The sequence below is a fragment of the Choloepus didactylus genome, chromosome 3 (genome assembly GCF_015220235.1).
Source record: "Choloepus didactylus isolate mChoDid1 chromosome 3, mChoDid1.pri, whole genome shotgun sequence".
NCBI lineage: Eukaryota > Metazoa > Chordata > Mammalia > Pilosa > Megalonychidae > Choloepus > Choloepus didactylus.
Genome location: NC_051309.1, coordinates 77,694,245 through 77,766,333, shown reverse-complemented (window position 1 = coordinate 77,766,333; position 72,089 = coordinate 77,694,245).

The following is a 72,089-nucleotide window of genomic DNA, read 5'->3' as shown; positions in this document are numbered from 1 at the left end:
CCATCTCTTATGAAAGACAAAAATTACAGATCCAAGAAGTGCAGCATACCACAAACAGAATAGATCTGAATAGGCCTATGCCAAGTGTTCTAGTTTGCTAATGATGCCGGAATGCAAAACACCGAGATGGATTGACTTTTATACAAGAGGGTTTATTTGGTTACACACTTACAGTCTTAAGGCCATAAAGTGTCCAAGGTAACACATCAACAATCGGGTACCTTCACTGAAGGATGGCCAATGGTGTCCGGAAAACCTCTGCTAGCTGGGAAGGCACGTGGCTGGCATCTACTCCAAAGTTCTGGTTTCAAGATGGCTTTCTCCCAGGACATTCCTCTCTAGGCTGCCGTTCCTCAAAAATGTCACTCTTAGTTGCACTTGGAGTGTTTGTCCTCTCTTAGCTTCTCCAGAGCAAGAGTCTGCTGTCAAAGGTCGTCTTCAAACTCTCTCTCATCTGCAGCTCCTGTGCTTTCTTCAAAATGTCCCTCTTGGCTGTAGCTCCTCTTCAAAATGTCGCTCACAGCTGCACTGAGTTCCTTCTCTTTGAGTCAGCTCATTTATATGGCTCCACTGATCAAGGCCCACCCTGAATGGGTGGGGCCATGCCTCCATGGGAATATCCCATCAGAGTCATCACCCACACCTGGGTGGGGCACATTCCAAGCAAGTCTAATCAGCACCAAAATGTCTGTCCCACAAGACTAAATCAAAGATAATGGCGTTTGGGGGACACAATACATTCAAACTGGCACATTCCACCCCCTGGACCTCAAAATGATGTTATTTTTCCAAATACAAAATATATTCATTCCATCACAATATCACAAAAACTTAAATCATTTCAGTAACAAAAGTTAAGTACAAGATCCTATCAAAATCAATTACAGGTGTGGTGGGTCCTAAGGCATAATTCTCCTTTAGCTTTGGATCTGTGGACTTAGAACAAGTTATATGCTTCCAATATACAAAGGAGGGACATTCATAGATAAACATTCCCATTGCCATAAAGAGAAAGAGTAAGGAAAACAGGGTTAACAGGACCAAAACAGTTCCTAAAACCTGCAGGACAAACTCCATTAGATTTCAAAGTCTGAGAGTCATTAACAGAATGATGTTGCATCCTTGGGGCTTGATAGAGCAGGAGCCTAACCTTTCCTAAGGGCCTTTGTGGCAGCCCTTTCCTCTCCAAATGCTTGGGTGAGTGCTCCAACATATCCACGCATTGGGGAGACCACCTTCTCGGCCCCACCATCCTCAAATATCGGGGCAGCTCCTGGATTCCCTTCCATCTCTGGGACACATGCTCAACCCCTTCAGAACAGTGTGGTGGCAGCCAGGCTCTCCCCAATTCCCTGGGAATGTGCTCCACCCTCTTTGGGGCTTGGGGTGGCAGGACATTTCCTGAGCATTGAGGTGGAAGGCCTGCCCTCAACCTCCAGGGCAAACTCACCCTTTCCATGCATGTGGGCTGCTCCACTCTCCCAGCCCAAGGCCTCTTGACTCCAGACCTCAACCTCCATGGCTCTGTCTTTGAAGAAATTTTTCCTTCAATTTTTTCCTCATCTGTCTCCTCCAGTCCAGACTGGCAATGGCTCTGTCTATAAAGATCTCAAAAAAATTCTGTTGGCTTCACATGAAGCACACAGGGGTCAAAGCTGTCAGACAATAGGACTTTCCACAAATCCTTTTTGCTTAACTCCTTTTCCAGTCTTGGATTGTACTGAAATGACGGCTGGATTCCATGTTTGGTTACATCTTCACGTTGGGCTGTAGCTTCTGGGATTCCACCCCCTGGAAGCTCATAATTTTCCAAGCCATCAGCTTCTGGTTTCTTTGAACCCAAGAGTTCAGTTCTAAGTTTATCTCTCTCCGCTCACATTTGACTATAAGCTGCAAGAAGAAGCCAGGGTACATCCTCCACATGTAGTCTGGAGATCTCCTCAGCTAAGTATTCCAGGTTGTCACTTTCAAATTCTTCCTTCCATCTGACACCAGGACTCAATTTTGCCAAATTCTCTGCCACTTTAAAACAAGGATCACCTTTCTTCCAGTTTGCAACAACACATTCATCATTTCTGCTCAAGTCCTCATCAGAAGTATCTTTAGAGTCCATATTTCCATAAACAGTCTCTTTAAAGCAGTTTTGGCCTTTTCTATCAAGCTCCTAGCAATTATTCCAGAATCTTCCCCTTATCCATTTCAAAAGCCATTCCAACATGTTTGGTATTTGCAAACTCAGCAGCAAAAGCACCCTTCTTCTCTGGTACCAAAATCTGTTCTAGTTTGCTAATGCTGCTGGAATGCAAAACACCAGAGATGGATTGGCTTTTATACAAGGGGGTTTATTTGGTTACACATTTACAGTCTTAAGGCCATAAAATGTCCAAGGTAACACATCAACAATCGGGTACCTTCACTGAAGGATGGCCAATGGTGTCCGGAAAACCTCTGTTAGCTGGGAAGGCATGTGGCTGGCATCTACTCCAAAGTTCTGGTTTCAAAATGGCTTTCTCCCAGGACGCTCCTCTCTAGGCTGCCGTTCCTCAAAAATGTCACTCTTAGTTGTGCTTGGGGTGTTTGTCCTCTCTTAGCTTCTCCAGAGCAAGAGTCTGCTTTCAAAGGTCGTCTTCAAACTCTCTCTCATCTGCAGCTCCTGTGCTTTCTTCAAAGTGTCCCTCTTGGCTGTAGCTCCTCTTCAAAATGTCGCTCACAGCTGCACTGAGTTCCTTCTCTTTGAGTCAGCTCATTTATATGGCTCCACTGTTCAAGTCCCACCCTGAATGGGTGGGGCCATGCCTCCATGGGAATATCTCATCAGAGTCATCACCCACACCTGGGTGGGGCACATTCTAAGCAAATCTTATCAGCACCAAAACCTCTGCCCCACAAGACTACATCAAAGATTATGGCATTTGGGGGACACAATACATTCAAACTGGCACACCAAGACACTTATTAGTCAGATTATCAGACAGCAAAGATAAAGAGAGAATCCTGAAAGCAGCAAGAGAGAAATGATGTATCACATAAAAAGGAAGCTTGGTAAGACTATGTCTGGATTTCTCAATAGAAACCATGGAGGCAAGAAGGAAGTGGGATGATATATTTAAGATACCGAAAGAGAAAAACCACCAACCAAGAATCCTATATCTGGTAAAACTATCCCTCAGATATGAGGGAAAGCTTAAAATATTCTCTGACAGACAATGACCGAGTTTGTGAACAAGATACCTGCTGTACATGAAACACTAAAAGAAGCACTGCAGACAGAAAGTAAAAGACAGTAGTGAGAGGTTTGGAAAACAATTTTGGGAGATAGTAGCACAGCAATGTAAGCACACTGAACAAAGATGACTGTGAATATGGTTGAAAGAGGAAGGCTGGGATCATGTGGGACACCAGAACAAAAGACGAATGATAAAGACTGGGACTGTGTAACTCAGGGAAACCTAGGGTGCTCAACAATTGTAATAAAAGGTACAAATATGTTTTTACATGAGGTAGAACAAATGAATGTCAACATTGCAAGGTGTTAAAAATAGAGTGGGATTGGGGGGAAAATACAATCAGTGTAAACTAGAAGCTAGAATTAACAGAAACATTGTATTATGCTTCCTTTAATGTAACAAAAGCAATACACCAAAGCTAAATGCATTTGGGGGGGTGGGGAATAGGGGAAGGGTATGGGACTCCTGGCACTGGTGATGTTGTCTGTCTCTTTATTCTACTTTAGGTTAATTCTATCTTTACTTTTTGTCACCTTCTAACTATCAAGTTTTTTTGTTTGTTTGTTTTTCTCTCTTTCTCTTGCCTTTTTCTTTTGCCTCTCTGCCTTCTTTGACTCTTCCTTCATTTTTGTGGAAGAAATGTCCTTATATAGAGAGTGGCGATGGTGCTCAATACGTAAATATGTGACTATACAGGGAACCAACAATTGTGTACTTAGGATGGAATGTATAGTGTTTGAACAACACCATCTTAAAAGAAATGGGTTGATGAAGAAACCTTGAGGGCACTATATTGAGTGAAATAAGACAGACAGATGAAGGCAAATGCTGTAGGGTCTCACTGATATGAACTAATTATAATATGTAAACTCATAGACATGAAATATGTTACCAGGATATAGAATGAGGCTAAAGAATGTGGAGCGGTTGTTTACTATGAGCAGAATGTTCAACTAGGGTGAACTTAAATATTTGGAAATGGACAAGGGTGATTGTAGCATGTAATGATAATAACTAACAGTGCTAAAAGGTGTGTGAAGGTGGTGGAAAGGGTAAGCTCAGAGTCACACATGTCACCAGAAGGGAAGTTGGAGGTTAAAAGATGGGAATGTATAAAACAGTGACTCTTGTGGTGGACAATGTCCATGATTAACTATACAAATATTAGAAATCTCTATCATGAACTAGAACAAATGTATGACACTATAACTAGAAGTTAATAATAGAAAGGTATATAGGGAAAAATATATACCTATTGCAAACTATATACTACAGTTAGTAGTATTTTAACATTCTTTCATCAACAGTAGCAAATGCACTATAACAAAACTATGAATCAATAATGGAGGGGGGAGCATGGTTAGGGTTATGGGAGGATCTGAATTTCCTTTTTTTTTTGTCTTTATTTCTTTCCTGGAGTAGTGAAAATGTTCTAAAAATTGAAAAAAAATAGTTGTGTTGATGGATGCACAGCTGTATGGTGGTGCCATGGGCAATTGATTGTACACTTTGGATCTTTGGATAGTTGTATGGTATCTGAACAATCTCAATAAAATATATATATATATTTAAAAAAAAATGTGTGTGGGATTGCAGAAGGAGGCAGGAAAGATTCCAGATTCAGTTCTATGTTGAAACATTTAAAAAAATGTCTCCTACCTTTCCAGTAGCTTTTCCTCACTTTCTCTGTCTCCATTCTCAAATACAACAGTTCAGCCCAAGCAGTGATTCTTAAAAACAGTGTTCTAAGAAATACAAGGAAGCTTTGCTAGGGAAGCAATGGGTTGAGAGAGAGGGAAAGTGAGGAGAATTGGAAAGCTGTGCAGCAATGTGGGGACTTCATTCTTCTAAACTTATGGATGGCAATAAGCCATTGCAGGGAATCCACCCATCCACCCACTCTTCCTTTTCCATCTTTCTTTTATTTTAAATGTTATTTTCCTTTATTTAAGTTGCTTTACATTTAAAATTTTATTACCAAAATAATACATGTTCTTGGAGACCAATTGAAAAACACAAATTATGACTCTCATAGGATAAAGAGTAGAGTTGTATATTGAGGATACAGTACTGTTGGGTTTTGCATTTACCCTTGTGCCGGTTTGAATGTATTATGTCCCCCAGAAAAAGCCATATTCTTTGATGCAATCTTGTGGGGCAAGCATAATAGTGGGGATTAAGTTGGAATGTTTGGATTAGGTTGTTTGCATGGAGATGTGCCCCACCCAGCTGTGGGAGGTGACTCTGGTGGGATACTCCCATGGAGGTGTGGCCCCACCCATTTGGGGTGGGCCTTGATCAGTGGAGCCATATAAAACATGCTGACTCAAAGAAACTGAATGGAGTGCAGCTGTGAGTGACGTTTTGAAGAAGAGCAAGCTTGCTTGAGAGGAATGTCCTGGGAGAAAGCCATTTTGAAACCAGAACTTTGGAGCAGATGCCAGCCACGTGCCTTCCCAGCTAACAGAGGTTCTCCGGACGCCATTTGCCATCCTCCAGTGAAGGTACCTGATTACTGATGTGTTACCTTGGACACTTTATGGCCTGAAGACTGTAACTGTGTAGTGAAATAAACCCCCGTTTTATAAAAGCCTATCCATCTCTGGTGTTTTGCATTCTCCAGCATTAGCAAACTAGGACAGATTTTGGTACCGAGAGTGGGGTGCTTTTGCTGCTGAGTCTACAAATACCAAACATGTTGGAACGGCTTTTTAAGTGGATAAGGGGAAGATTCTGGAAGAATTGTGAGGAGCTTGATAGAAAAGGCCAAAACTGCTTTAAAGAGACTGTTTGTGGAAATATGGACTCTAAAGATACTTCTGATGAGGACTTGAGCAGAAATGATGAATGTGTTGTTGCAAACTGGAAGAAAGGTGATCCTTGTTTTAAAGTGGCACAGAATTTGGCAAAATTGAGTCCTGGTGTCAGATGGAAGGAAGAATCTGGAAGCAACAACCTGGAATACTTAGCTGAGGAGATCTCCAGACTACGTGTGGAGGACGTATTCTGGCTTCTCCTTGCAGCTTATAGTAAAATGCGAGCAGAGAGAGATAAACTTAGAACTGAACTCTTGGGTTCAAAGAAACCAGAAGTTGATGGCTTGGAAAATTACAGGCTTCCAGGGGGTAGAATCCCAGAAGCTACAGCCCAACATGAGGATATAATCAAACATGGAACCCAGCCGCCATTTCAGTATAAGCCAAGATTGGAAAAGGAGTTAAGCAGAAAGGATTTGTGGAAAGTCCTATTGTCTGATGGCTTTGACCCCTGCATGCTTCATGCAAAGCCAACAGAATTTTTGCGAGATCTTTATAGACAGAGCCATTGCCGGTCTGGACTGGAGGAGACAGACAAGGAAAAATTAAAGGAAAAATCTCTTCAAAGACAGAGCCATGGAGGTTGAGGTCTGGAGTCAGGAGGTCTCGGGCTGGGAGAGCGGAGCAGCCCACATGCATGGGAAGGGTGAGTTTGCCCTGGAGGTCGAGGGCGGGCTTTCCGCCTCGATGCTCTGGAAGAGTTTTGCCACCTCAGGTCCCAAAGAGGGTGGAGCACATTTCCAGGGAATTGAGGAGAGCCTGGCTGCCACCCCACTGTTCTGAAGGGGTTGAGCGTGTGCCCCGGAGATGGAAGGGAATCCGGGAGCTTCCCCGAGGTTTGAGGAGGGTGGAGCTGAGAAGGTGGTCTCCCCAATGTGTGGAAATGTTGGAGCACTCACCCAAGCATTTGGAGAAGAAACAGCTGCCAAAAAGGCCCTTGGGAAGGGTTAGGCTCCCGCTCTCTCAAGCCCCAAGGATGCAACGTTGTTCTGTAAATGACTCTCAGACTTTGAAATCTAATGGAGTTTGTCCTGCAGGTTTTAGGAACTGTTTTGGTCCTGCTAACCCTGTTTTCCTTACTCTTTCTCCTTATGGCAATGGGAATGTTTATCCTGTGAATGTCCCTCCTTTGTATATTGGAAGCATATAACTTGTTCTAAGTCCACAGATCCAAAGCTAAAGGAAAAGTATGCCTTAGGACTGACCATGTCGATATTTGATTTTGATGGGATCTTGTACTTAACTATTGTTACTGAAATGATTTAAGTTTCTGTGGTATTGTGGGATGAATGTATTTTGTATTTGGAAAGAATATGTTTTTCTGGGGTCCAGGGGGTGGAATATGCCAGTTTGAATGTGTTATGTCCCCCAGAAAAAGCCATATTCTTTGATGCAATCTTGTGGGGCAAGCATAATAGTGGGGATTAAGTTGGAATGTTTGGATTAGGTTGTTTGCATGGAGATGTGCCCCACCCAGCTGTGGGAGGTGACTCTGGTGGGATACTCCCATGGAGGTGTGGCCCCACCCATTTGGGGTGGGCCTTGACCAGTGGAGCCATATAAAACATTGCTGACTCAAAGAGACTGAATGGAGTGCAGCTGTGAGTGACGTTTTGAAGAAGAGCAAGCTTGCTTGAGAGGAATGTCCTGGGAGAAAGCCATTTTGAAACCAGATCTTTGGAGCAGACACCAGCCACATGCCTTCCCAGCCAGCTAACAGAGGTTTTCTGGATGCCATTTGCCATCCTCCAGTGAAGGTACCTGATTACTAATGTGTTACTTTGGACACTTTATGGCCTTAAGACTGTAACTGTGTAGCGAAATAAACCCCCATTTTATAAAAGCCTATCCATCTCTGGTGTTTTGCATTCTCCAGCATTAGCAAACTAGGACAACCCTTTTAATTACCCTTACGGATAAGCTTCATTTCCTCACACTGCTCCAAGACATTCTCTCCTGTCTTTTCCTTTCAACCTGAAGAACTCTCTTTAGTGATTCTTGTAGGGCAGGTCTTTTGTTGATGAACTCTTTCAGTTTGTTTATCTGTGAATATTTTAAACCCTACTCATTTTTGATAAGTGGGATAAAACCCACTTGATTATGGTATATAATTTGTTTAATGTGCTGCTGGATTCAATTTGTGAGTATTTTGTTGAGGAGTTTTGCATCTATTTCATTAGAGAGATTGATACTGGCTTCATAGGAAGTATCCCTTTAAAGGACAGTTTTGCTGGATAAAGAATTTTGGGCTGGCAGTTTTAGTTCTTCAGTATCTTAAATATATCATTTCACTGCCTTCTCACCTCCATGGTTTCTAATGAGAAATCTGCACTTAGTCTTATTGAGCTTCTCTTGTGTCTGATGGATTTTGAAGATTTTCTTGAACATTCTTAATTAGTTGTTTCAACTCTTGTATCTCACCTCAAATTTTAGTTTGTTCCTTTGACTGGGCCATATCTTCATGTTTCTTAGTGTGACTTGTGATTTTTTCCTGGTGTTTAAGCAGCTGATTTCCTTGATTAGTTTATTCTGGAGGTTGTTTTTTTCTCTCTTGCCTAGTTTTCTTGTTGATTGGCTTTGCGCTATAACTCTTCTTTGACATTCAGTTCAACTTATTTTAGACCTCCAGAGTAGTTTGTGTTTAACTAGAATTTTTTTCACCTCTTATCTGATTCTAGCGCTGCATATATAGAATGATTTTTGAAATTGCCCTATTTGTGCAATTATTTCACCTCTAAGAAAAACCTTTCTCTTTCCTCTTCTTCCTCAGGAAATGTTGATCTGTTCTGTTTGTTTTTGTTTTGCCTCTACATGTTTTTAACACTCCTTTTGTTATTTCTAGCTACTTTTACCAGGAGGGCTGATTATGGGAAGGTCCACTGGAGAGGACCTACCCAATGCTCACACATTGTCTTTTTCATATCTTTCATCTCTTTTTGCATATTTTCTTTCATCTCCTTTAATTGATTTAGATTTGTTTGAACATCTTTGATTAGTTGTTCCAACTTCTGAGTCTCTTCTGAAGTTTTAATTTGTTCCCTTGACTGAGCCATATATTCCTGTTTTTTAACATGGCCTGTAATTTTTGCTGATGTATAGGCATCTGATTATCTTTTTGAGTTAACTCTGAAGTTCCACTTCTCCCTCTTGTCTAGGTTTTTGTTTCTGTTGTTGTTGACTAACTTTGTGTTAAGGTTCTTCTTTAATGTGTGGTCTAATTTATTTTAGATGTTTATAATACCCATGTTTAATTGACCAGATTTTCTCAGCTCTTCTTCATCTGATTCTTGTCCTGAATATGAGGTAAAATTTTTAAGATTGCACAATTTGTGTAATTGTTTCACTTCTAGCAGAAAGCTTCCTTTCCTTTGTTTCTACTTTGTGAATCTTGATCTGTTCTGTTTGTTTTTGTGTAGACTTTTCTGTCCATATCCTGCTATTTGTTTAAATTCTCTCTCTCACCCTACACCCTGTTTTCCTTATGCTTTTCACTTCTGGGACCCTTCCAATTTATAGCAGTTCAGTTTAAACCCCCCTCTTTGTTTTCCATGAGGCTTTTATGCCTCCAGTTTCTTCCCTGCTAGGGTATCCTGCCCGGGAGAGCCAGATAGGGTCAATCCAGAAAGGTGGGCCACTCCAGAAAAGTCCATTTTGCATTTAGGTGGTCCAGCCAACAGAAACTGGATTGAATGAACACACGGCTTGTCAGCAACAGTTCTATCATTGTCTCTCTCTTTTCTCCCCTGGGGGCTGGTGTCCTTTTGTATGTAGCATTCCTCAGTGTCTTGTGTTCCAGCATGGGTCTTTGTGAACTTGGGTCCCTGTGCCTGGTTATGCATAGAGTTCTAAATCACTGCTGTGACTGCCTCTATAGTTAATGTTCCCAGTGGAAGGTGGGAGGGATCCAGGCTGCTGCCTCTGAGCAACTCCTAAGATGCACATGACCAAATGGGGGGAAGGGTGGAGGACCAGTGGCCCAGGATGGAAGTTTCCTATCTGATATTTTTCTTTTTCTTTGATGCAGTGTTTGTGGAATCCTTCTCCAGTCTCGACCATCCTCCAGAGTTCTTAGCAATTGGAATTTATCCTTTTATTCACATCAGCACTCGGAAGGTTTTTGATTACTGATCCAATCTTTTTACTAGTTATTGGGGCTCTGTTGTTAGGTGCAGATATATTTATAGTTGTTATATCTTCTTGTTGAATTGACCCCTTTATATTATGACTGTCTTTGTCCCTTGTAACAATTTTGGACTTAAAGTCTATTTTACCTAATATTAGTATAGCTACTCCAGTTCTCTTTTGGTTACTACTTGTGTGGTATAATTTTTTCCATCCTTTCACTTTCAACCTAATGATGTCTTTGAATTTAAGGTGAATCTCTTGTAAATAGCATACAGTTGGGTCATGCTTTTTAATCCATTCTGCCATTCTCTATCTTTTGACCAGTGAGTTTAATTCACTTACATTTAAAGTAACCACTGATAGTGCAGGCCTTCTTTTGCCATTTTGCCATTTTTTTTTGTAAGTCTTATACCTTTTTGATCCTCAATCTTCTGTAAATGCCTAATTCCATATTTATTTATTTTTTTGTATTGTACCATTTTGAGTCCCTCCTTATTTCTTTCTGAATATATTTTTCATGTATTTTGATTGTGGTTACTATGGGATTAAAATTTAACATCCTAGATCGATAAAAATAATATTTGGTTTGAGACCAACTTACGTTCAATAGTATACACATACACTATTCCTCTAACCTTCTGCCCTTCCACATTCTTTTTGTACTTGCTATAAATTATAGGTTTGTATATTGCATGTCCCAAATCATCAATTTATCATCCTTTTTATGCATTTGTGTTTTTGCAGCTGTGAAAAGTAAGAAGTGGATTTACATGAACAATGAAATACAATAGTACTGGCATTTATAATTGCCCACATGTTTACATTTACTACTGGTCTTTATTTCTTTATGTTGCCTTGATCCACTGTCTACTATCCTTTTCTTTCAGTCTGAAGTACTCCCTTTAGCATTGCTTGTAGATCAGGTCACAAGCAATGAGGTGACAAACCCCCACAACTTTTGCTTATCTGGGCATGTTTTAATCTCTTCCTCATTTTTGAAAACAAGTCTTGCTGGATATTAAATTCTTGGTTGGTTTTCTTTCACCATTTCAAATATTTCCTACCACTGCCTTCTTTCCTCTGTGGTTTGTGATGAGAAATTGGAACTTAATCTTATTGGGATTCTCTTGTAGAAAACTCACTGCTTTTCTCTTGCAGCTTTCAGAACCCTTTCCTTGTCCTTGACATTGGGTAATTTGATTACTATGTGTCTGGGTTGGTTCTCTTTGAATTTAATCTATTTTAGGTTCACTGGGAATCTTGAATGTGCATATTCAAGATTCAAGGAAGATCAGCTCAAGGCAACTGGGAAGTACAGAGTCCTCTGTGTCTTATCTGAGCCTATGTGGAGCTGAATACAGAACCCAGCTTCTTTTCCTGGGGTTTTACTTTCTAGAGGCCTTAGGAATTCCCCATTTCCAGTTTCAGGTTGCTTTAACTTTATTTCTCACACTGTCCCAGCTATCTAGAAGCACTTCTCTGCCCTCAGGACAGGCACCCCAGTTTAGTCTCTCAGATCTTCACCAGATAAATTGGCACTGATATATATGAACGCAGTATGCAGAGAGAAGCCACTCTGCTCCCTTTGGAAAAGGGCCAGGAATTAAAAATAGGAGGAAAGGCTGGTTTCATCCTGTAAAGTGGGGTGTTGGGTGGACAGTCCAGGCACTAGGAACTTCTTTTATGTCTTAAGAATCTATGCTTTCTTAATTCAGTACTTGCTTGGTTAATGCAACCCTTTAACTATTTTACGTAGTTTTGAAGAATGTTGCTGTCTTTAAGACTCTGCTGCTGCCTCTGTCCTAGGTGATTTGGAGCAATGGCCATCCCAAGAGTCACCTCCCAATAATCTGAACTACCTGATTAAAGGTAGGGATCTGGGACCAGACCACACTTCGAGTTTGGAGGACTTGTTCTTTGTGTCCCAGCCTGGAACCAGCAAGCTCTTTCAGGAGCTGGAGTCCCAGTCTCCACTATGGCTGGCCACAGGCTGGGGAAGAAGTATGTTAGCTGCTGCAGAGAGAGTGAAATTGACTGAACTTCATCACAGTTTACCAGCATCTTACTCCTGCTTCTCCTGGATGCTGCACAGTGTTCCACTAGATTCTATGGTTTCAAAATAGATGCTTAAGACAGTTTCTGCCAGTTCAATAGTTGTTTTCATGGAGGGACTGATTCCTAGATCTTCCTACTCCAACATCTTCCTACCCATCTTTTTTCCTCCACCAAGATCTTCAGAGCTTCAAATACTAGGAGTGGTGTATGTGTATGTGCAAGAGTGTGTGTGTGCATGTGTTGGAAGGTGATGAATGGAAAGGATGACTTGTATTCTTTTAATGACCTCAGCCTTAAAATTTAACTCTGCCATTGAGTGACTGTTTCAAATGCAGTCATTGTTCTTGAATATGACATCTCAAATACTATTTCTTCAATTCTCCTAGAAATCCCTTGAGATACCAATATCTGTTTTCAAAAATACTTTATTGAGGTAAAATTTACATTCAATACAATTTATACATTTTAAGTTCATGGTTTGTGAGTCTCAACAAATGTATTCTTATGTACAACCATCACCACAAACTATACAATACTTCCTTCACTCCTTAAAGTTCCCTGTGCTCTTTGTAGACAACCCCTTCTCCACCAACCACAACCATGACCAACCACTAATCTTCTTTCTGTTAGTATAAGATAGATTTAACTTTCCTAGAAATTTATGTGAATAGATTCATACTGTTTGTACTCTTGTTATGGCTTCTTTCTCTCATTATATTGTGTGATGGTTAGGTTCATGTGTTAACTTGGCCAGGTAATGGTACCCAGCTGTCTGGTCAAGCAAGCACTGGACTGTTACTACTAGGACTTTTGTGGCTGGTTAATAAACCATCATGCTAGTTTATTAAATCATCATTCAATTGGCTGCAGCTGTGATTGATTACATCAATGAAGGGTGTGTCTTCCACAATGAGAGAATGCAATCAGCTGAAGACTTTTAAGTGAGACAGATAGAGGACCCTTCACTTCTTCTTCAGCTAATTCCTGAGGAGTTCATCAAAATTGCCAGTTTGTTCCTAAGGAGTTCATTGAACATGTTCACTGAAGTTGCCAGTTCACTGCCTGAGGAGTTCATTGAACATCTTCATTGGAGTTGCCAGTTTGTTGCCTGCCTTATGGAATTTGGACTCATGCATACCCACAGTTGCATGAAACACTTTTATAAAATCTTATATTTACAGATATCTCTTGTTGATTCTGTTTCCCTAGAGAACCCTAACACACATTGTTTTTAAAATTAATCCATAGTATTGCTTGTGTCAGTAGATCATTCCTTTCTGTTACTGCATGGAATCACATTGTACGGATATGACAGATTTTTTCTATTCATTTGTTTGCTGAAGGACATTTGAGTTGTTTCCAGATTTGGGCTATTAGGAATAAAGTTGTTAGGAACATTCATGGAAAAGTCTTTGTAAAGAAATATGTTTTTATTTCTCCTGGGTAAATAATTTGGCATGGAATTACCAAGTTATATGGTAAGTATATGTCTAACTTTATAAGAAACTGGAAAATTGTTTTCCATGGTGATGATACCACTTTAAATTCTCACTGAAATATATGAGTACTGGTCTCTCCACATCCTTTCCAATACTGGGAACTGTCAGTTTTTAAAATTTTAGGCATTCCAGTGGGTGTATAATGATATCCTATTGTGATTTTTAATTTGTACTTATCATCCAATGATGTTGAGAATCTTTTCATGTGCTTACGATTCATGGTGATTCATGCATATTCTGTTACGAAGTGTCTGTAACACCTTTTGCCCTTTTATTATTGAATTGTTGATCTTCCTATTATTGAGTTGCAACAGTTTTTTTAAAAATATATTCTGGGTACAAGTCTTTGGGAAAATTTATGAATTGTGAATATATTTTTTCTTGGGCTATGGTTTGTCTTTTCATTTCTTAAGGGTGTCTTTCAAAGAACAGTAGTTTTTAATTTTGACAAGATCCAATTTATAATTTTTAATTGTTTGTGCTGTTTGTGTCTTAGCTAAGAAATCTTTGTCTACTCAAGAGTCAAAAATTTTCTCCTAGAAGTTTTATATTGTTATCTTTTATGTTTAGGACTATCATGCATTTCAGATTAGTTTTGTACCCCCATATGGAGGGCCTGTTGTTCCAACACTATTTGGGGGAAGATTATCCTTTTACCATGGCATCTTTATTGCAAATAAATTGATCTTACATGTGTAGATCAATTTCAGGACTCTCAGTTCCATTCATTCTTGTATTTATTTTTGCAGCAGCAAAACTGTCTTCATGATGTAGCCTGACAATAATTCTTGAAACCAGGTAGTGTAAGTCCTCTAACATTGTTCTTCTTTTCTGAAATTGGCTTGTCAACTCTAGGTTCCTTGCATTTCTATGGTAAATTTAAGTTTTTACAAAAAGTCTGTTAGGATAATAGTTGTGTTAAATCTATGCATCAATTTTTTGAGAGTTGACATCTTATAATGTTGAGTCTTCCAATCTGTGAACATTATGTACATATATATACATTTAAAAAAAATTCTCTCACCAGTGTTTTGTAGTTTTCAGTGTACAGTCCTTGCACATATTTTGGTAGATATAAACTAAGGCTGTCATATTTTCTATGCTATTTTAAATAGCAATTTTAAAAATTCCATTTTTAATTGTTTGTTGCTAGCACAGAAAAATACAAATTTTTGTATATCAACCTTGTGCCTTGTGATTTTGTTAAACTCACTTATTAGTTCTAGTGACTTTTTGTATATTATTTGGATTTTCTGTACACCCAGTCTTTCTTGAAAATAAAGACAGTTTTACTTCTTCCTCTCCAGTCTGCATACCTTTTATTTTTTTGTTTTGTTTTGACTTATTGTACTGGCTAGAATATCCAGTACAATGTAGGCCAGAAATGATAAATCACCATCCTTGCTTGCTCTTGATCTTAGGGGGGAAACATTTAGTCTCTCATCATTGTATTAGTCAGGGTTACCCAGAGAAACAGAACCAACTGGATGTATATATATGTGTGTGTGTGTGTGTGTGTGTATATATATATATATATGTATATACATATATATATATATATGTAGAGAGAGAGAGAGATAGAGAGAGAGAGAGAGGGAGGGAGGGAGGGAGGGAGGGAGGGACGGAGAGAGAGAGAGAGTATAAGGAATTGGCTAATTATAAGGAATTGGCTAATTGGCTAATGTGACTATAGGAACTGGCAAGTCAGTTTCCATAGGGCAGATCACAAGCTGAAAATTCCAATAAAGGTGATGACAAACTCCTTAGTCCTAATTCCCCAGGTGAAGCTGGTGGCTGGAAATTCCAGCAAGAACCAATGCTGAAGTTGAGTCCAAATTTCTCTTCTGACCTCTGAAATCCTCAGTTCTGGCTTTTAAGACCTCCAACTGACTGGATGAGGAGAATCTCCACATTGTTGAGAGTCCTCTCCTCTGTTGATTACAGATGCAAATCACATCTTAAAATATCCTCACATTAACATGCAAGCCAGTGTTTGACCAAGCATCTGGACACCATAACTGGTGGTTTGAATCTGTATGTGCCCCAGAGAAACATGTCCTTAAATTGAATCCACTCCTGTGGTTGTGAACCCATTTTAATTAGGACATATTTATGAGGTTACTTCAGTTAAGGTGTGTTCCACCTCAATCAGGATGGGTCTTAATCCTATTTCTGGAGTCCTTTATAAGAGAATGAAATTCAGACAGAGGAAAAAAAAAAAAGGCCATGAGAACAAGAAGATGAAATCACTGTGAGCAAATAAATTCCAACTCTTTGAGCCAAACCATTAATTGTATTTGCTTAAGCAGATTTGGAAAGTAAAACAACCTAGCTGAGTTAACAAATGAAATTAACTATCACAATCATTATATAGTGTTTAGCTGGAGGTTTTTCCATAGATGCCCATATTAGTTTCCCAGGGCTGCAGTAACAAAGTGCCAAAAACTGGGTAACTTAAAACAACAGAAATTTATTCTCTCACTCTTCTGGAGGTTAGTAGTTTGAAATCAAGATGCCATCAGGCACATCCTCCCTCCAGAGCTCTAGAGGAGAATCCTTTCTTGCTTCTTCCAGCTTCTCTGCTTCCTGGCATCATTGGCTTGTACAAACTTATCATTCCAATCTCTGCCTCCATATTCACATTGCATTCTCCTCTGTTTCTTTCTGTGTCCTCTCCTCTTCTTGTAAGGGCAACAGTCATTGGATTTATGGCCTGCCCTAATTCAGCATGATCTCAACTTGATCCTTAATTAATTTCATCAGTAGAGACCCTATTTCTAAATAGGTCATATTCTGATGTTCCAGGTGGATATGAGTTTTTTAAATTCAATTTTATTGAGATATATTCATAAAACCATATAGTATCCAAAGTGTACAATCAGTGGTTCACAGTACAATTATATAGTGCATTCATCACCACAATCAATTTTTGAACATTTTCATTACCCCCAAAATAAAAATAAAGTAAAATTAAAGTAAAAAAGAACACCCAAAACATCCCATCTCCCCATCCCTCCCTATTATCCATTTACTTTTTTCCCCATTTTTCTACTCATCTGTCCATACACTGGATAAAGAGAATGTGAGACACAATCACACAGTCACACAGTGTAAGATATATAGCTATATGAAAGTCTCCAAGAATCAAGGATACGGGATTGCAGTTCAATAGTTTCAGGTGTTTCCCTTTAGCTACTACAATACACTAAAAACTAAAGAGGGATAGCTATACAACCCATAAGAATAAACTTCAGAATGAACTCTTGACTCCATTTGAAATCTCTTAGCCACTGAAACTTTATTTTGTTTTATTTCTCTTCCCCCTTTTGGTCAAGAAGACTTTCTTAATCCCACAATGCCAGGTCTAGGCTCATCCTTGGGAGTCATGTCCCACATTGCCAAGGAGATTTACACCCCAGGGAGTCATGTCCCACATAGCAGGTAGGGCAGAGTTTACCTGCCAAGTAGGCTTAGAGAGAGAGAGAGAGCCACATCTGAGCAGCAGAAGAGATTCTCTGGGAGTGACTCTTAGGCAGAATTATAAGTCAGCTTAACCTCACCTTTGCAGTAACAACCTTCCCAAGGGCTCAGCCTTCTAAGTTGGTAGTCCCCAATACTTGTGAGAATATCAGTAATTCCCTAGCTGGGGAAGTTGAATATTTCTACATTTTCCCCCAGTCCCTCAAGGGGGCTTTGCAAATGCACTTTCATTCTCTGCCCAAATCACTCTAGGATGTATTGGGGCTTCACACTAACCTGTACAAACCAATCAAATCTTACTCCCTATTCAAAGTTCCATGTAATTATGGTGTTTGAATAAAGTAAACATACAAGTTAAATTATGTAGCACATACAGAGAATATAGATTTTGCACCTAATAAACATCTCTTCCTTTAGTCTCACACAGAAGTTGAAGTTTTAAAACACCCTCAATATCATCCTTTACCCTTTGGTCTGATTTACCTTAGTCCTAACCAAGTCCATTTCATTCATATCTCTAATTGAAGTCTCATCTCTTTTTCAGCCTCTTTAACATTTGCTGTATGAGGTAATGTTGACATTGATAGCTGTCAGACTCTGGCTCTGAGTTTCAGGTGTCACACAGATAGCTGAAGTTCCAGAGACCAACCAGGTTATATGCAAGGAGCTCAGCATCTAAGAACTTAGAAATAGCCATCACAACTTAAGAATAGGTATAACTGCTTATTCCAGTTTGCTAGAGCTGCCATTATGTAAAATACCAGAAATGGATTGACTTTTATAAAGGGGATTTATTAGGTTACAAACTTACTGTTCTAAGGCCATCAAAGTGTACAAACTAAGGCATCAACAAGAGGATACCTTCACTGAGGAAGGACTGATGGCATCTGGAACACCTCTGTTAGCTGGGAAGGCACGTAGCTGGCATCTGCTGCCTCTGCTCCCAGGTTCTGTTTCAAAATGGCTTTCTCCAATATGCCTCTGGGCTTCTGTCACTCTTAGTTTCTCTCTCTTAGCTCCTGCACATTCTTCTTGTTTTCCCAGGGTGTTTCTTTCTAATCATCTGGGGGTCCTCTCTTAGCTTCTCCAGGGCAAACTCTGGGCTTCATCTCTTAGATTAGCTTCTCTCCTAAATGTGTCCCTCAGCTTCTCTTAAAGGATTCCAGTTATCTAATTATGACCCATCTGGAATGGGTGGGGGTGACACCTCCATGGAAATGATCTAACCAAAAGGTCTCAACTATAGTTGGGTTGTTACATCTCTGTGAAAATGACTTAACCAAATGTCCCATCCTAATCAAAAGACTAATAAGTCTGCTCCCCCAAGACTGCATTAAAGAACATGGCTTTTGTGGGAGACACAATAGAATCAGACCAGCACACTGCTGTGAGAGCTTACACTCTAGAAATCTTCATCATAAGCCTTCCCCTGATAACCTGTGTTCTCAGATTCAACTCTCAGACTTTGCACATTATAATTAGTCCATTTAAGTGGGTTGTTATAATGTCTGTCTTTTCATTTCTGGTTTATTTCACTCAACATACTGTCCTCAAGGTCCATTAACCTAGTTTCATAGCTCATAACTTCATTATGTAGTTATGAGCTGTTCAACATTCCACTGTATGTATACACCACTGTTCACCATTCCTTTTATCAGTTGATGTGCCTTTATGCCACCTCCATCCATTGAGAATCATGCCAGCATAAACACCACTGTGCCAACATAAACTCCATTTGTGTCCTTGCTCTCAGTTCTTACAAGTACATACCCAATAAAGGGGTTGCAGGACCATAGCAACCCCATACTAAGCATCATGTGGAACAACCACACTTCCCTCCAGATGAGCTGTACCATTCTACTTCCCCACCAACAAAGGTTAGGTACATCCCTCTCTCCATATGTTTTCCAGCCCTTGAATCTCTCTGTTTATTTTTAAATAGTTTTGTTCACACGCTATACATTCCCTTCCTAAGTAAATAATATATGGTTGCTGGTATAATCACATAGTTACGCATTCATCACCACAATCTATATGAGGACATTCCATTTCTTCCACAAAGAAAGAGGAAGGGGAGAAAAAAGGAAAAAGAAAAAAAAAAAGGAAAAAGAAAGAAAAGGAAAAACAAAAAAGAAATAGGAAAAATGAATAAAAAAATAAAAGAAAAATACAATACAATATAATATAGTACAATACAATGCAATATAATACAATATAATAAAAATATCAGACAACAACAACAATGCTAAGAGTCCCATGTCCCTCTGTTCTGGTTTGCTAATGCTGCCACTATGTAAAATACCAGAAATGGATTGGCTTTTATAATGGGGGTTTATTTGTTTACAAAGTTATAGTCTCAAGGCCATAAAAGTGCCCAAGCTAAGGCAGCAACAACATTCAGAAAACCTCTTAGCTGGGAAGGCACATGAGTGGCATCTACTCTGGTTTCTGGTTTCAAAAGGGTTTTCTCCAAGATGTTTCTAGGCTTGTCTCTCTTAGTTTCTCTGGAGCACTTCTGGGCTAACATCTCCAAAGAGTCAGTTTTCAATGGCCATCTTCAAAATGTCTCTCATAGCTGCTCTGAGCTCCTTCTGTTTGTGAGCTCTTTTATATGACTTCAGTGATTAAATCAAGACCCACCCTGAATTGGTGGTGTCCATATCTACATGGAAATAATGTAATCAAATGTTTCACCCATAGTTGATTGAGTCACATCTCCATGGACACACTTATTCAAAAGATTCCAACCTAATCAACACTAATATCTCTGCCCCCACAAGATTGCATTAAAGAATATGACTTTTGGGGGGCATGGTATATCCAAACTGGCACACCCTTCCTTATATCCCCCTCTTATAGACACTTAGCTTTGGTATATTGTCATTGTTACAGTTAATGGAAGCATATTACAATGTTATTGTTAACTATAGACTCTAGTTTGCATTGATTGTATTTCTTCCCAATACAATCCCATTTTCAACACCTTGAAAATTTGGCACTCATTTGTTCTCCCTCATGTAGAAACATTCTTATACTTGTACATTTAATGACAATCATTGACCCATTTGAGATTTCACTAAGTTAAAAGTCCCAGTCTTTATCTTCTATCTTTCCTTCTGTTGTAATACATCCCCTAACCTTCCTCTTTCTATCATACTCACAGTCATCTTTGTTCAGTGTACTTAAAATATTATGCCACTGTCACACAGTATTGTGCTATCCATTTCTGGATCTATGCAATCAATCCTGTTGAATGTTCTGTACTCCTTCAGCATCAAATGCCTGATATCTACCCACTTTGTATCTCCTGGTGTCTTCATTTCTACACTCTTCTCCAAATCTCTTTCTCCTGTCTTTTCCTTTCTGTCTGTAGCACTCCCTTTAGTATTTCTTGTAGAGGAGGTCTCTTGTTCACAACATCTCTAGTGTCTGTTTATCTGTAAATATTTTAAACTGTCTCTCATTTTTTAAAAATTCAGTTTTATTGAATACAATATTTATTGTATCATATTCACATATACAATCATCCACGGTGAACAATCAACCGTTCATAGTACCATCATATAGTTGTGCATTTATCACCCCAATCTATTTTTTGAACATTTTCCTTACACTAGAAAGAGTAAAAACAAGAATAAAAAATAAAAGTTAAAAGGAACACCCAAATCATCCATCCCTTCCACACTATTTTTCATTTAGGTTTTGTTCCCATTTTTCTACTCATCTATCCATATACTGGATAAAGGGAGTGTGACCCACAAGGCTTTCACAGTCACACTGTTACCTCTTGTAAGCTACATTGTTACACAATCATCTTCAAGAGTCAAGGCTATTGGGTTGCAGTTTGACAGTTTCAGATATTTACTTCTAGCTATTCCAAAAGCTTAAAACCTAAAAAGGGTTATCCATATAGTGTGTAAGAGTGCCCACCAGAGTGACCTCTTGACTCCGTTTGGAATCTCTCAGCCACTGAAACTTTATTTTGTTTCATTTTGCATCCCCCTTTTGGTCAAGAAGATGTTCTCAATCCCATGATGTCAGGTCCAGATTCAACTTCAGGAGTCATATCCTGCATTGCCAGGGAGATTTACACCCCTAGGAATCATGTCCCATATAGGGGGGAGGGCAGTGAGTTCATCTGCCATGTTTCTCCCTCATTTTTGAAGGACAGTTTTGTCAGATATGTAATTCTTGGTTGGCAGTTTTTCTCTTTCAGCATCTTGAATATATTCTACCACTGCATTCTTGCCTCCACGGTTTCTGCTACAAGAACTGCACTTAATCTTATCAAGCTTCCCTTGTATGTGATGGATTTCTTTTCTCTTCCTGCTTTCAGAATTCTCTTTGTCTTTGACATTTGAAAATCTGAATAGTACGTGTCTTGGAGTAGGTCTGTTTGGATCAATTCTGTTTGGGGTACACTAAACTTCCTTAGACCAGTAATTGTTATGTCTTCCATAATAGTTGGGGAATTTTCATTGATTATTTCCTTTATTTTTCTTTCTGCTCCTTTTCCCTTCTCTTCTTTTTCTGGGACATTATTTTCCCTACCTGTTCTTTTGTGTGTAGGATTTCAGATGTTCTATCCTCTTGTTCACTAATCCTTTCTTCTGCCTCTCCAAGTCTGCTGTTGTATGTCCCCATTTGGTGTATATATTGTCCCCATTGGTATATATATAGAGGAAACTCAGATCCTCCCATACCCCTAACCATGCCCCCCCTTCATTATTGATTCCTAGTTACTGTTGATGAAAGAATGTTAAAATACTACTAACTATAGTATATAGTTTGCAATAGGTATATATTTTTTCCTATATACCTCTCTATCATTAACTTCTAGTTATAGTGTCATACATTTGTTCTAGTTTGTGAGAGATATTTCTATTATTTGTACAGTTAATCACAGACATTGTCCACCATGAGATTCACTGTTTTATACATTCCCATCTTTTAACCTACAACTTTCCTTCTGGTGACATGTGTGACTCTGAGCTTACCCTTTCTGCCACTTTCACACATCTTTCAGCACTGTTAGTTATGCTCACAACATGCTACCATAACCCCTGTCCATTTCCAAACATTTAAGTTCACACTAGTTGAAAATTCTGCTCATAATAAGCAACTGTCCCCATTCTTTAGCCTTCATTTCTATATCCTGGTAACTTATAGTTCATGTTTGTGAGTCTACATATTATAATCAGTTCATATCAGTGAGACCCTGTAATATTTGCCTTTATGTGTCTGTCTTATTTCACTTAATATAGTGCCCTCAAGGTTTTTTCATCAACCCATTTCTTTTAAGATGGTTTTGTTCACACACCATACATTCTGTATGTAAATAATCATTGGTTCCCTGTATAGTCACATATTTATGTATTCAGCACCATCACCACTCTCTATATAAGGACATCTGTTTCTTCCACAAAGAAGGAGGAAGAGTCAAAGAAGGCAGAGAGGCAAAAGAAAAAGAAAAGAAAAAAGAGAGAGCAAACAAACAAAAAAACAAAACTTGATAGCCAGAAAGTGACACAAGGAAAGATAGCATAAACCTAAAGTAGAATAAAGAGTCAGACAATATCACCAATGCCAGGAGTCCTATACCCTTTCCCTATTCCCCACATCCCCATATGCATTTAGCTTTGGTATATTCCCTTTGTTTTATTAGAGGAAGCATAATACAATGTTTCTCTTAATTATAGCCTCTAGTTTGCATTGATTGTATTTTCCCCCAATCCCAACCTATTTTTAATACCTTGCAATGTTGATATTCATTTGTTCTACCTCATGTAAAAACACATTTGTACCTTTTATTACAATTGTTGAGCACCCTAGGTTTTCCTGAGTTACACAGTCCCAGTTTTTAATGTATGTCTTTTTTTCTGGTGTTCCACATGGTCCTAGCCTTACTTTTCAACCATATTCATAGTCATCTTTGTTCAGTGTGCTTACATTGTTGTGCTACTATCTCCCAAAATTGTTTTTCAAACTTCTCACTCCTGTCTTTTCCTTTCTGTCTGCAATGCTTCCTTTAGTGTTTCCTGTAGAGCAGGTATCCTGTTCACAAACTCTGTCATTGTCTGTTTGTCAGAGAATATTTTAAGCTCTCCCCCATATCTGAAGGATAGTTTTGCCAGATACAGGATTCTAGGTTGGTGGTTTTTCTCTTTCAGTATCTTACATATATCACTGCACCTCCTTCTTGTCTCCATAGTTTCTATTGAGAAATCAACACATAGTCTTATCAAGCCTCTTTTGTATGTGATAGATCACTTTTCTCTTGCTGCTTTCAGGATTCTCTCTTTATCTTTTAAGTTTGATAATCAGATTGTTAAGTGTCTTGGCATGGGCCTATTCAGATCTTTTCTGTTTGGGGTATGCTGCACTTCTTGGATCAGTAATTTTATGTCTTTCATAAGAGATGGGACATTTTCATGGATTATTTACTCTATTATTGCTTCTGCCCCTTTTCCTTTCTCTTCTGCTTCTGGGACACCAATGACAAGTACATTCTTGCTTTTCATTTTGCCCTTAAGTTCCTGGAGACATTGCTCATATTTTTCCATTCTTTTCTCTATCTGTTCTTTTGTGTGTAGGCATTCAGGTACATTGTTCTTCAGTTCCTGAGTGTTTTCTTCTGCCTTTTGAGATCTGCTGTTGTATGTCTCCATTGTGTCTCATCTCTTGTATCATGCCTTTCATTTCCATAGATTCAGTCAGTCAGGTTTTCAAACTTTCAATTTCTACTTTACATACATCCAGTGTTTTCATTATATGGTTCAGCTCTCTCACCATATCTTCCCTAAACTTTTTGAACTGACTTTTTATTAGTTGTTTCAATTCCTGTATCTCAGTTGAAGTGTAATTTTGTTCCTTTGACTGGGCCATAACTTCATTTTTCTTAGTGTAGGTTGTAGTTTTCTGTTGTCTAGGCATGGTTTCCTTGGTTGCCCCAATCAGGTTTTCCCAGACCAGAATGAGTTCAGGCCCCAGAAGGAAGAAATATTCAGTATCCAGTTTCCTTGAGGGTGTGTCTTAGAAAATTGGTACACCCTGTGAGGCCTCAGGTCACTGTGCTTTTCTGCCTAACAGGTGGTGCCTGTCAGCCTGTAATTCCAGACTGGTGTAAGGAGTTGTGGCCTGTGGCTATTTTCCCCCAGGCTCTGGGATCTGGTTCTGAATGGAAGGCAGGTAGTAGAGCTGGGCCCCACCCCTTTCCTCTTAGAGAAGATAGACCCCTTAGGGGGAGGTCATTAACATTTCAATGGTCTCTCTCTGCCTGTGCTATCTCCACCCTAGTCTAGGTTAGAGCACTAGGAACTGAAAATGGCTGAGGCTTTCTCCACTGAGCCAAAATGAACAGAAAGTCCACTTCAGGGCTAGTCTGCAGTGATTCTCCAGCTCTCCAAGGTTAGTCATCACCAAAAGCCTCTGTCTGCTTGTTGGGGATTCTTAACTTGTGGGGAGCAGTTCACACTTGTTAATTAAAACCCCAATTGGAGCTCAGCTGAGCTATATTTGCTTGCTGGGAGAGAGCTTCTCTCTAGCCCCATGAGACTTTGCAGCTCAGGCTGTGGGGGCAGGGGGTCTCCTGGCTTGGATCTGCAGTTTTTACTTACATGTTTTATGCTGTGATCTCAGGCATTCCTCTCAATTCAGGTTGGTGTACGATGAGTGGACAGTCATGTTTGTACCCCTGCAGTTATTCCAGATTATTTACTAGTTGTTTCTGTTTTTTTTTTTTTTTCAGGTGTTCCAGGGGAACTAACTAGCTTCCACTCCTCTCTGTGCTGCCATCTCCATTGGGTTTTTCAACTCTTATATTGTGCCTTTCATTCCCATAAGTTCTGTCATTTGTTTTTTTTTCAAGCTTTCAAGTTCTTCTGTGTGGATATCCTGTGTCTTTTTTTTATATCCCTCATCTCTTCTGTCACATTTTCTTTCAACTCATTGATTTGATTTAGAAGATTTGTTTAAACATCTGTAATTAGTTGTTGCAATTCCTGAATCTTAGTTGAGGTGTTAGTTTGTTCCTTTAACTGGGCCATATGTTCATGTTTCCTGGTGTGGCTCATGATTTTTTGCTGTTTAGGCATCTGATTTTCTTGATTAGTTTATCCCAGAGGTCATTTTCCCTCTTATGCCTAGGGTTTTCTGCTTGGTTGTCTTTGATCTCTATCTTTTCTTTGTTTCTCTCACTGGCCAGTTGTCAGATTGGCTCTGCCCCCAAATCTTTCCCCCCAAATCAGGCACCTACTGTGGCCTGCCACAGGTGTGGGAGGTAAGGATTGGGCACCCCAGTAAGTTCAGCATGTTGGTAATACAAATCTGCTGGCTTCCAGTGGTGCTGTTTTTTGCCACCCAGCCAGACCTGGGTTTGCTTTAGAGCCCTGCTTTAACGATTGGGTCTTCCATATTTCTCAGCCAAAATAGGGCCCAGTTTCTCTACAGAGTGTTTAGAACAGCTCCTGTGGTCCTAAGAAAGGGTCTGGAGCATCCTTTCAAAAGTGTTTCAATTCCGTTGCACCTTCTGGATTGTCAGGCAGATGGCACTGCTTGATAACTTAATCGTCCTCAGAAGCTGCTTTTTCTCTGAGCACAGGCTGCATCTAACAGGTGAGCTGAAACTGCAGGATTCCTATGCTCTCACTTTGTCAGCTAAAATCTGGCTCAGTGTAGGGTTCTAACTGTGACAGAGGACTCCCTGAGCTGACCAAGTTCTCAAGCCTTCCCCAGGGCAAGGAAACAGCTGCCAGCTGCTGCTTCCCTTAAGGGTGGGGAAAGGGCTTTCAGACCCAGGGCTGGAAACAGAGTCTACATCCATATTTTCTCATTCTCTTTGTCCCTCACTGACCTGGGCCTTGCAATAACCTCCCCTGTCCCCCAGATCTTCAAATAGTGGGGGTATGTCTCATTGCTGTGTGAGATTTATTGTCTGTGTCCTTGGTGGGACGGGTCCTGTCTTCTGATTCTGTGCCTTTCCCACACTGAGACTGAGTGAGGGGAAGGGGAAAGAACCAGCTGGTCTGGGACAGAAGATTCCTACCTGATATCTCTTTTCTGTTTTCAATTTGGCATTTGCAGGGTTCTTCTCCAGTCTATTTCCTCCTCCAGAGTTTCAAACAATTCAGAATTGTCCTTTTTTCATTGACTCTCTAGAGAGAGGTTTCAGTAGCTATTTACTTTGCCATGTTGATTACATTACCTCCTGATACGTGTTTTTGGGGGCACTATTACACATATTACAATGTCCTTTATCAAATTAGAAAAATTCCCTTCTATCCAGTTTTGCTGAGAGTTTTTATCATGAGAGGATTATCATTGTTAAATGTTATTTTTTTCATCTTTTGAGGTGATCATATGGATTTTCTTCCTTTATTTTATTAATACGGTAAATTAGATTAATATTTGCATGTCAAACCCACCTCACATTCCTGTGATAAATCCCACTAGTTTTCATTCCTGTGATAAATCTGGTGCAGCTGTGCAGCAGAAGACAATGAAACAAATCTCTAAAGTGCTGAAAGGGAAAAATATGCTAACCTAGAATCTGATGATGAAAATACATCATCATGTATTTTCCTTTTGTATAGTGTTGGATTTAATTTACTAATTTTTAATATTTATCACAAAACTAATTAATATTATGTTAATAATATTTTGTTAAGGAATTTTGCATCTATATTCATGAAGGATATTGCTCTGTAGTTTTCTTGTACTCACTGTAGTTTTCTTTTCTTGCAATAGCTGTAGCTAGTTTTTGTTTTAGAGTAATAAAATCCTTTATTTCCTGAAAGAATTTGTGTAGCATTCATGTTACTTCTTCCTTAAATTCTTAATAGAATTCAACAATGGTGATCCAGGCCTGGAGTTTCCTTTGGGGAAAGGCTTTGAATGACAAATTTTATTTGTTTAATTATATAGGGTAATTCACAATCTGGCTTGTAAGAAACTTGTTCACTTCATCAAAGTTTTTGAATTTATATTTATAATACTCCCTTAGTATCCTTTTTGATGTCTATAGCATCATGTTGATGTCCTCATTTTCACTCCTTTTTTGGCAATTCTTGTTTTCCTTTTCTTCCTTAGTTTAGCTATAGGTTTATCATTTTTTATATGGATTTTTCAAAGAACTTGCTTCTGGTATAGTTTATAATTCTATTTTTCTGTTTCTCATTTCATTGATAGTTGCCTTTTAAATTACTTCTTTCCTTATACTTATTCTGGTTTTAATTTGCTCATGTTTTTTCTAGCTCAGAGATTAAAAAAAGAAAAAAAAATGAAAAAATAAACAGAGCTTCAGTGACCTGTGGGAAAATAAAAGTCAGTGTGACATATGTGCTATTAGATTCTCAAAAAGAAGGGGATGGGAAAAATATTTGAAGAAATAATGCCCCAAAATAACAAACAGATCAAGAAACCTCAATAAACAAACAAACACATAGGAAAAACACACCAAGGCATATTACAATTAAATTGATGAAAAATAGCAATGAAGAAAAAAATCTTCAGAGCAGCCTTAGGAAAATGACACATTACATACAAATATAGAAATGATGTCAGATCTCGTGTCAGCAGCTATGCACCAGAAGACAATGAAACAACTCTCTGAAGTGCTGAAAGGGAAAAATATGTTAACCTAGAATCCAATATCCAATGAAAATAACCTTCAAAAGTGCAAATAAAATAAAAATATTTTTGTGCAAAAAAAAGCTGAAAAATTTTGTCTCCAGAAAACCTCCTCTACAAGACATGTTGAAGGAGCACTTCAGGTGAAGGAAAATGACTAAATAGAAACTTGGTTCTACAAAAAGTAATGAAAATGGTAAGTATGTGGGTAAATAGGAAAGATATTTTTTCTCATTTTAAATATTTTTTAAAGATAATTGAATTATTAAAGAAAAATTATCACAATGTATGTGACATTTATAACATGTGGAAGTAAAATCTATCTTTGTTCCTCTGTAAGTAATATGTCTCTTTTCTCCAGCTGTTTTTAAGATTTTTTCTTTAACACTGCTTTTGGCAATTTGAGTGTGATGTGCCTTGTGTGATCTTCTGTATTCTATTTGGAGTTTATTGGATATATGGGTTTATAGTTTATATTAGTAGGACAATTTTGGACATTGCTTCTTCAATAATTTTTCTGTTCCTTCTGTTGTCTTCTCTCCTTTTGAGATTCAAGTTCAAGTATGCTTGATATTGTCCCACAGAGCACTGATACTGTTAATTTTTTTCAATCTGTTTACTCTGTTTGCCTCATTGAAGTTACTGTTCTATGTTTTCAAGTTCACTGACCTATTCTACAATTTTTAATGTGCTTTAATGCCACATAGTATGGTTTCATTACAAATATTGAACTTTTTATCTCCAGAAATACCATTTAGGTATTTTTGTACTTTCCATTTCTCTCCTCATCATGTTCATGTTTTCCCCCCAATCTTGAGCATATGGAGCAGAGTTTTAATAGCTGTTTTAATGTTCTTGCCTGCTAATTCTACCCACTTGGTTTTTTCTGGGTTTGTTTCTAGAGATTACTATGTTTTATACTTATGGATCATATTTTCCTGATTCTTTTCTGCCTGGTAATTTTTGCTTGGAAGCCAGACATTATGAATTTTATGTTGTTGGTTGTTGAATTTTTTTTGCATTCTTTTAAATATTTTTAGGCTTTTTTCTGGCAGTCAGTTAAGTTACTCAAAATCACTTTGATCCAGTTGAGAATTGCCTTTAAGCTTTGTATGGCCAAGTCCAGAGTAATCTTTAGACTAGGGTTATTCTGAGGACTCCACTCAGTGCCCTTTATAAGGAGAGATCTTTTCACTCTGGATTGTGGAAACACAAACTATTCCCAGTGCTGGATGAACTTTGGGGATTGTCAGATTGTTTGGCACACACATTTTAGTGGTTGTTTCCCCCACCTTTCAGAGAGTCATCCCTTGCAAGCACAGATAAATACTCAGCCAAAGTATTGATCTTTCATGTTCTCCTTCTGTGCAGCTACCTCCTCTTGAGTGTTCTGGCTCATAAATTCTAGATGCTTTTGCCTTCCCACATTCTGATATCTATTTTCTCAACCCAGTGAGATTGCAGGGCTCTATTTGTGGTCCCTCTCTTGTGCTGAGCCATAGAGACTTTCTCCTTTCAGGAAGCTAGATCAATTGTAAGGCTTGCGTCATTCATTTTCCTTCTATCAGGGATCACTATCCTATTTTGTCTGTTGGTCAATGTGTGGAAGCAGCTAGTCATTTATTTATTGTCTTTGGTTTACTCATTGTAAACCAAATCCCTATTATAATCCCTATTATTTCTTCATGGCCAGAAACAGATGTTCATATACTAATATCCTTTAAAAATTAGAGCTGTAATAGGATTACAAACTTTTAATTTGATCAAGAAAGCAAAAAGAAAATTTGTACTTACTATTACCTTCATTTCATAAAAGAAAGGATATTTTAACAACAAAAAATTAGGAAAAACATACTTCACAATACAGGGTACTCTTTCCATTGACCACATTTAGTATCATGAAAAACTCACATTATACTTTTCCCCACTCATTTTGCCAAATATGAGCAAAAGTTTACTTATGAAACAACCCCAATCTTTGGCTTGTGGTCAGAGGCCACTGATCCAGGACATGCTGTCATTTTCCCATGCCTATTTTGCAGAATAGGCCAAAACTCAGGTTTCCAAGCTCTTACCATAGTGTTCCTTTTCTTACATCACAATGAGGCTTTCTATGTATATGAACATATTCAGATTAAACGTATAGACACTGGACATTACCTTTCCACTGAGATGTTGCATCTCACAAAGCTATCTGGCTTTTCTAATTAGTCTCTAATCTGAGGTAAGTGTGATTATTATGATAAAAATGAATCTAACATTTGCATGGTTCTTCTTATTGTCAAAACTCAGTTCATGTCATTTTTCAGCTTCTAGAAATCAGGAAATATGTTCAACAAAAAATTAAAATAAGAACCCCAAGTTTTATAATATATTAAAACATATTCTGAGAAATATTTATTGAATTGAATTGCATTTGAAAAAATATTAAATTCAATACACTAACCTTAAAGAAAGTAATTTACGAAATACATACTCTAGTCATTAAATCAGTGAGAAGTTACTTAAACAGATGGATTTATCCTCCAAAGAGCTTGAAATATTTACTTCAATGCCTCCCTCTTCTTCAACTCTCATATTCAATAATCTGTAAGTTTTGTCAACTGTACATCCAAAACATGTATCAAATCTTTGTATTTTTCTTCATCTCAATTACAAACCACTATCACTTCTCACCTATACTTTTGCCTGGTTTCCTTACATCTACATCTGTGCATATTCTTTACTCAAAAGACAAAGTGATCTTTAGAAAATTCAAATCTGTTCAGAAGACTTGTGGGAGATACAGAGGTGGGCACTAAAACTTTCATCTGCTCCCTAACTTCTACCAACTTCCTTGAGTTAGCTGGGTCCACATGACTAGTTCTTGCCAATCAACTGTGGGCAGAAGTGACTTGAGCTGGTTCCAAGCAGATGTATAGAAAAACTAGAGTTTGACTCACCAAATTACTGTCCTCTGCTGAGGGACTCTGGAGGTCACACATTCCAGAAGATGAAGCTAATAAGACAGCAGAGTTTCTAAGTGACTTGGCTTTCTAAGTGACTCTATGGAGGAGAGCCCCTGTTGTCCCATAATGAATATATAGCATGAGTGAGAAAAAAGCTTACCTTTTCCTCAACCACCGGGATTTAGGGATTGCTGTAGCATAATTCAGCTCATGTTGGATTCTCACTGATTGCTCTGGTTTGAACTGTTACGAATCTCAGAAGATTATGTTCTTAAAGTTAATCCATTCCTATGGGTATATACCTATTGTGGGTGGGACCTTTCGATTTCGTTATTTCAGCTGAGGCATGCCCTAGGTTGGTCTTAATTCTCTTACTGGTGTCCTTTATAAGAGGATAAAATAGAGAGAAAGAATAGAAGCTGAGAGAGAAGGACTCACACAGAACACAGTGAAAAACCACAGGAAACAGAGAGAAGGCCACTGAAACCAAAAGACGGAAGCAATGAAACCCGAAGAGAAGGGAGAAACCAGCAGACACCACCATGTGTATTGCCATGTGACAGAGGAGTCTTGGATCACCAGCAGCCTTTCTTCAGGAAGAAGGTATCTCCTTGATGATGCCTAATTTGGACCTTTTCATGGCCTCATAACTGTAAGCTTATAAACTAATAAATTCCCATAGTTAAAAGTCAGCCCATTTCTGGTTTATTGAATTTCAGCCGCTTTAGTGAACTAAAACACTGATCATAGGATAAAGTCCTAAATCTTTAATAAAATCTTGAACAAATAAACCTGAATACACTTGCCACTCCCCATGTAGATCACTGGTTTTCACACTGGTTTTCTCTCTTTGCTAAATATTGTTTCTTGCATATCCTTGCAACTCTGAGGGTAACTATCATCTTTTGTACCTCGACACTCACTGTGATTGTGCTAGTGGAGAGAGGTAATTATAGCCTGTCAGCATATATAAAGTGGAAGTTTTATTTAATAGTGTATTTTTTTAGCTGGTATAAAAATGGCTTTGCTGGTTCCTGAATTGACGTGAATAGTCTGGGTTTGGATGAGAAAATAATATAACAGGCATTTTTAATGAACAAAGAAACCAATTTGAGGTAGTTTTAAAAAATCAAAAATATCAAGCAAAAGATTATATTGGAAAGATATTAGAGTATCACATAGAAATCAAGGGAATCTAGGATTTTTGAGCTACTGAACAGTAAGTGAATAAATATCTCTAACCCAGTCTCTCTCTCAGTCTCTGGTCTCTGATTTGCTTACAATTTCTGCTTTATTTATCTCTGTTTATTGGCATTATTTGCTTCTTTTTGCTCATAGAGATAGAATGGCTACTCAGTTCCCAAGCTGACATTATCTCAGCTCTGGTCATATGGCAGAAGCTAATTAGCTGTCTCTGAGTCCTTATTCCAAATTTCAAGGAAAAATATGGTTAGCCCAGACAGAGTCAGTTGTTTGCCCTTGATTCAAGCAACTGTGGCCAAAGGCATAAGATCTTTTTTTGCTTTAATTAATTTACTTTTTTTTAAATACTTTTTAGTTCAGAAAACAGAAGTATTAATAGCATTTAGAATTTTATCAGACTTTTCTGGAGAAAACAGTATAAAATATATCACTGAGATAACCTTTATTCTGTAAATACTTAAAAACTAACAGTCCACAACATTTTATTTGAATAGGGCCCTGACAGAGAATCAATGTAAAACAACCTAATTTTCTTTGAGTCAAAAGAATCTGGTTACAATTTACTTGCATTTGTTTGTGACCTGAAGTAATATTTACCATAATAATTTTATCTCAAATGTCTAGAATTCAAGAAAGAGGAAAACAGCACCGTTGTTTCTTGTTAATTCATTTACAGCACTTAAGAATCCAGAAACACTGTTAATACCAAGAATCAAGTTACACATTTTTGGCATTAAATAAAATCATTTTTGCAGAAGGATAACCTATAGACTACTGAGATTTAAATTACACCTCTCTCTTCACTTCCAGAAAGAATTTTCTCCATCCCCCAAATCTAACTGCCACAATATTATGTTGAATTGAACAGTTTTAGGAAAACTGCAAGGGACAGCCAAATGCAGACTCCTGGACACACTCTAGGCAGAATCTTAATCCGGCAGGTGCCGGATGGGTTCAGGGCACTTCCTTCGTGCTCCCAAATTGGCACAGCTGTGATTTGTTGACAGAGTGAGTGTCAAGATGCACCCCAAACTCCCACTTCACTTCCATTCCTGCAGTGCAATTTTGGTCACTGCTCCTTTTGAAATAAATGTCCAAAGAAAACAGAATTTTCACCATTTTTTACTTTACAAAGTCAAAGAGCCACTTATGCTCTCCTCTCTGTGAATACAGAATACATAATTGCTTGCTTTTTGCTCATTTTTAAGGTCAGTCTTAAAAGAAGGCATTCTGGGAACTGGGACAGCAGCGTCTCCCTGGCCCCAGGTCCGAGGTGGCTCTGGTGGAGACAACACCTCCAGTCTTTTAACAGTCTCCTATCCCTTGGCCTGCCTATGTCAGTGCTACCGGCCTTGCCAACAAGATGCTGTACCTGCCCAAGGCTGAGCTGGTCCATCAGAAGCCCAGCAACCAGAGGATTCCCACTACGGCCGAGCCTGGCGGGCGGGGTAAAGCTTCTGGGTGCCCATCTCTTGGCGTATGTGTGGGGTGTTGTAGTGCAGGAAACAGTTCTTAAAGAAATGGGATAACTGTGAAATGAGCAGAGACCATAAAGGAATTTCCCTCTATTTGAGATCTGGGAAGCATGTTCAATGTTAGCATCAAGTTTCAGATTGCAGTGAAGATGTCTTATTAACTGGAATTCATACATTTAGTTTTAGTGAGAACAGTAAGGTGTTTTGGTATCATTAATAAATAATAAAATAACCAATAATTAGTTTTTCATGTGAACTTAGAATGAGAATCCTTGACTTTGATTCTTAGTGGCTTTTAAAAATTGTTTTCTCTCTCAAAATGATAGTTTTCAGGCTATTGTATGTTGTTCATATCCTCATTATTGGAGGTATATTTTAAGGCATTCCACCTAATGCAAGAAAACTGAACAGAAAAGAATGCAATCACATTAGTCACAGAATCAGAGCTATTGTATCAGGCTTCAGAAATCTTAAGAGGTTGTTGAGGATCCAGTGGAAGAACAGACACCATCTTTGTATTGAAAAAGTAAAAACAGATTCTGAAGGCGAATGTGTGCAGATAAGTGTTGTAATTCTCAGGAAGACCCAAGTGGGTTGGATTGCTCAGAGGTAGTTCTGCCTATTTGGAAAATAGGTGCAGATAAGTGAGAAAACTGTCTTAGAGGAGGGCAAGATCAGCTTGAGGAACCCATCCTGTAGGGGAAAGCTGTACAACCTAAACCTTCCTGGTACTTATGCCATTTTGGTATAGACAGGTAGGCCAGGAAACATTTTAAGTTTACTAGAAAAGGCAAAAACTCTGGAGAAGTGGTATTGAGAATTCTGGGAAACAGTTGGAGAATGTTTTTACTTGTTAAGGTTAAGGATCAAGAAGTCTATCCCAGGCTGTTGTCCCTGTGTGGCCCTCTTCCATTTTCCTTTACTGTGCGTTTATATGCCTGGAGAGCCAGAATTTGGTCCTCAGAGAGGAAAGCTTTCCAAACTGATGTAATTGTGCAAATGTCAATAGCATTAGATCAGGAAAACTGGGCCACATACTGGCTTAAGCAAGACACAATTAAAAAATTGAATTCAGTGTGGTGATCTGGTAAAAAACAAAGCAATGCAAAACTAGTTCTGAATCTAAAGTAGAAGGCCCTCAAGAATAACCTACTTTTTATGCTAATGGCACATTTTTGGGGGGAATTAAAAGCAGCAGAAGTCTGTTTAAATCATTCATTAGTAATTGATAAATAGGGAAGTAAATGTAAGTCAAGCTTAAATGGATTCTGCATATATAAAAAGCGATTAACTGCATCTTTCTGTAAAGACAGCCTGTTCTTCAGAATCACATTTAAAATTTTTTTATGTATTTTATGGAATTGAACTAGTATATAAATGATAATATTATTGAGGATTTTGTCTTTGTCTTTTAATCATTGATTAGTACCGGCTTTCACCATTCGCTTAGCAATATGGCTCTGTAAGTTAATAATGCAGGAAATAAACATATGCTTTATGGCATTTATTATTCCCTAGGCAGTCACAAAACCAAATAAAGCAAGAGGTTGACCCGGTATTCCCAATTTCACCTCTTTTCCTGAGAGCAAAATGGTCTGGACCTAGTGAGAAGCTTTTTTCCACTGAAACCTCAGAAAATGTTCACTTGGGCTGGACCTCAAGACAGAGAGAAGGGAAAAATGCATTTTAGTAATCCGAGTGAAGGAAAGTATAGATTTAATAAGTTCTCAAAAGGGGCATATTGCATGTTTATGATGAATTCTGTCATCTCAGCCCTTGAGGGAGCTTGGGAAGATGCCTTGTTAAGCAAGTGGACAATGGTAACAGTGAAATGGATTTTTGTGGGCACAAAATCCCAACTCAGGCTTTCCTAGTCTGTACATGCTTTGGTTTTTCCACCCAACGCAGGTATGCTTGTAATAGTTGGTGATTCTGGGATTGATTTCCTCTGCTTCATATAGACAAAAGCCAAATAGTATTCATATTTCATTCCCAATTTCACCACAAGGCCAAGCTTTTGCCAAATATCCCAGTCCAGAATTTATTCCTTACAGACTTTCTTTCTCTTAAGGTGGTATTTATGTGAATGTCTCAGAATTGGGTAACATGACTTTTAATTAACAAAAAGGCAATAGCAATATACTAAATGCTACTTATGAGACAGTGGCTATATGAAAACAGTGGTCTTTTCAGGAAGAATTAGATGTACATGTGTGGAGATGGGCTGCCAATTCCTAACAATAACATTGGACTTGGCAAAAATGTTCTGGGTTATATGTAACTTACAATGCCCTTTTACTTACAGATTGGAGGGTTCCAGCTGATCTTCCTGTTGATACATTATATTATTCTTGAATAATAAGGAAAATAATTCCAGGAATGTGAAGTGTGGGGGAGATTGTTGCTATCATCGCCAAATTGGCAGTGATGAGGTGGCAGTTGCCAATAGGAATGCATAGCTCTGAAGGCTACTTTTGGATCTTGGTGGGGGCTAGGAGAGGAAGGTTAGGTAAGATATTTTATGTCAAAGAACTGAAGTTGGATATATTTAGATAAAACTTTATGGGAAAGGGGAAGACAGGGCATGCAATTTTACTTAAGATACAGTCTTTAAAGACATGATGATAATTACATAGAGCAAGGAACAATTATTTTTTCTATCACCTTTCCCTGAGGCACTTCCATACCCTAATGATAAAACTAAAAAATTAACTGGTGATAGTATCAGTGATTATTGTTCAACTTGCTATCCCTTCTAGATAATATTTGCAATTTAACAATAGTTTTCTGCACTTCAATCCAAAGCAGTGACTCATGATAAGCATTTTAGTTCCCTTCTGGTTTTATTCTAAGTATCACCTCTTGACCCTGAAAAGCAGAAAGATTAAAACATTCTTCTAGTTCTTAGAATTAATTCAACAGCTATTTAATAAAAACCTATCATTTGCTGGAGACTGTTTTGTCTATAGGAACCCAAAGATGAATAAAACACAACATTTGCCCTCCAGGAGCAAGTGAAGACGTTACTGGAATGAAAGTGTTAGTGCCCTCTAGGTCTGAGAGTCCCTAAGCAAAATGGCATTCCATTGTGAGAGTGTGAAGTACATAAGTTAGGGGTAAGAGTTGTGAGATCCTCTGGATGTGCAAATCACGACCTAATGCTTATCTTCTTGCTCAGGAAACAAGTCTTATTCATGTCCATATTTTTGGTACCTGGAGTCAGACTCTCAGAGTGACAGTTCCAATCCTGGCTCCATAACCTACCAGTTGTGACCTTGAGCACATTATCTTTTCAAGCCCCAATTTCCTCATCTGTGAAAATTAAGAAAAAATGAACCCCAGCATGTTTATTTTTGGGAGGATTTAATTTGATAATTCATGCAAAGCACATAGCACATAGTTCCTGGTACATAGTAAGAACTCAAGAAATGTTGGCATATGTAACATAAATAAAAATTGGTGGAAAAAAAATTAGTGTACCACCTGGCCTAATCTTTACATGGAGTTGAATCAAAGGAAATAGAAATCCAAATCCAGAAGGCTTGATGAATAAGGCAGGGTTTGGTGTCATTTCCTTAAAAAGACTGGCCCAGAGATGTTATAAAGCCCAACATATTGTAAGATTCCCAGAAATATTCTCTTGGCCTTTTTCCATCTCTCCAAATTCCATACTGATCATAACAGCTGCTAAAAACCTCTCTCACTTTCTCAGCTACACTGATCTTTCACTCAACTTACCCCTTCCCGGAATGGCCCACTCATACCCATGCTTACACTTCCATGTCCAGGTTCTGCCCCTCATCCCAACCTCTGCTCTCCTGGAGTATGCCCAGCCCCACTGTTCATGGCCCCAGAGAAGCCTACGTCTTCTTTCACTTGGATTGGTTTGCTGTTCATTTTCTAGCTTCTTCAGTTGATCCATTAGTTCTTTGATTTTGGCTCTTTCTTCCTTTTTAATATATGCGTTTAGTGCTATAAATTTCCCCCTTAGCACTGCTTTTGCTGCATCCCATAGGTTTTGGTACGTTGTGTTCTCATTTTCATTCGTCTCTATATATTTAGCAATTTCTCTTGCTATTTCTTCTTTAACCCACTGATTGTTTAGGACTGTGTTGTTTAACCTCCAGGTAGTTGTGAATTTTCTAAGTCTCTGATGGTTATTGACTTCTAATTGTATTCCATTGTGGTCAGAGAATGTGCTTTGAATAATTTCAATCTTTTTAAATTTATTGAGGCTTGTTTTATGTCCCAGCATATGATCTATTCTGGAGAAAGTTCCATGAGCACTAGAAAAGTATGTGTATCCTGGTGACTTGGGATGTAATGTCCTGTATATGTCTGTTAAATCTAATTCATTTATCAGATTGTTTAGGTTTTCAATTTCCTTATTGGTCTTCTGTCTGGTTGATCTATCTATAGGAGAGAGTGATGTGTTGAAGTGTCCCACAATTATTGTGGAAACATCAATTGCTTCCTTTAGTTTTGCCAGTGTTTCTCTCATGTATTTTGTGGCACTTTGATTGCGTGCATAGACATTTACGATTGTTATTTCTTCTTGCTGAATTGCCCCTTTTATTAGTATGTAGTGGCCTTCTTTGTCTCTCAAAACATCCCTGCATTTGAAGTCTATTTTATCTGAGATTAATATTGCTACACCTGCTTTGTTTTGGCTGTAGCTTGCATGAAATATTTTTTTCCATCCTTTCACTTTCAGTTTCTTTGTGTCCCTGTGTCTAACATGAGTCTCTTGTATGCAACATATTGATGGTTCATTTTTTTTGATCCATTCTGCGAATCTATATCTTTTAATTGGGGAGTTTAATCCATTTACATTCAACGTTATAACCGTGAAGGCATTTCTTGAATCAGCCATCTTATCCTTTGGTTTAGGTTTGTCATATTTTTTCCCTCTGTCTATTAATATCCTTTATTGTACACATACTGAATCTCTTTATTACTGAACCTTTCTCCAAGTCTCTCTGTCCTTTCTTTGTTTCTCTGTCTGTAGGGCTCCCTTTAGTATCTCCAGTAGGGCAGGTCTCTTGTTAGCAAATTCTCTCAACATTTGTTTGTCTGTGAAAAATTTAAGCTCTCCCTCAAATTTGAAGGAGACCTTTGCTGGATAAAGTATTCTTGGCTGGAAATTTTTCTCACTCAGAATTTTAAATATATCGTGCCACTGCCTTCTTGCCTCCATGGTGGCTGCTGAGTAGTCACTACTTAGTCTTATGCTGTTTCCTTTGTATGTGGTGAATTGCTTTTCTCTTGCTGCTTTCAGAACTTGCTCCTTCTTTTCTGTGTTTGACAGTGTGATCAGTATATGTCTCGGAGTGGGTTTATTTGGATTTATTCTATTTGGAGTTCGCTGAGCATTTATGATTTGTGTATTTATGTTGTTTAGAAGATTTGGGAAGTTTTCCCCAACAATTTCTTTGAATACTCTTCCTAGACCTTTACCCTTTTCTTCCCCTCCTAGGACACCAATGAGTCTTATATTTGGACGTTTCATATTATCTATCATATCCCTGAGGTCCATTTCGATTTTTTCAATTTTTTTCCCCATTCTTTCTTTTATGCTTTCATTTTCCATTCTGTCATCTTCGAGGTCACTGATTTGTTGTTCAACTTCCTCTAGTCTTGTACTATGAGTGTTCAGAATCTTTTTAATTTTGCCAACAGTTTCTTTAATTTCCATAAGATCATCCATTTTTTTATTTAGTCTTGCAATGTCTTCTTTATGTTCTTCTAGGGTCTTCTTGATTTCCTTTGTATCCCGTACTATGGTCTCATTGTTTATCTTTAGTTCTTTGAGTAGCTGCTCTAGGGGCTGTGTCTCTTCTGACCTTTTGATTTGGGTGCTTGGGCTTGGGTTATCCATATCGTCTGGTTTTTTCATATGCTTTATAATTTTCTGTTGTTTTTGGCCTCGTGGCATTTGCTGAACTTGATAGGGTTCTTTTAGGATTTGTAGACCAATTGAAGTCCTTATCTCTAATTTATCAGATCTACAGCTTCGTGGAGTACACTTTCTCTAACTAACCAGCAGGTGGCGTCCACGAGCCACCTGTTCTCCACAAGCCAGTTCTCCCCTGCTTAGCCTTTTTGGTGAGTGGGGGAGTGAGTCTTGTGGGGTCCAATTGGTGTACCAAGCTTGCGTGTGTAGTTGGTGTTGCCTGCCCTGTATATGGGGCGTGTTTCTGGGCAGTCAGGGAGGGGGGGTGGCCCTAGCAATCAAATCTCCCTGGTGATCCTAGAGTTTTAAAGCTGCTGCAATAGTCTAATCCTTCAGTTCAGGCCTGCCACAGTTTGTCTCTGCCACTGACCCACAAGTCCTTGGTATTGGCGTATGGCTCCTGAGACTTGCAAGTGGGCCCCTCTTCCAGGCTGTGCACCCCGGGTCCTCTGTTGAGGGATGACTGTGCTATGTCACAGGTGAGTGCCGTCCCCCCAGGGCAGTTCTGGGCTGCTGGGCTGTGTAGGGAGGCTCCCAGTCTGCTGAAATGATGGCTGAATGGGGCTTTGTTAATTCACACTGCTCCACCTTCCCAACTCTGGGACAATCAGCTGAGGTTGCAGGGAAGGCTAATGTCCACGCCCAGTTTTGTGGTGTGTGCCTGTTATTTGAAGCACTTCCGTCACACTGGGTTGTCTGGGGCAGTTCTGGGCTATGTGGCTGGCGATGGGCAGGAGTGTTTCCTGTCCACCAGGATGATGGCTGTGAGCGGACACCCCCCTTTTCTTGGGAAGTTGTGGTGTTTAGTGAATTTTCTCAGCCACTGGATTATTGCCTTTTGTCTCAGAGCTCTCTTAGTTCTGCTCTTGACTTGACCTGCCCAAATTGCAAGTCTTTGAAGCTTTCTGTATTGGGCTTCTTAGAGTAATTGTTTTAGAAAAAGAAAAAAGGATTAAAAAAAAAGGGCCCTCCTCAGAGATCTAATGGGTTATTGAAATGCTAAGAGACAAAGCAAGCAGGGTCATTAAGGAAAGGTCCACAGGGCAGAGAGATCAGCTTTTCTTCGGGATTTGCATATGCGCCTCAGGGCCTGAGCTCTGCCCTTCCCCTTTCTATGTTCACCAGAACTCCAAAAATCCTCCGCTTTTATTTTGGAGTTTTTCGTGTTGTTTTTTTTCTATGCCTGTCTCCTCTCTGCTGGGCTGGCTGCTCTCAGATTCTTTGGTGTCTGGTCTCAGTCTATCTATGGTTGGAGTTTGAATCAGTAGAATGAGTTTCCGATAAGGGCTGCCACTGCAGTTCTCCCTTTTCCTTCCCGGAGCTGACAGCCCCTCCTCCCACGGGACTGAGCCTGGCAGGGAGGGGCGCGGGTCCCCTGGCTGCAAAAACTTACAGATTTCGCTGATCTCAGCAGTTCCATGTTTTCATGAGTGTTGTATGAAATATGCCCAAAGTCAGATTGCTCTATGGTGTCCAGTCCACGCAGTTCCTGGCTTTCTACCTACTTTCCTGGAGGAGTAACTAAAACATGCAGCTCACCAGTCCGCCATCTTGCCCCGCCTCCCAGTCTTCTTTCACTTGGATTTATTTTTTGTAAGCAGTTGTCCTCTTGACATTTTGATGAATTAAATGTTTTATCTTATTAGATAATAATGATAACTATTATTATTAAACAAATAATTAGTGCACATCTCTGCCATTGTTGCTTCAAAGGAACCATAGCCAACATGTAAACAAACTGGCATGGCTATGTTCCAAATAAAACTTTTTATTTTTAAAACAAAAACTTGCATATTATAGTTTGCTGGCCCCAATGTAGAGCTTGTTGGCTGTTTAACGACTTTGGCTTTTACTCTGAGGATATAGGATTCAATTAGAGAGTTTAGACACATGGGTGACATAATGCTTACATTTACAAAGGATCATTCTGGTGTTGAGAATTAACTGTAGGGGAGCAAGAATGGGAAGAGAGAAATAGGTGGAAGCTTATTGCAAAAAAGAATAGTGACTTGAAAGTAAGAAGTTATGGGGTTCTGGAGACATTTTCAAGACAAATATCTACAGTATTTGCTGATGGATTGCTTGTGAAGATAGGAATAGTAAAAGTCTTGGAGTGGATGTCCAGTGAGAAAGCAGCTATGCATTCTAGATGTAGGGTGATGCTGGCCTGAACCAAGGGGATAGCCTTATTGAATTTTTTTTTTAGTTTTTTAAAAAATTTTTTAAAATTTAATTTTATTGAAATTGTTCACACACCATGCAATCATCCAAAGACCCAAAGTGCACAATCAATTGCCTACGGCACCACCATACAGCCATGCATCCATCACCACAATCAACTTCTTTTTTATTTTTATTTTTTTACAATTTTTAGAACATTTTCATTACTCAAGAAAAGAAATAAAGACAAAAGAGACAACTCAATTCCTCCCCTATCTCTAACCACCTCCCTCCATTATTGACTCTTAGTATTGGTGTAGTACATTTGTTGATGAAAGGATGTTAAAATACTGTTAACTGTACTACATAGTTTGCAGTAGGTATACTTTTTCCCTATATACCCCTCTATTATTAGGTTCTAGTTATAGTGTCATACATTTGTTCTAGTTCATGAAAGAGATTTCTAATACTTGTACAGTTAATCACAGACATTGTCCACCACAAGATTCACTGTTTTATACTCTCCCATGTTTTACCCTCCAACTTTCCTTCTGGTGATATACGTCACTCTAAGCTTCCCCGTTCTACCACATTCACCTACCATTCAGCACTGTTATTCTCACAATAACATGCTAATGTCACCTCTGTCCACTTCCAAACACTTAGGTTCAACCTAGTTGAACATTCTGCTCATAATAAGCAACCGCCCCCATTCTTTAGCCTTGTTTTATATCCTGTTAACTTATATTTCATGTCTATGTGTTTATATATTATAATTAGTTCATATCAGTGAGACAATGCAATATTTGTTCTTCTGTGTCTGACTTATTTCACTCAATGTGGTGCCTTCAAGCTTTCTTCATCAACCTGTCCTTTTTTTTTTAACATGGTTTTTTCACCTACCATACTTTCTGTCCTAAGTAAACAATCGATGGTTCTCTGTATAGTTACATATTTATGTATTCACCACCATCACCACTATCTATACAAGGACATCTCCATTTCTTCCACAAAGGAGGAAGAGTCAAAGAAGGTAGAGAGACAAAAGAAAAAGAAAAAGAAAAAGAAAAAGAAAAAGAAAAAGAAAGAAAAAAAGACAGCTAAAAAGCAATGAAAGGAAAGATAGAAATAAACTAAAGTAGAATACAAGAATCAGACAGTATCACCAATGCCAAGAGTTCCATACCCCTCCCTTATGTCTCCCTCTTATAGGCATTTAGCTTTGGTATATTGCCTTTGTTACATTAAAGGAAGCATAATACAAAGTTTCTGTTAACTATAGTCTCTAGTTTGCATTGACTGTATTTTATTCCCCAATACCACCCTATTTTTAACACCTTGCAAGGTTGACATTCATTTGTTCTACCTCATGTAAAAACATATTTGTACATTTTATCACAATTGTGGAGCACTCTAGGTTTCACTGAGTTATACAGTCCCAGTCTTTATCTTTCCTGTTTCCTTCTGGTGTCCCACATGCTCCTAACCTTCTCTTTCAACCATGCTCACAGTCATCTTTGTTCAGTGTACTTACATTGCTGTGCTACCATCACCCAAAATTGTGTTTCAAACCTCTCACTCCTGTCTTTTCCTATCTGTCTATGGTGCTCCGTTTAGTATTTCCTGTAGCACAGCTATCTTTTCCCAAACTCTGTCATTGTCTGTTTGTCAGAGAATATTTTAAATTCTCCCTCATATTTGAAGGACAGTTTTGCCAGATATAGGATTCTTGGTTGATGGTTATTCTCTTTCAGTATCTTAAATATATCACACCACTTCCTTCTTGCCTCCATAGTTTCTCCTGAGAAACCTGCACAAAGTTTTATCAAGCTTCCTTTGTATGTGATGGATCACTTTTCTCTTTCTGCTTTCAGGATTCCTCTTTGTCTTTGATGTTTGATAATCTGCTTATTAAGTGTCTTGGCATAGGCCTATTCAGATCTATTCTGTCATATGCTGCGCGTCTCAGATCTGTAATTTTATGCCTTTCATAAAAGATGGGAAATTTTCATTGATTATTTCCTCTATTATTGCTTCTGTCCCTTTTCCCTTCTCTTCTCCTTCTGAGACACCCATGACACATTCATGTGTTTCATGTTGTCATTCAATCCCCTGAGACATTGCTCATATTTTTCCATTCTTTTCCCTATCTGTTCTTTTGTGTGTAGGCATTCAGGTGTCTTGTTCTCCAGTTCCTGTTTTCTTCTGCCTCTTGAGATCTGCTGTTGTATGTCTCCATTGTGTTTTTCATCTCGTGTGTTGTGCCTTTCATTTCTATGGATTCTGCCAGTTGTTTTTTCAAACTTTCAATTACTACCTTATGTTCACCCAATATTTTCTTTATAGCCTTCATCTCTTTTACTGTATCTTCCCTGATCTCACTGATTTGTTTTTTTATTTGATTCAGCATATTTCTTTGAAAACCATATCTCAATTGTATCTTGATTGAGGTGTAATTTTGTTCCTTTGACTGGGCCATATCTTTGTTTTTCCTAGTATACATTGTAGTTTTCTGTTGTCTAGGTATCTGGTTTACGTGGTTACCCCAATCAGACTTTCCCAGACTAGAACAGGTTCAGGTCTCAGAATGGGTTTATATTCAGAGTGTATCATGGAGGAATGACAGACTTTCTTATGAGGTTTCCAGTTGCTGTGCTTTTCCTAACCTGCCCAGCAGGTGGTGCCTGTCAGCCTGTCACTCTCAACTGGTATAAGGAGGTGTGACCTCCTTAGTTTCTGTTTTGGCTGTTTTCTGCCAGGCTCTGGGGTCTGGTTCTGAAGAGAAAGCTGGATTCTACCTCTTTACTCTTAGGGAAGATAAACCCCCTAGGAAGTTATCATCTGCAGTTGAATAATCTCTTTGTCTCTGTTATTTCCACCCCTGTCTGGGTCAGAGTGCTGGGAACTGAAAATGGCTGCAGCTCTCTCTCTTCTGAGCCCCTCAGATTGAGAGAGAGTAAAGGGACAGAAAGCCTCCTTTTGGAGCCAATACACAGCCCCCCAGTTTCACTCATCAGGCAGAGGTAATACCCGGTCTTCTGCTCTTCTCTCCCAGGACAGATGAGTCTTCTGGTTTCTGAAGGTCAGATATCACTAAAAACTGCTGTCTGGTTTGGGGGTTTGTAGCTTGTATTCAGCAGCCCACCTTTGTTAATTAAAATTCAAATTGGAGCTCAACTGAGCTATATTTGCTCACTCGGAGAGTGCTGCTGGTTTCTACCACAGTGAGGTTTTGCAGCAAAGCCTGCTGTGGGGGGAAGGGGCTCTCAGTGCAGTTCTGCAGTTTTTATTTACAGATTCTATGCTGTGATCTCAGGCATTCCTCCCAATCCAGACTGGTGTACGATGTGTGGACAGTCATGGCTGTCCTCCAGCAGTTATTCCAAATTATTTACTAGTTGTTCCTTGTTGTTTATTAGTTGTTCCAGGGGACTGACTAAATTCCACTCCTCTCTATGCCACCATCTTGCCCCTTCTGCTTATTGGTTTTATACAAAAAGTTGGCTGTATGCAATTGTGAAGTAGGATGAGTATTCCCTGGTACTCTTTTTAAATGAGAAAGCTACTGATATGCCTCATTTTGTACTTCTGTACTTCTAAAGCAACTTGAGGAGACTTAAGAGAGAATGTGAGAGGTTGCTAATGACATCCCTTCCAGCTCTGTGCCTGAAAATTCTAGCTTGAGTCGTGAAAATCTCCTTAGCCTGTAGGGGGTGATGGTTGCCTGTTTAATAAAAAGGGAGAAGGTTAAAGTTGACTTGGTTCTTTGTCTTTATTCCACAGTTTAATGTATTGAGAGCTGAACCTTAGTTATATTTCTAAGAAATTATCTACCTATTTCCTCAAATTTAAGATGCCATTATTTTTACCCACCAAAAGAGGAAAATATCACTGCCAATTAAAATGTGATCCAATACTTTCTTATCACATCACCTGTGAGACACATTCTGATTTTAGAGCCTGTCAAAGTGTCAAAAGATATGCATATTAAAATCAGTGAAATATAGCATGCTAAAACACAACAATGTAATCTGGAAGTCAAATGAAAATAGGGGCTTTTGTATCAGGTGCCTGCATTCTCTATACATGAATTTTCAGAATAATTGGTGTTAACTGATAAAAATAACTCTAATTTAGTTAACTATAAACTATCTAAACTAAGTTTAGATAAACTGTAATTACAGTTGCTGATAAACTGAAGCTAGATATAGATGGATATCTTCTTAAAATATACATTTTATCTAACCCAACCACCTCATCTTTAAAAAAGCATACTGAATGATATTCTACCTTTTCATCAGTGACTCAAAGTCATGATTATAAATATAATTTGGCTTTCAAGACACCACACTCTTTTGCTTGGCTCCTACCTCAATGGCTGACCATCTGTCTCCTTTGGGGATTCCTTCTCATTTCTCCAACTTCTAAACATTGCGATATCCCCAGGTTCAATCTCTGCATATCCAGTATTCTCTTTCCACACTTGATCCTCAGGTGAGCTCATCTAGCTTCATGGCTTTAAATACCTCAAATATTACCCTCTGAACTTCTCTTACTTTTATCCTATTGTATATTGTCTCTTCCATTTAGATGCCTAACGAAATCTCCAAATGAACTCATTTTGCCCCTGCAACCTCTTCCTGTTGCAGTTAATTTTATTTCAGTAAGTGGTATTTCTATTCTTCCAGCTGCTCAGATAAAAAAATTTGGAGTCGTCTTTGATTCCTCTATTTCTCTCACCCCTCATATGCAAGCCATTAGTAAATCCTTTTGGCTCTACCTTCAGAATATGTTCAAAATCCCAGCACTTCTTACCACCTTCACCACTACCACCATTTTCTCACTTGGAGCTCAGTAACCTCTCCCTGCTTCCACCCTTGCCTTCATTCCATCCATTTCCTACATGTTGATTATGGGGATCCTTTAAAAATGTAATCAGATTCTGTCACCTCTTTGATCAAATGCTCTAGTGGCTTCACAAGTCCTTCAGAGTAATATCCAAATTCCCTATGTGGTCTTCAAGGTCCTGCATGAGCTAGTCTTTACTTCCTCTCTGATTCTTCTTCATTCACTCTTCCACTGACTTACTCTGTTTCAGTCACTGGCTTCTTCTGTGATCCCTGAACACGAGGTTTCTCAGCCTTGGTCCTTTGGGCATATGCTTTGTTTTGGGGGCAGAGAGAGGTTGGCCTTGCTCAGGACTTGGTACCTTCTCTTCTCTCTGCCTGGAGCACTGTTCTCCCAGGTACCCATGTGGCTTTCTTCCTCACTTTCTCAGATCTTGTTTCAAGTATCACTTTAATATGAACTAGCTATCTCACCTCATTCTCTATCAACTGCACATGGCTTTATTTTTTTCTGCTCCATTTATTATTGCCTTACTGTATCCACATAATGTATCCAGGTGTTTCCTTCAATGTAGAGGGAGTACAATTATGGTAAAACTCTTGGCCTCTGGTCCCCTCCGTCCCAGGGAAGTGGAACAACTTATATGATTGGTAAGTTTGGTAAGAATAAACTGACATTTCTGACTCAGTCCTCATTTTTTTTCTCTTGGAGATATGTTCCCACAGTGAGGAGACTTGCTTTGCTTTAGTACTGTTTGTGACTGCGTGGGTAATTTTGCCTCAATCTGAGGTTTGATGAATCACCTTTACCAGTAACAAGGGTACTATTTTGACCATTGTCTGCTTTTCATTCTTATATCTCCATTTATTCAGAGTTTAGTCAGGGAAAAAGATTAATGTTTTTACAAGGTTCCTGAGAACCTGACCTTAGATGAATTGAAAAAAAAAAAAAAAAAAAGGACTGGAAGTTGGAGAAGTAAAATAATGTGTGAATAATTGAGGATCCTGGTGTGGTGAGAAGTGGGTAGCTTTTGTTTTGGGACTTTATTGTGTGGGTAGGATACACTGACCTTAGCTATTTATTAAGGATTATACTTGCTCAGTTTTTTAACCACTGTGGCCTGGGCAAGAGGCTTTAGGCCTTAGACCTTGCAATATTTTGACCTTGGTGGATGACCAGTTCTTACACAGATGTTTCCACAGTCCACACATCTTTCAACAGAGGCATGTCCAGGGCCCAGGGAAGCCAGGGCTTCTTGAGCCTTAGCGAGGGCACATGGGTCTCTTGGGCCTTGTCAAATGCTGGCTGTGTGGGTGGCCCTGGAAAAAGCCAGCAAGCAAAGGTGCAGACGCATGAGCCTCACAATGAAGCAGGCCTTGGCAAGTGTGAGGACCTTTGAAAATCTGTGTGGCTTCAAGTGAAGGCTGCTGCAGCTTGCCACACAGTGTAATATTGGGATATTGCTGGGGCAAAGATCTGACAGTAGGGTAAAGTGGCTTTTTATAGACAGTCCTTTTGGACATTACGGGAAGGTAATGTATTTATTGCTCAAAACAAGGCTGTTGAATTCCATGTATGCTACAGAACACTACTGGGGATCTATCTAGTTTTAACTGTTAATGCCAAACCCAGCAGGCATCACTACATCTGTGGTCCCACATTCCATCCAGCATTCATAAGGAAGGGTCTACGGAAGGCTATTTTTGGATTTATGTGTTTTCTCATATATTCAAGAGTTACCTCTCACCATGTGGTCTCAAGTTGAGTCTTTGCCTGTTAATTTTATGAGGAAGAAATATCCTATAGAAAAAAATTTTTTTTTAGGTCTAAACAATTTCGTGACCAGAAGTATAGGTAAAAGCCACTGTAGCCTAGAACCAAAAATATCTGATCACAAGAGCAGGTGAACATGATGATCCTAGAGAGAGCCCACATTTCCTTTTCTAATTGGGTGCCATAAAGAGGGACTCAAAAGGGAAATGGATGTTAAGATATGCAAAATGGAAAAGTAAGGTCTGAGAGAAAGAACTGGCAATTGGGGCATTCACCAATGCATAATTTCAACGTGGAAAGAAGACAGCAATTTTCCAGTGCCACCCACTGAGAGAGAAGACAGTTTGCACAGGTAGATCCCCCCTCTTCCATATCCTAAGTGTTTTATGCCAAAATGAACCTTTTACTGAAAGAGTTTTCCCACCTGAGGGTAAGTCCCCAGGTCTTGGACTTTGGACAATAAGCTCAGGCTGTCAGACATCCTGGTGAAACTACCTAGCTTCGTTTATAAGATAACACTGAGTCTCTGCAACACTAAATATTTGGTTTAAGAAGCATAATTTTTCCTCGGGTAACAGTTGTGGAGGTGAGGATTTGTTTATTTTCTAACTTAGTGAGTGCTGGCTGGTTATGTATCATGCTTATGCAGCCAATTAACTTTTTGGACTCTATAATAAGTGAGGTACACCAAAGACTTGGCACTATATTTCTGCAGCCCCGAGGCAACCACTGTCTTCCCATAAAAGGCAACAAATACATACAGCAACTGATTAAAAGACACTCAATTCAATAAGGCATCAAGAACCCCTTTAGAGCAAAATAAGAAATTCTGGAGGAGGACTTTTGGACCAGAATTTTGTTGACCTTCAATGTATAAAGACAAGAGTGTTTGATGCCTGTGAATTTTGATAATTTTGAACATTACATTGCAAAGAGATGTAATCTTTGAACTTAAATTTTTTCTCTGAAATTACTTAACAGAAGGGGTTTGTAGCCAAATGTGGGACATCTCTAAGTTAGCATGTTATTATAAAGTGTCTTAAATCATTTATTTTTACTAAAGAGCCTCTGATGTGCTGTCTTGAACAGTGTGGCTTGTCATAATTAGACATGAGAAATAGAATAGGGAAAGAATTTCCAATCTTGGCACAGATTCACCTTGAGCTGATTTAATTATCATACTATTCCAATCCATTTTAGAATTTTCTGGGAGCAAATATAAACCAGTCACTCATAATCCCAAGATTAGACCCTAAAAAGCAGTGGTGAAGTTGCCTCATGAAGACAACAGCAAGACTGTCTTAGTAAACTGCTGATCCGTACTCTGAGAGGGATAGTAGTACCCATGGTTGACCATAGTCTTAATGGTTAAGCCCAATAGATTAAAAGACCAAAAAGCTGGGGTATGTTGAGGAAGGGGATAGAAAAGCTGATATCTTTATCTATGTCGAGGGAACTTATTAGTGTAATTCTAATGTTATCTCTCCAATCCTTTGCTCACAGCATGCCTGAGGAGGGTAAATAACTTTTCAGAATTGAAAATTTGGGAGGAATGAACTGTGCATGCTTGGGATTCAGATCCTCTGCTAGAAGAGAGCTTCCTGATGAGCTGTCTGTCTCCTCCTGGTCCTACCTGCCACAAGTCTTAACCTAGGCAGTTCCTCACATGGAGAGCACCTACCTTGTCCAGGCTTGCCAATGACTGGGTGGGCAAATCTGTCCAATTTTGGAGTTCAGTATTACTGACTCACTTACTTTTCATCCCCACCCTCAAACTTAGTCTTCGTTAGATTCAATAAATAGAAATAAAGGTGATATTTTGACCTACTATCAACCTTGCTCTTGTTTTTTTTTTTTTTTAAATGTGCTTAGAACCAGAGCAGAGAGTAGTTATTTATTGAATTCCCTTGAAACTACCCATACTTATCACTTCCTGATGTGTTGTATATTTATCTGATTATTTTGTATCTCTCTGTGGTAGAATACAAGCTCTGGGACAGAAACGTGTTTTGTTTGATGCTGTATCCCTAGTGCCTAGGATTAACACAAGGTAGGATCTCAATAAATATTTGTTAAATGAAAATATCAATTATTATACCTTGATGAACTGGAGGAATGACTTCAGGGATGATTGAGGTTTCCCTGCTTTAAGTATCTCCATGTATATTGAGAACTGCTAATCTATCTTTGCCCTTCCTTCCTTCTTTCCTTCCTTCCATCCATCTTCTTTCTCTCTGTCTATTCAAATTCCAAATGCTTTTTATTTATCCCCTCCATCTAGCCCCTCGAATATACTTTCTATCTATGCAAATTAGCTATTCCTAGTCATTTCTTTTAAGTGATATCATACAATATTTGTTCTTATGTGCCTTGCTTATTTCACTGAGTGAATGTTTTCAAGGTTCTTCCATGTTGCATCATGTCTCATAACTCATTCTTTCTTATGGTCAAATAATATTCCATTATGTGTCTGTACCACATTTTGTTTGCCCATTCTTCTGTTTAAGGACACTTGGGTTGTTCCCATCCGTTGGCTATTGTGAATAATGCTGCTGCAAGCATTGCTGTACAAGTATCTGAGACTCTGTCTTCACTTTCTTTGAGTATATATCCAGAAAATGAATTGCTGTGTCATATGGTAATTCTGTATTTAACTTTTTGAGAATCACATTGCTTTTCACAGTAGCTGCACCATTTTACATTCCACCAATGACTCATTAGAATTCCAGTTTCTCTGCATCCTCACCAACACTTGTTATTTACTGTTTTTTTCCAGGATAATAGATATATATTTAGACAAATATAAATTGAGCAAATGTTGACCAGTATTTCTGAATTATAAGAAATACTAAATGAAGTTCTTCATTAACCAACATTAAATGAAAATTTAAACCACACTGAGATACCACTATACTCCCCCAAAATACCTAAAATTAAAGTGACCAATCATACCAAGTGTTGGACGTGGAACAACTGGAACTCTCATATGTTGCTGGCAAGAATGTAAATCTGAGCAACACATTGGCAATGTTTGCAATATCTACTAAATCTAAATATTATGTACACCTCATGACAGCAGTTTCACCTCTGGGTATATGTCTGGGTATATATTGACTTTTCCAATCCATGAACATGTGATGTTCTATCATTTATTTAAATCTTCTTTAATTTCTTCCAGGAGTTCTTTGTAGTTTTCAGTGCACAAGTCTTTTTTATCCATGGTTAAATTTATTCCTAGGTATTTTACTTTTTTAGGTGCTATTATAAATGGAATTATTTTCTTAATTTCCTCTTCAGATTGTTCTTTGATAGTACATAGGAACCCAGTTGATTTTTGCATATTGACCTTGTACCCTTCCACCTTGTTCAACTTGTGTATTACCTTTAATAGTTTTCTTGTGGATTTCTATGGGATATATATGTATGTATGTTGTCTGCAAATCATTTTACTTCTTTCTTTCCAACTTGAATAACTTTTATTTCTTTTTCTTGCTGGATGGCTCTGGTTAGAATGTCATGTATATCAAATAACAGTAGCAAAAGCAGCCATCCTTGTCTTGCTCCTGATCTTAGGGGGAAAGCTTTAAGTCTTTCATCATTGAGTATGATGTTAGCTGTGGAATTTTCATAAGTGTCTTTTATCATGTTGAGAAAGTTCCCATCTATTCCTAGTTTTCTGAGTGTTTATCAAGAAAGTATGATGAATTTTGTCAAATGTCTTTTATGCATCTATTGAGAATATCATGTTTTTTTCCCCCTTGTTCTATTTATATAATATATTACATTGATTTTCTTATGTTGAACTAGTCTTGCATTTCTGGGCTAAATTCCACTTGGTCATGGTGTGTAATCTTACTCATTCTTTTTTTTTAATGCAATTTTATTGAGATATAGTCACACACCGCATAATCCATCCAAAGTGTACAATCAATGGCTCACAGTGTCATCATATAGTTGTGTATTCATCACCCCAGTCAATTTCAGAACATTTTCATTACTCCCTCCCACAAAATATTAAAAAATAAAAATAAAAATAAAAAAGAACACCCAAAACATCCCATACCCCCCCTCATTATTTATACATATATTTTCGTCTTTATTTTATCACTCATCTGCCCGTACACTGGATAAAGGGAATGTCAGTCACAAGGTTTTCACAATCACATGGTCACAAAATAAAAGCTGTATACTTATACAGTTATCATCAAGAATCAAGGCTACTGCTTTACAGTTCAACAGTTTCAGGTATTTCCTACTATCTATTCTAATACACTAGAAACTAAAAAGGGATAACTGTATAATGCATACGAGTAACCTCCAGAATGACCTCTCATCTCTACTTGAAATCTCTTAGCCACTGAAATTTTATTTTCTTACATCTCTTTTCCCCTTTTGGTCAAGAAGGCATTCTCAATTCCATGATGCCATGGTCAAGCTCATCCCTGGGAATCATGGCCCACAATGCCAGGAAGACTTACTCCCGTGGGAGTCATGTCCCACATAGGAGAGAGGGTAGTGAGTTAAGTTGCAGAGTTGGCTTAAGAGATCCAGGCCACATCTGAGCAACAAAAGAGATTTTCTGGGGGTGACTCTTAGACATAGTTATAAGTAGGCTTAGCTTCACCATTGGAAAGATAAGTTTCATAAGGGCAAACCTGTAGATTGAGGGCTTGGCTTATTAAATTGGGAGCTCTTATTGCTAACGAGACTATCAGGAATTCCCCAGGTGGGGAAGTTTAATAGTTTACATTTTCCCCCACTCCCTCAAGGGGACTTTGCAAATTCTTTTTTATTTTCTGCCCAAAATATTCTGGGATATATTGGGGGTATTACATTAGCCTATACAGAATAGCAAGAACTCATTCCCTATTCTGCATTTCATGTAATTACGTTTTTTAAATAAACTGACCAGACAGACTAAATTAGTGTGCTACACAAAATTTAAATTTTTAACCAAACAAACCTCTTTTCCTTTGTTCTCACACAGAAGTTAGAGTTTTAAAATACAGTCAATATCATCCTTTACCTTGTATTCTAGTTTACCTTAGTCCTAACCAAGTCCATTTCATTCATAGCTCTAAAAGTCTGATCTCTTTTTCACCTTTTTAAACAGTTGCTGCATGGAGTAATGCTGACTTTCAGAGCTGCAGAACTCTGATTCTGAGTCTCAGGTGTCACACAGATATCCAAATTTTCAGGGAATTGCCAGGTTATACACAAAGAACACAGCATCTCAAAATTTAAAGATAACAGTTAAAACTCAGGAATAGATGTGATTGCTATAAGCGCGTACAATCTAGGAACCTTTGTAATAAACCTTATTGAACATTCTGTACTCCTTAATCATCATTTCCCAGTCTCTGCCCATCTTCTGTCCCTGGATAACCTATGCTCTCAAATTCAATTCTCAGTGTTTGCTCATTATAGTTAGTTTATGTTACTTAGACCTTACAATATTTGTTCCTTTTGTTTTTGGCTTATTTCACTCAACATAATGTCTTCAAGATTCATTCACTTGCTTGCAATGACTCACAACTTCATTCCTTCTTGCAGACACTTAGTATTCTGTTGTGTGTATACATCACCGTTCACCCTTCCATTTGTCAGTCAGTGTACCCTTAGGCCACCTCCACTCATTGCAAATCAGGAATAATGGTGCCATAAAAACCAGTGTGCAAATGTCTATTCATGTCCCTGCTTTCCATTCTTCCAAGTATTTACCTAATAATGGGGTTGCAGGATCATATGACCACCCTATAATTAGCCTCCTGTGGAAATACCACACTGCCCTCCAGAGGGGCTGCACCATTCTACTTGTCTACCAAGGGTGAATAGCTAGACCACTCTGTCCACATTTTCTCCAGAACTTGTATCTTCCTGTTTCTTTTTAAACAATTTTATTCACACACCATACAATCCACCCTAATCTTCTTTAAATCCACCTGTAATTTTCTTTTCTCACAGTATCTTTGCCTGGCTGTGGTATTAGCATGATGTTGGCTTCATAGAATGTGTTAGGTAGCTTTCCCTCCTCTTCAGTTTTTTTTGAAGAGTTTGAACAGGATTGGTACTAATTCTTTCTTGAATGCTTGGTAGAATTCACATGTGAAGCCATCTGTTCCTGGACTTTTCTTTTTTTGGGAGTTTTTTGATGACTGATTCAATCTCTTTACTTGTGATTGGTTTCTTGAGATTTTCTATTTTCTCAAGTCAATGTTGGTTGTTCATGCTTTTCTAGGAAGTTGTCCATTTTATCTAAGTTGTCTAGTTTGTTAGCATATAGTTGTTCATAGTATCCTCTCATTATCTACTTTATTTTTGCAGGGTGTGTAGTTGTATCTCCCCTCCCATTTCTGATTTTATTTATTTGCATCCTCTCTCTTTTTTTCTTTGTCACTCTAGCTAAAAGTCCATCGATTTTGTTGACTTTATTAAAGAACCAATTTCAGAGTTTTTGATTCTCTCTATTGTTTCATGTCCTCAATTTCATTTATTTCTGCTCTAATCTTTGTTATTTCTTTCCTTCTCTTTGCCTTGGGGTTAGTTTGCTGTTCTTTCTCTAATTCCTCCATGTGAGTACTTAATTCCTCAAGTTTTGCTCTTTTTTCTTTTTTGATGTAGGTGTTTAGGGCAATAAATTTCCCTCTCAGCACTGCCTTTGCTGCATCCTGTAAGTTTTGATATGTTGTGTTCTCATTTTCATTTGCTTTAAGATATTTACTGATTTCTCTTGTAATTTCTTCCTTGACCCACTGGTTGGTTGAGTGTGTTGTTTAGACTCCTTATATTTGTGAATTTTATGACCTTCTGCCAGTTATTTATTTCCAACTTCATTCCATTATGATCCAAGAAAGTGCTTTGTATAATTTGGATTTTTAAAATTCATTGAGACCTTCTTTGTGACCCAACATGTTGTCTATCTTAGAAAATTATCCACTGAGCACTTAAGAAAAATGTATATCCTGCTATTGTTGGGTGCAACATTCTGTAAATGTCCATTAATTCTAATTCATTTACATATTATTCAAAAATCTCTGTTTCCTTATTGATCCTCTGTCTAGATGTTCTATCCATTGATGAGAGTGGTGTATTGAAGTCGCCAACCATTATTGTAGAAATGTCTACTCTCCCTTCAGTATTGTCAATGTTTGCCTCATGTATTTTGAGACACTCTGGCTTGGTGCATGGTTATTTATGATTGTTATGTCTTCTTGATAGATTCTCCCTTTTATTAATATATAGTGTTCTTCTTTGTTTTAATTGTTTTATATTTGAAATATAATTTGATATTAATATAGCTACCTCTGCTCATTTCTGGTTATTGTTTGCATGAAATATCTTTTTTCCAGTCTTTCACTTGCAACCTGTTTTTGTCCTTGGATCTTAAGTGAGTCTCTTGTAGACAGCATATAGATGGATCCTGTTTTTTCAATCCATCCTGTTAATCTATATCTTTTGATTGGGGAGTTTAATTCATTAACATTTAATGTGATTTCTTAAGGGAAGTACTTTTTTCAACCATTTTGTCTTCTAGATTTTATATGTCATATCTTATTTTTTCTCTCTTTTTATCCTATTAGTTACCCTTACTGCTAATCTGCATTTCTACCCTCTTCTCCAAACCTCTGTCCTGTTTTTTTTCTGTCTGTCTCAGCACTCCCTTTAGTATTTGTTGTAAAGCAGCTTTCTTGTTCATGAACTCTCTGTGTCTATCTGAAAATATTTTAAACTTTTCCATATTTTTGAAAGAGAGTTTTGCCAGATATAGAATTATTGGTTGGCAGTTTTTCTCTTTCAGTATCTTAAATATATCCTACCACTGCCTTCTTGTCTCCATGTTCCCTGCTGAGAAATCCACACTTAATCTTATCGAGCTTCCCTTGTGTGTGTTGGATTGTTTTTCTCTTGCTGCTTTCAGAATTCTCTCTTTGTCTTTGATATTTAACAATCTGTCTAGTAAGTGTCTTTGAATCGTTCTATTTGGACCAATTCTGTTTGGGGTATGCTGCACTTCTTGGGGTCTGCTGCACTTCATGTAATTTTATGTCTTTCTTTAGAGATGGGAAATTTTGCTTGATTATTTCCTCCATTATTCTTTCTGCCCTGCTTCCCTTATCTTCCCCTTCTGTGATACCTATAACACATATATTCATGTCCTTCATGTTGTCATTCAATTCCCTGAGACCTTTCTCATTTTTTCCATTCTTTTCCCTATCTGTTCTTTTGGCTCATCTTCTAGTTCACTAATCCTTTCTTCTGACTTCAAATCTGCTGTTGTATGTCTCCATTGTGTTTTTCATCTCTTCTATTTTGTCCTTCCTTCTCTTAAGTTCTGCCATTTGTTTTTTCAAGCTTTCAAGTTCTTCTGTATGGATACCCTGTTTTTTCTTTATATTCTTCATTTCTTTTGCCACATTTTCCTTCAACTCATTGATTTGATTTAGAAGATGTCTGAACATCTTTAATTATTTGTTTCAACTTCTGTATCTCAGTTGAGATGTTAATTTTTTCCTTTGGCTGGGCCATATCTTCATTCTTCCTGGTATGAGTTGTGTTTTTTTGCTGGTGCCTAGGTATCTTATTTCCTTGATTAGTTTATTCTGGAGTTTGTTTTCTCTCTTTTGCTTAGGGTTTTCTTGTTGTTTGGCTTTGTTCTCTATCTGTTATTTGTTTCTTTTACTAGGCAGTTGTCTGATTGGCTCTACCTCCCAATCTTCCACAAAATCCAGGCTCCCACAGCAGCTTGCCTGTGGATGGAGGGTAGGCACTGGGCATCACAGCAAGATTTCTGTGTGTGGGTCAGAAAGTTTTCTGTCTCCCAGTGGTGTTCTGTTTTTCATTGACCTGGAAGACCTGGGTTTATTTTAGGGCACTGCTTTAATAGTTGGGTCATCCATATTTCCAAGCCAAAATAGGGGTGCATTTCTATGCAGGCAGTCTAGGCAAGCTTTAGTGGGACTGAAATACTGTCTGGGTGGTCTATGAAGAGCCCTTCAATTCCCTTTCACTTCTGGTCTGCCCAGCAGATGTCATTGTTTAGTAACTTAATTGTTCTTCAATTATTTGGTAACTTAATTGGCATCCAGGCTGACTTTGACTGGGAAGGCTCAAACTGTTGGTTTCCTGAGACCTCACTTTGCCAGCCAAAACCTAGCTCAGTGTGGGGTTTTGTCCCTCACTTTTTTTGTGGCAGAGGACTCCCCTGGCTGTAAGAGTTTTCAGCTGTCCCCAAGGCAAAGAAATGGCCACCTGCTGCTGTTTCCCTCAGGAGTGGGGGATAGGCTTTCAGATCCTGGGCTGGAAAAATAGTCTCTGTCCAGTTTTCTTAGACTCTTTGTCCCTCACTGATGTGGACCTTGAAATGTCCTCCCCTGTCCCCTGGGTCTCCAAATGGTGAGGTCTGTCTCACTGCCATGAGAGAATTTATATCCAGTGTCCTCAGTGTGAGAGATCCCAGCTGCTGTGGAGACTGAGTGAGGGGGAGTTGAGAGGACTGGCAGGTCCAGGATGGTATTTTCCTACCTGATATTTATCTCTGTCTTCAGTTCAGCATTTGTAGGGACTTCCTCCAATCTATATCTTTCTCCAACGTTGTAAATTCAGAATTCAGAAGACAATTCAGAATTTTCCTTTTATTTCATTATTTTCTGTGAATAGATTTTCAGTAGCTATTTACATTGTCATGTTGATGGTATCACTTCTTACTCATTCTTAAGAGTACTAAAAAAGTTCAGCTCTTACTAGGCTCCACCATCTTTTTATTTTCCAAGCTGCTGTGTATTTAAACTAAATAACTTTAAAACAAGAGTCTAAGAATCTTTCCTTAGTAAAGTACATGGACCTTTATGATAATTGAGGCTGTTTTGTAGCATTTTTCTTACTTCCTGGCCTTTAGCTGGGTGAGTTTTTATTAGTTAAGTTCTTTTAGTTAAATGACGTCTTGATAAATGAGCTGTTACGTTTTGTTATAAAACTGAGAATTGTGCATGTGACTTGAAATTGACAAGAAATAGATAATGTTTTACCTATGTCCAGGCCAACCAAGCAGCTATGTTATCATATTTTACATATTTAAACCATGGGACTTGTTTTTCAAATGTCCCCTTATTACTCTCTTTGTTTCTGTGACTCTTCTCTTTCTGGATTTAAGCATGTATACTCTGGACACTCATCCATATTCTCAGGTGCTATCATCACTTTAGTTTTTTCTCCTCCTATGTGACTATCCCTTAGGGTTTTGAATTAGGAATGATTATGAGACAAAACCACAGGTTTAAACTTAAATTATTACGTTTTTTCTGTGTTGGGGTTTTGAGTTCATGTTCATTTAAGAGTATAGTTTTACATTGACTTTTTGTTGTTGTTATTGGCCCTATGTTTAAAATTCCCATTAGAATCTCAGGAAAGGGGTAGCTATGATCAGATTCTGGAATTCCTGTAGTCAGTGGTCATGATACCATCTTAATATCATCAAAATTCTACTGCAAACTAAATTAGGGCTCTTTTCATTAAAAGCATCAATAGTCAACCTGTGGTAGGCAGCTTTTGAGATGGTACTGATGATCCTACCTCCTGGCATTCATGCCCTTGTGTAATCCCCTGCCCTTGAGTGTGATTTGTACCTAGTGACTTGCTAGACCATGACTTCTGTTTGTACTCTTGCTCTCTTGCTTTCCTGCTTCAATGAAGCCAGCTGCTGTGTTATAAGCTGCTCTATGGAGATACTCACAGTCAGGTACTGAAGGCAGCTCTGGCCAACAGCACTGAGAAACAGAGGCCCTCAGCCCAAGAGCCCACAAGGAACTAAGCCCTGCCAACAGCCATGGAGGGAGCATGAAGTGGATTCTGCCTTGGTTGAAGCTTGAGATGATTGTAGCACTGACACCTTGATTGCAGCTTTGTGAGAGACCCTGAGCTAGAGAACCTAACTAAGCCATGTTTAGATTCCTGGACCATAGAAACTGTGGGATCATAAATGTGTGTTGTTTTAAGCTTCTAAGTATTGGGGTAATTTGTTACTTAGCAATAGATAACCAATACATATCCTAAACCTATCAAGAAAAAGTAGTTCTAATGATCTTAATAACTTACTTCTCACTTAGGATCTCATTCAATGTTAGTTAAAAGCAAAGAACTGGAAATACCTGACGTGTGAAAGGATTTGTTACCAAGTCATTAGAGTCATACATGGTTTCTGAGAATTATACCCAAAATATTTCATCAAGACTATCAAATAATCATTGGTAATATCTCTTACTTTTCCCCTTAGATGCACATTATTTAATCCAACATACTCACAAAATATGGGAAAAATGAAATATTAACTTTCATGCAAGTTTGCCAATATAATATTTTTGTATATATTTGTCTGTTTCCGTTGCTTTAAGGATATTTTTCTCAAAAACATTGCAGTTGCAAATTTAGCTCTTTCAATTTATATACCATATATGCCAAAGGCCTAATTTACAAAATAAATTTTATGTTCAAGCTCATTAACCAAGTTGGACTTAACTTTCTGTCAGAAAAAGTCTGATTTTATTAAAAATTTTTAATTAAGCATGTTAATGTGTATTTTAAGAGTCTTACATAAACCATTGAGAAATAAACTATGGTGCACACCCTCTAAGATTCTATTCAAGAATCAACTAGACTGTTGGGTTTATTTTTGCCTCAAACAGCAAAAAGATGGATAGGTCTCTGACGGAGGAAGGGAAGAAAGGGTGTTTGCCAGGGGTTCACCTGGAAAAATGAGTACCAGGAAGAATTTCTAAATTTGGGACTAGATAATGTTAATTTTCCTTCCTTGTCTTCATGTGACAATGTTTAACTTTTCATAATGAAAAGTCATTGGCTTTTCTGTCTTTGAGGACAATAAAGTTGTGTAAAATAGTGTTATTCATCTTATTCATAAAAGTAAATAATTATATTCTATGAAGGAAGACATCTTCCATGGAATAGGAAAATATCTTCCAAGGAATAGATCTGATAATTGTTTACTCATTGGATTATAGGAATTACATGGAACACTGTTTGTGAAAATGTCTAGTATAAACATTGTAGGCACCAGTTTTTGTTAATGCATTGATTTAATGATATGAGGCAGTATTCTGCAGGTGCAGGTGAGGGCAACAAAGGGTTAGGATATCTGGAGGTCAAAGGTTGTGAACAGAGCTTTGAGGTTGCTGACGACTTTTCAGCCTCCGCAGTTCATAACCTGTGTGTGTGTGTGTGTGTGTGTGTGTGTGTGTGTAATTGTCACTAGCTTAGACCTTTCTTCTCTAGAAAGAACAAAATAAAATACTGCCCCTTAAGATAAGATGGGAGGGAAAGCTAGCTAATCCAGTGGCTGTTTAACTTTTGAATGGTCTTCCAAATGGGGTTGTGAAATCCCATTCTCTGGCTGCCTACAAGAGTAGAATATTTTCTAATCTGTCTGGTATGTTAGGACAGAAGATGGGGTGCAGAATAATGAAGATAACCTCTTAAGGTCCATGCAGTCCTAAAAAGGATTTTTTGTTTGTTGTCATTTTTTACAAAGGAATGCACAGTGTGGGGTAACTGGGAAATAAAACTGTCCTATCAATAAGGCATTTTACAAATTAGGATTTGTAATACTTGGGAATTTTCTCAGGAACTGGTCTGTAAAATACCTATAATATATTATTACTCTTATTTGTAATCTTAAATTTAAAATAATATTGCCTACTTTTAGATTGTGCACATTTTTCAGTTTAAATATGATTGATATAGTTCACCTCATTGTAATTATTACACAAATCTCCTTTCTCTAGCAGTCTGTGTGCTCCTTCCAGGAAGTTACCTCTTCTTCTTTATCATTGTATTTCTAGACCTGGAATAATCCTGGGACATTGTAGGGGCTGAATGAACTTTTGATAGACCAAACCAGACAGAGCTATCTGACCCTGCCCCTATAACACTTAGTACCTTTTTTGAAGCATTTGTTTTACTCATTTTTGGGTTATTGCCATTTCCATTTACTTTATCTTTGATACTATGTTTTACTCTTCTTATGTTTCTGGTATAGTGTATTTCAGTGGCTACGGTGTGGCCGCTGCTGGACTAAAATTTTGCTTGTGCAATATTTATTAGCTATATGACCTTGCCCAGGATGCTTAATTCTCTGTGCCTCAATGTCTTCATCTGTAAAATAGGGCTATTGACAGTACCCATGTCACAGTGTTTTGGAGAAGACCAAATGTGATGAGGTATATGATAAGGTTAGCACCTTATATGATAAGGTACTCCTTGCGCTGTGTACTTGTACAAATGGTAAGTATTCAACAAATGATACCTATTGATAACTAAATACAAGGGTACAAGGTACCCTTGTAGCCCTCTGAGTACCTAACATGTATTCCCTGTGGGTGGAGGTATGCAATACAGGTTGTATTATAATAAGGCAGGATTTGGGGGAGAAGTAGTCAATGGCTGCAATGGATGGAGATTTGTTCTAGATATTAAGTTAATGTTTAACTAAGTGTTCAACACATTTTAATTCAATGTATTTAATTATTCTTATTATAATAATTATTTTTTAAGATGCTCTCACCTAAACCTTCATCAATCTTCTCTTTATTCTTAAAAGATATTTACAGCCTTATTTAATACTATGTGTTTCCATGTGAGTTTTAAGTTTGTTCCTTTTGCTTTCATAGGGAACGCATTCTTACAGACTGTGATAGAATGTGAGGATTTCATTTCAGAGAATCATGATTGCTATAACTTGGGGTTACACTTATGATACTATGTAAATTTAAAAATGCTAGTGTATTTTTTCTCAGGGTTGCACTATAGGAGTAGCTTTAGAGCAGTTTAGAAAATTCATTTGTTTCTAAGATACAAATAATTTATGTAGAAACTACTACTCTTCGCTAATCATTAAAAAGTTCAACAATTTCATCTCCATCTAACTCATTGCATTTTTATGTCTCAAAGAGCATTAAAAATTAAATGAGGATGGTTTGCCTGCTTGCTCTCAGATCCATTTCCCACCTCCCCTCTACCTCACTCTATTTCTGTGGTTCTCCCGAGAAATGCCTTCTGGTTACATTTGGCCAATGCTAGGTACTTGTGGGAGATTGGAGCACAAGAAATCTGGGAATTTCCACCTTCCCTCATTTGCCTGGGGTGGGAGAACCCTCCTTGGCAGTGGTTATAGCTTTAGCAGGACTGGCCCGCCCTCACTGGTCCCAGTCACCCCTGGGCAAATACACTTAGAACCGGTTCTTGTTGCACAGCCTGGCTCTTGGGCTTGGTCCCCTCACTTCTTCCTGTTTTTGTTCCTCTGGACCTAGGAGTGGTTATAGCTTCCTTCTGTTGCTAATTTCTGGGTTACCTCACTGACCCACCTTTGATTTATCAGCTCTTCCAAACACCTTTCAAGTATTCATACCTTTTTATTGGATTATCTGACTTGTACTCTGACTTTTATGGTAGCCTATTTAGGCATTTTAGCAATTTAGTTAGATTAGCAGAGGTCTTTAAGTTTTTATGTATATGTAGCAGATACATAGTAGCCAATGCAGAAGTTTCTGGAATGTTCTTTGAGTTTAGGGAGTAAAGATTTATTTCTTAGATCAATTTTAAGGACTTGGATACTTCAGACAATCATTTATGAGGGCTGCAGCTCTTCCCTTATTACAATTCCTGTACCTTTCTCTATAGTTGAAATTTTGCCTAACAATTCTTTTCAGTTTATGGGCAAAAGGCTATGCAGAGGAAAGAGAAGTAAAACCCTGTACATTCCTCTTGTCAAGTCAGAAACACTTCTGTGAACCTTAGGCTCTTCTATATTGATCTTTAACTTTCATGGAATAAGGAGTAGCTCTTCACAGAAAGGGCTGAGAGTTTTTGGTTGACTGGCATAAAGCAGGCTGGCAAGGATGAACAGTATAGCTATGAAAGATCTTTCACTTCTTGCTCTCATCTTCTCTTTCACAGGGAGGAATATGAAAAGTACTGATTTATACCATGGTAATGTTATCAACAGTAAACTGCTCAGAGTGTTCTGGATATATTTCAAATCTTAAGCAGAGAAATTGCCAGAAGCAATTGCCAAAAACACCAGGTTATTGCTGGCCAAATAATTTCCTATTTACTGCTATTTGATAGATGTAGTACAAGGGATTGGATTTTGTGCATTTGCTGCCTCCAGGTTCTACTTTTTATCGCTTCTAATTTTGATAGGCTCCTTTGAAAGATCACAAAGTGAGAAAACTGTGCAGTGGTGCTTTCAACCAGAGGAGGATTGAGTTCTTCCATGAAGTGGTATCATTACTTGATAGAAGAGGATGCTATTTGGAGAAAAAGGGCCAGAGAGACAGCATCTAGTAATTCCCAAGATGCTCAAGTTTCATAGCCCAGACACATAATTTCTTTTAGTGAAGAGAAACTTGCAACAACAACTACAATAACAAAATTCTCCAAAGTTTCACTGAAATACTGTTTCCTGCCAATAGCTTCATGACTCTCAAATAACTTAAATTTATGGATTGAGATAACTTTTTTTCAGGGGAAAACAAATTGGTACAAAATTTGGGCATGTGTTCAATGTTTCTTGGACATATTCTGTAAACATTCTTATAAAGATTGTTTGGAAAACTTCATCACAACTTTATTTTTTTTCTTTTACCAGTTTCATTGCCAAAATAAATTAGTCTAGGGTCAATAGCTGTCTTTCAGTCTTAGTTAGTTTTTTTTTTTTTTAACCATCTGAGACTCTTATCTGAGGTAGTCATCCAGAAGCCTAATGATGGTTCTATTTAATTAAAGACTCACAAATTGAAGTTCAATTCAATAAACAATTTGCTTATTATCTATTCTGTGCTAGGCTGTTGGGATATAATACGAGTGAGGCAAGCTGTAGGACAGTGGGTTCTAAAAGTTTAGCATTTATCAGAAGTACCTAGGGGGCTTGTTTCACCACAGATTGCTGGGCCCCACACCCAGAGTTTCTGATTCAGCAGGTCTGAGGTGGGGATCAAAAATTTGCATATATAAAAAGTTCCCAACTGATGCTGATGCTGCTGGCCTGTGGATCATGAAAAGATCATAAAAACATGATCAAAATGTGACTTGTTAAGAATTCAGAAGGATACACAGATAGTACTAATGAAAGAGTAATTAAGTCCTTTGTAGGTGGACGGTGGTGGTCAGAAAAAGCTTCTGTCAAGGGAGGACACCTGAGCAGGGTTTGGAACCGAAATTCAAAGAGGGAGGGAATTTCTGTTAAGAAGTATCAACATATAGAAATAATAGAAGTGTGCCAGAGCATGATCTATTCATTCATTCAACATATTTTAACTGAATATCTATTAGACCTTGAGAATAAAGTGATAAAAAAATAATGCATTTGCAGAAATTCTCACTAGTAGATGACTTGACTGGAGCTGAGTAGCTGTGTGGAGTGATAGAAGATGTCCCTGGAAAAATGGCAGAGGCTGTGATTCTTGAGTGGTATGTGTACCATGATAAGGAGGTTGGATTTCACCCTCTAGATAGTAGGGAATGTTTTGGGGAAGATCCCTCTGGCAGCAGTGTAGAGAATGGGTTGGTGGGAAACAGAACAGCATTGCCATGAAGAAGACCAGTCATAATGCAATTGAAAGAGTCTGGGCATGAGATGATAGAGGACCCAGCAAAGTTTTATTTCATTTGTTCATCATATGACATTTAAACAGAGTTTCCATCCATTTTCCCTCTATATGACCATCACGTATTTTCTTCTATTTAGAATGATGATTACTTAGAAGCTAAGTGATGAGTTTTATATTAAAAATTGTATGGTCACATATGGGCTTAATCAGTATGAAAAAGTTTATCTTGCATGAACACCTAAGTGAGCAACAGGGAGTAATTTAGAAAGTTGGGAAAATAAAATTGATGAGTTGTTTTCTGACTATCCTAAAAATCATCTTTGAATAAGTTCTTTCCTGTTAAGTTCTTGCTCTAAATCTAGCCATTTAAATTGGCATTCTAAATTTAAAATTGTCTTGATGTATTATGGAATAGCTTTGGGTACTGATAAAATTTTATATTGAGGACAGAATACAGAGCCTGTTTTTCCTTCTGCTAACTCCATGAAATATCAAATGAAGGTGATGAGACCTTCTTCATATTGAAATTCTCTTTGTCCAATTTGTGTCTTTAATTATATTTTTGACTCTTGCCATGTCAAAATGACCCACTCAGTGGGAGTGGATAAGCAGAATGTCTAAAATGTCCCCCTAAATATGTCATGCCCTAATACCTGGAATCTGTGAAGATAAAAAGACATCACTCTTGTGATTATGTTAAGTTATATGGCACAGTTGACCTTGAGAACGTGACATCATACTTATACACTTGATCTTAACACAAGAGCCCTTAAAAGCACAGAGTTTTCTCTAGTTGATAGCAGAAGGGAAAGTCAGAGAGATTTGAAATGTGGAAAGAATTCAAGGTGCCATTGCCAGTTTGTAGATGACTGCGAGAAACTGAGAAGGGATGAAAGTGGCCTCTGGGAGCAGTGAGTTGTTTCTCCACTGCCACTTGGCAATGAAATGGGAATTTTAGACTTATATTTACATAGAACTGGATTCTGACAGCAAAGCTGAATTAGCTTGGAAGTGGGTTTCTCTCCAGCCAGGCTGACACCTTGATTTTGACTTTGGGGGACAATGAGCAGAGAACCCAAAGGCAATCTTCCCTGCAGAACTATGAGTGTTGGGTGTTGTTTAAGCAGTTAAATTTGTGATAATCTGTTATGCAGCAAGAGAAAAGTTATAGAACATCCTAAATTGTTAATTCATGACTGTGTCATTTAAATATTTTAGATTTCTAAGATTTTTAGATCCTGAAACTGTGAAAAAAAGGTAGTATGATGATTAGGTTCATGTGTCAACTTGGCCATGTGACGGTGCCCAGGTGTCTGGTCAAACAAGTACTGACCTAACTGTTACTGCAAGGACATTTGTGGCTGGTTAATAAACCAGAAGGCTGGTTTATTAAATCATCAGTCAGTTGGCTGCAGCTGTGACTGATTACATTAATGAAGGATGAGTCTTCCACAATGAGAGAATTCAATCAGCTGGATTTAATCCAATCAGTTGAAGACTTTTAAGTGAGACAGATAGAGGACCTTCACTTCTTCTTTGGCTAGCCAGTGAAGAGTTTCCTGAGGAGTTCATCAGAGTTGCCAGTTTGCTGCCTGCCCTATGGAATTTGTATTCATGCATCCCCACAGTTGTGTGAGACACTTTTATAAAATCTTTTTTTAGATATCTCTTGTTGATTCTGTTTCCCTAGAGAACCCTAACTAATATAACTTGGTACTGGGAGTGGTTCTTGAGAAACAGAATCTTAAAATGGACTTTTACAATTGGTTTTCTACTCTGATTAGATTCAAAGGCACTAATGACTCCATTTCCAATAATCAAGATTGCATTGGCAGCCCATGGCATGAGTTGGCAATGGAGATATGCAAAATATCACCATTTGATTCTCATAGTCGTACTTCTTGTGCCTCTGAATCAACAGGCAAGGAAGGGGATTACTGTACTGGCTGGGGTGATTGATCCTGTCAAGGGGAAATAGCACTACAGCTGCACAATGGAGGTAAAGAAGTGTTTTCCTGGAATACAGGAGATCCCCTAGGGTGTCTCTTAATACTGCCATATCCTGTTATTAAAGTCAATGGAAAACTGCAACAACCCAATCCAGGCAGGACTACCAATGGCCACAAAACATCAGGAATGAAGGTTTGGGTCATCCCAGCAGGTAAAGAACCACAGCCAGCCGAAGTGCTTGCTTCAGGTAAAGGGAACATGGAATGGGTGGTGGAAGAAGGTAATAATAAATATGAACTACAACCACGTGACCAATTACAGAAATGAGGACTATGATGGCATGAATATTTCCTCCCTGTTTTGTTAAGAGTATGTTTGTATTTGTCTGTAAAGCAAATATCTTTGTTTTCTTCTCTTTCTTATCCCCTTATCATATGACACAAGCTGTATTATTCATTTCACAATATTTAAGTTAAAGGAAATCAATTTTAAGAGTTAATGTCACCCAAGGACTTGCATCCTATTCTGGAGAGATTTAGTGAGTTTCCAGTTGTATGCAGGACAGCAGAGTATTGTTAGGTGAAACATATGTCTGTTATTGTTCTCTACTTAGAGATAAGGTATGGTTTAAGGTGACGTGTATAACTGCCAAGTTGACAAGGGGTGGACTGTGATGGTTAGGTTCATGTGTCAACTTCACCATATGATGGTGCCCAGGTGTCTGTTCAAGCAAGCACTGGCCTAACCATTACTGCAAGGACATTTGTGTCTGGTTAATAAACCAGAAAGCTGGTTTATTAAATCATCAGGTGTTGGCTGCAGCTTTGACTGATTACATCAATGAAGGGTGTGTCTTCCACAATGAGAGAATTCAATCAGCTGGATTTAATCCAATCAGTTGAAGACTTTTAAGTGAGACAGATAGAAGACCTTCATTCTTCCTCTTCCCCTAGCCAGGAAGTGTTTCCTGAGTAGTTCATCGGAGTTGCCAGTTTGCTGCCTGCCCTACAGAATTTGGATTCATGCATCCCCACAGTTGTGTGAGACACTTTTAGAATATCTTTTATTTAGATACCTCTTGTTGATTCTGTTCCCCTAGAGAACCCTTACTAATACATTTAATATTTATTTTGGGTGGAAATTCAGCTAGTCTAAGAATTAATAGGCTTTTCAAATAAAAAAAATGTAATTATTTTTCTCTGTGTTGTGAAGAAAGAGAATACTCATAGCATCATGCTCCCGTTATGGAAGGTAGTATTTTGAACCCTAAATCCAGGTTGAATGAAGTAATTCAGAATTTGGGGGAGAAAGAGTCAATAAATATAGTGGGTGGAGATTTACACTAAATGATTGTTAAAGTTTAACTCTCTGTAATTCAATATGTATTTTAACTACTCTCAGCATCTAATTATTACTTTCAGAAGATGAAGCCCAGAAAATCACAATTCTTGGATAAATTTAAAAGAAATAACTAATACCCTAGTGTGAACAAATTTCCCAAGACACAGTCAGTCTGGGAGTAGTTCAGGAATGCCATACAATAAGCTTTATCACTATGATGTGATAAATCACTATGATAAATCATTATGATGTGATTTCTGAGAATCTCCCTCCATACTATTTTAGGGTCACCAGGACCAAATTTTCCATTCCTAAGTAGCTCACCTACCACACCTAATTAAGGTAAAATTGTATATTAAAAACTGAAAACCAATAACCAAGGAGCACTTTTTATTTATGGTGTAAATCACCACTTCAGAGCAGATAGATGGGGCCAAGTGCAGAGGTTGTAGGACTGTGGGGGATATTTGAGTTTTTGTCACATACTACAATTTCCTCTGAATAATTTTGACTTCTGGGTGAGTAAGTCATAGAAATGTATTAAAATAGCAGGTCTGTCTCATTTTCCTTGGGAAAAAACTCATTCTTTGACTGATATTAGGGATTAACTAATATTTTCACTTCCTGACTATTGTCTACTTTCTTATTAGATTGGTAAATTGCACTTGAATATTTCCATATGCTTCTCTACTTTGTGGATTATTTTGCATATTTGTTCATTTCTCATATTCTGCTTTTTGAGTATTTTCCTGATGATTACAGGTAAGAGAAAAAAATGAGAGTGAAAAATATAACTGTTTATTATGAGGTTCATCAACTCTAGAAGAGGTTTAAGATGATAGCAGATCAATATCATTAGCTGACCTTTGCTCACTGGTGTATTATTAGCACCTAAAATAACACATAGAAGGCACATGGTATTTATTGAATGAAAGAATGGGAATCCTGAATTTTCTGTGGACTTTTTTCATCACTGAGTTTGAATAGCTTCCTGGATGTATATTGGCTCATATTTTCTCTTATGTGCATTTTCTATTCATGTCCTTTGTCATATTAATCATTAATGCTTTTATTATTGACAAATAATACTATATATGTATTAAAATCTTTGACATGTTGCAAATACTTCTTTCAACATATTATCATATAATTCTTTAATTTTAGAACTCTTTCATTACATGTGAAAAATTATTTACTTTAAATCCAAGAAAGCCCTTTTCTAGTCAGGGATCATAATTCACCTGTGTATTCTTCATATTAAATATCGTATTTTTTAAACAGTTAGTGCATTAATCCAGTTAGCATTTATTTTGGTGTATGCTTTGATATTAGGGTCTGAATTGATTATTTTCTTGTAAATCAGTTAATGTTTTACTTGCAAGAAGTTCATTCTGGCTTTTTAAGTAGAAAAGGGGTTTATTAAGTGGATGTTGGGTAAGACACAGAATCACTCTGCAGAACCAGAGTGGTGGTTACTCAGCCAGCATTGTCCAGTATCATGCTGCAAATCTGTTCTGTTGAGGACCTGCTACCACTCCTGCTGAGCACTGGAACCTGCAGTTCACACCATTGACACTTCTGGCACTGGACATTGGATACTCCAGCCAATTGCCCTGGACACTCAATCTTGATGCAAAACAGATGCCACCAGAGAGAGTTCTCTATGTTCCCTACTTCTTTGCTGCACTGGCTCCCAAATCAAACTCTTGGGCAAGTGTGTTATCTATTAGAGTTGAGGACATTTTTGTACCTGCATTTTTTGACCATAGGTTGGAAGGCAAATTTTTCTTGCCCAAAAAACTCACATGGTGGAGAATTCTTTAAACATGGGAGTTGGAGTCATGTGATGACATTATATGGTTTTCTTTCTTAAAACTACAGATGAGTTTATCATTTATACATTAACCATACTTTGGATAAACTTTTCTTGGTTTGTGGGGACTTTGGGGTTGTAGAGAATGGGGCCATGGATACTAACCTCACGTAGAATTAAAAATGTGATCTTTGTAGTGTAACTGATGGATTTGAAATATACCTTTGCCATATTCTAACTCTGTGACCTTGGAAAAATTAACTTTTCTCTTAGCCTTAGTTTATGTGTAAATTGGAATTAATGATATCTAGTCTGCTGTTGTGATGATTATAATTGAATTGAAGATGAAGTGCATAGCACAGTGGTGGCACAAGATATGAACTTAATAAATGTTATTGATCATGGTCATTGTAGGTTCAGTTTCTGTGCAACTGGGCAGTTGTTTCTGCTCATCTGCTTTGGCACTTTAAATTTCAGTGAGATATGCACTTCTTCTTGGGTGATCTGGTGCCAATTCCAATAAACATCATATTCAAAAGAATCTTTAGCCATACCACTCAGTCACCATATTCTCTGGGTTTAGGATAAAAAGAATATAATGTACATCACAATTCTGTGTTAGGGTTATTTTTAATTATGAACATTTAATCATACACAAAATGAGAAAGACCAGTTCATTGCATCACACTATACTTTTCACCCAGATGAAATAATTACCAAGATTTTGCTGTGTTTGCTTTATCTAAGTTTAATTAATTCATTACTTTTTATTGGACATTGGCTCTGGAGGCTTTAGTAGACATATGTTCAACTTTTTGATAAGAATACTTCAAAGGTAGAACTAACTGCTTCATACTGTGTCACAGCAGGAAGCATACAACATCTGGTTGGCCTGCTTTTATGATGTTAAGATTGATCATGGGTTCAGGTGGTGACAGTCTGATTCCTTTGTGATAAAATGCCTCATGAACCCTTTCATCTAATGGTTTCATCCACTGATGATCTTTTCCTGGCTCATATATTTCATTAGGAGTTACAATGTGATTTTTCCAGTACTATCATTCCTTCCACATTTTTAGCTGGAATTCTCTCATCAGTTAGAGCCATTTGACTACTCTTAGATCAAGGATAAACTAGGATAAATGCTCAGTATTTTCTTTTAAGAGCCAATATTCAGAATAGGAGTTGGTGTTCTAGTTACTTCCAATGGTTTTTTACTTTTTTGGGGGAGGGTAGCCTTCTCTTTTACATGGGTGTGCCAATTTTAAATTGTTATGGACTCCAGAAGAGCCATGATCTTTTAATCCAATCTTGTTGGTTAGAACCTTTTGATTGAGTGTGACCCTGCCCATTCCAAGTGGGTCTTAATTAGATCACTGGAGTCCTTTACAAGAGCTCAAGGAGAGGAGAGGCTCAGAAAAGCTGAGAGAGACATTTTGGAGAGAAGCTAAGAGCCGACACAGGCCCAGATGCTTGGAGACACTTTGAGATGCAGACAGAAAGATGTTTGGCAATGCTAAGCTAAGAGATGACGCCCAGAATTTGACTCAGAGAAGCTAAAAGAGAACTCCAGATGCTTAGAGAGAAATCCCTTGGGAGAACAAGCAAGGATGCACAGGAGCTGAGAGAGAGAAGCTAAGAGAGACAGAAGCCCAGGGACATTTTGGAGGAAGCTGTTTTGAAGCCAGAACCCAGGAGCAAAAGACCAGCAGATGCTAGCCACTTGCCTTCCTAGCTGACAGAGGTGTTCTGGATGCCATCAGCCTTTATTCAGTGAGGGTATCCTCTTGCTGATGCCTTAGTTTGGACACTTTCATGGCCTTAGAACTGTAAATTTGTAACCTAATAAATTCCCTCTATAAAAGCCAATCCATTTCTGGTATTTTGCATAATGGCAGCTTTAGCAAAGTGGAACAATGGGCTTTTATATAATTGGTATATACAATCAGTTTCACTCAGAACTTTTTTTATGTTCAGATCACTTCATTTTTGGCCAGTGGGAACCCTTTCATATTGGCTTCTGTGTTCTTCTTATATGATGTATTGGTCATAAACCACCTTGAACAGTATATCAGAATCCAGTAGGAAGTCATAAATTCTGGGTATGTATTAATTTTTTATAAATTATACAACAGTATAAAACACATGGCAAAAAGAAATATATTCATAGTGACACACAAT